The sequence below is a fragment of the Megascapheus bottae genome, chromosome 1 (genome assembly GCF_031878675.1).
Source record: "Megascapheus bottae isolate mThoBot1 chromosome 1, mThoBot2.hap1, whole genome shotgun sequence".
NCBI lineage: Eukaryota > Metazoa > Chordata > Mammalia > Rodentia > Geomyidae > Megascapheus > Megascapheus bottae.
In genome coordinates, this window is record NC_143509.1 from 30,094,182 (window position 1) to 30,148,006 (window position 53,825).

Consider the following 53,825-nt stretch of genomic DNA (forward strand, 5'->3'; position numbering starts at 1 on the left):
TATATTGATACAGCAACCTGCTTTTTAATCTCCTGTTCTCAGCCCAAGTATTTCTTAGGTAAGAGCTCACAATAGTGAGGAATCTCCCCCACCTTTTTCTTTTCTTTTTTGAGTTTTGTTTTTGTTGTTGTTGTTGTTTTTGCTTTTTTTTGCTGTTGTTGTTTTTTGTTCTTCTGTTTTTCGTTCTGTATTTTTAATATACTTTTTATTAATAAAAGGGTTACATGATATTTGCCAGATAGAAGGTGCATTAATAAATATATTGATAACCTTTCACATGTCTTGGTACCCATTACCCTCCCTTCCACCCCCCCTTCTTGGTTTTCCCCCTTTCCCTATCCAATTTCAAATAACCAAATACAAATAAATCCAATGTATCAGATAACAAAGTGAGTAACTGTAACAATATGAGATAACCAAGAGACAACAAAAGAGATGAGAGATAACATAGTACATTAAGGACAACAATCATTCATTATATGGCTTTTGTTTCAATATCCTGGAGGTCTTTTCAATTAGCTTCACACTATATGGCCTAATGTATCAAGGTTTTGCTCTATTTCAGATTTCTGCTAGTAGAGCCCAAGGTTTCTACTGATTATGACAAATGAGGGGAACCATTGAGCCTAAGTTCCTTTGAGTCTGGCTTACTTCACTTAGTATGATTTTTTCTAAGACTTTCCATTTCCTAACACATGGGGCGATGTCGTTTTTTCTGACAGCAGCATAGAATTCCTTTGTGTACAAATACCACAAATTGTTGATCCATTCATCAACTGAGGGACATCAAGTTTGATTCCATATTTTTGCTATGGTGAATAATGCTGCAATGAACATTCTTGTGCTAGTGGATTTAGTATGCCCTAGTTTCTGGATGGTTGGGTAAATGCCAAGTAGTGGAATTGCTGGGTCATAGGGGAGCTCTATGTTTAGCCTTTTGAGGCACTGCCATACTGCTTTCCATAGTGGTTGAACGAGTTTGCACTCCCACCAACAGTGTAGTAGTGATCCCTCCTGGCCACATCCCCTCCAGCATCTGTTGTTATTCGTTTTCCTGATCCTGGCCATTCAAACTAGAGTGAGGTGGAGTCTTAGAGGTGTTTTGATTTGCATTTCTTTTATGACCAGAGATGTTGAGCATTTCTTCATGTGTCTATAGGCCATTTTTGTTTCTTCTACAGAGAAGACTCTCTTTAAGTCTTTGGCCCATTTTTTAATGGGATGGTTGTTACTTTGGAGGTTAGTTTTGGAGTGATTCAATTTTTTGAGCTGTTAATATATTTTTAGATATGAGGCCTTTGTCCGTTGTTTGGTTGGTGAAGATCTTCTCCCACTCTGTAGGCTTCCTAATTCATTCATTAGCTATGTCCTTTGCCATACAAAAGCTCTGCATTTTAATGCAGTCCCACTTATCCAGCCTTTCTCTTATTTGTTGTGATTCTTGGTCCTTATTAAGAAAGTTTCAACCTGTGCCAAGGAGGCCTAGTGTATCTCCTATTCCTTCTTGTAAAGTTTTCAGTGTGTCTGCTTTTACCTCCAGGTCTTTGATCCATTTGGAGTTAATTCTAGTGCAAGGTGACAAAGAAGGATCCAACTCTAGTTTTCTGCAGGTGCTTAACCAGTTCTGCCAGCACAACTTGTTGAAGAGGCTGTCTTTCTTCCATTCTATTTTTTTGGCTCCCTTGTCAAAGATTAGGTGGCTATAGGTCTGTCGTTTAATATCTGGGTCCTCAGTTCTATTCCATTGGTCTTCAGGCCTGTTCCTGTGCCAGTACCAAGTTGTTTTGATAATTGTAGCCCTGTAATAGAGTGTAAAGTTTTGAAATGAAATTCCTCCAGCGCTGTTCTTTCTGCTAAGAAGTATTTTTGCTATAGGAGGTCTTTTATTATTCCATATGAAATTTTCGATTGCCTCTACTATTTCTTTAAAGAATGCCATTGGGATATTGATGGATATTGCTTCGAATTTGTAGATAGCCCTTGGCAAGATTGTCATTTTCACAATGTTGATTCTTCCAATCCAGGAGCATGGGAGGTTTTTCCATTTCCTTAGTTCTGCTTTAATTTCCTTTTTTAGGGTTTTAAAGTTTTCATCAAAAAGGTCCTTTACATTCTTAGTTAAGCTAATTCCTAGGTACTTTATTTTTGTTGAAGCTATTGCGAAAGGAGTTGCTTTCCTGATTGTTGCCTCATTCCTCTCACTGTAGGGGTAAAGGAAGGCAGTTGATTTTTGAGGGTTGATTTTATAGCCTGCTACCGTTCCAAAGTTTTGAACCAGCTCAAGGAGCTTGGGAGTGGAGTCTATAGGATTCTTTAAATACAGAATCATGTCATCTGCAAAGAGGGATAGATTTACTTCCTCTTTCCCTACTTGGATCCGCTTTATGCTTGCTTCTTGCCTTATTGCTCTGGCTAGGAATTCTAATACTATGTTAAAGAGGAGTGGAGAGAGTGGGCATCCTTGTCTCATTCCTGATTTTAGAGGGAATGGCTTTAGCTTTTCACCATTAAGTATAATACTAGCAATGGGTTTGTCATACACAGCCTTTATTATATTGAGGAATGTTCCATGGATTCCTAGTTTCTTCTGAGCTTTTAACATAAAGGGGTGTTGGATCTTGTCAAATGCCTTTTCTGTATCTATTGAGACAATCATGAGTCTCTGTCTGGTTTGGGGATGAGGGTTATACTGGCTTCATAAAATGAGTTTGGTAAAGAACCTTCATTTTCAAATTTGTTGAAGAGCTTGAGAAGTATTGATGTGAGCTCTGCTTTGAAGACCTTATAGAATTCAGCTGTGAATCCATCTGGCCCTGGGCTTTTGTTAGGTGGAAGTTCTCTTATTGCCATTTCTATTTCAGAGCTTGAAATAGGCCGTTGAGTTGGGTTAGTTCTTCTTGGTTCAGTGTGGGTATGTTAATATTGGCTAGGAATTCAACCATTTCTTCTAGATTCTCAAATTTGTTGATGTAAAGATTTGAGAAGTGTTCCCTCATGATATTCTGGATCTTGGTAATTTCTGTCATGATATTACCATTTTTGTCTGCGATTTTGTTTATTTCGGTATGCTCTCTTCTTTTTTTGGCAAGATTTGCTAAGGGTTTGTCAATTTTGTTAGTTTTTCAAAGAACCAACTCCTTGTTTTGTTGATTCTTTCTATAGTTTTTGTGGATTCCAAATCATTTAATTCTGGTTTGATTTTAATAATTTGCTTCCTTCTAGTGGGATTAGGGTTGGTTTGTTGCTCTTTTTCCAGGAGCTTAAGGTGAGCCATTAACTTGTTGGTTTGCGATTTTTCCAACTTGTTGTTGTAGGCACTCAGCACTATAAATTTTCCTCTGAGTACTGCATTTGCTGTATCCCAAAGTAGTTGGTATTTTGTGTGCTCCTTATTGTTAAATTTCATAAACTGTTGGATTTCTGTTCTGATCTCTTCAAAGACCCATTGGTGATTCAACAATGTGTTGTTCAGTTCCCATGAGTTACAGGGTTTTCGTTGGTGGAGATGTGTGTTCAGTTCCAATTTGATGCCTTTGTGGTCTGAGAGCATGCAGGGAATAATTTTAGTGTTTCTGAATCTGCACAGTTTTGTTTTATGACCTAAGATGTGGTCTATGTTGGAAAATGTTCCATGTGCTGCTGAGAAAAACGTACATTGTGTTGTTGCTGGATGGAATATTCTGCAGATGTCTGTTAGATCTAGTTGGTCTATATAGTTGTTCAATTCTAAGGTTTCTCTGTTGAGTTTTTGCCTTGTTGATCTGTATATAGGTGAGAGTGGTGTGTTAGGGTCACCAACAATCACTGTGTTTCGATCTATGTATGGTTTCAGTGAAAGTAAAGTTTGCTTGATGAAGTTTGGAGATCCGGGATTGGATATGTAGATATTTAAGATGGTTATGTCTTCCTGGAGGAAAGATCCCTTTAGTAGTATGTAGTAACCTTCTTTGTCTTTTCTTACTAATTTTAGTTTGAAGTCTATTTTATCTGATATGAGGATGGCAACTCCAGCCTCTTTATGGGGGCCATTAGCTTGATAGAGTTTATTCCAACCTCTCACTTTTAAAAGATGATTGTTTTTTTGGGGTAAGATGTGTCTCTTGAAGACAGCAGAATGATGGCTCTTGCTTTTTGATCCAACTAGACAACCTATGCCGTTTAATTGGAGAGTTAAGTCCATTGATATTGAGAGTTAGGATTGAGAGATATTTATTAGGTCCTACCATTTTTAAAAGCTTTTATTTGGGCCTGTGCCTTGACAGTTCTTGTGGTCCTTAGGTGGTATGCTGTTTAGGTGCCATTTCTTTCCTTATATTGCATTTATTTTGGTTTTCTAGGTGTAGAACATCTTTGAGAATTTTCTGTAGTTTTTGTTTTGTTGCTACATATTGTTGCAGCTTTTCCCTGGAATGGAATGTTTTTATTGTTCCCTCAGTTATGAATGAGAGCTTAGCTGGGTACAGTAATCTTGGTTGGTAGTTATTTGACTTCAGGGCATGACATATATGCTTCCAGTCACCTCTTGCTCGCATGGTGTCTGCTGAGAAATATGGGGTCATTCTGATTAGTTTGCCTTTATAGGTTATTGATCCCTTTCCCTGGCTGCTTTAGGATCCTTTCTTTGGTCTCTATTGATCCAGTTCGGATTACAATGTGGCAGTGGGATGTTCTTTTTTGGTCAGGTCTGTTTGGGGTTCTAAAAGCTTCTTGTATCTGGATGGGCCTGCCCTTCTGGATATTTGGGAAATTCTCTGAGGTGATTCCCTGAAGTACATTTCCAATACCATTGACCTCTTTCTCCAGACCCTCCCCAAAACCAATTAGCCTAAATTAGGATTCCTAATTGTATCTTGGACCTCCTGAAGTGCTTTCTCATATTTCCTAAATTTGGAGTGACTCATTTTCTGTTCTTTCTGTATAACAACTAAATTATCTTCAGCCCTGGAAATTCTCTCTTCTGCATTGTATAACCTACTATCAAAGCTCTCTACTTTATTTTTTATGTCCCTTGCTTCTAATTGCTCATTTTTGATGCCTTGCATCTCTTCTTTTAGATCATGTATGGATTTCTTTAGCTCCTTGATTTCCATTTGAGTGGTTAGCTCAGTAGCTTTATTTTCTTTGAACATTTGCTGGAGTTTGGTCACCTTTTTATTTGTGGATTCTATGAATTCATCCATTTTTCTTTGAAAAATCTTTATTATGGCCTCCTTTATGGTTTCTTCTTTTTCACTTATCACCTTGTTTATGGTTTCCTCTTGTTTAGCTATGGCTTCCTCCCTTATCTCTTTGTTTATATTTTCACACTTTTCATTAATGATGTTTGTCAATTGCATTTGTATAGCACTTGGAAGACTCTCCTCTAGGTTTGCCAGTGACTGTTCCATTGTCTGTTTATAATAGGTGGGGGATGTTATTCCTTGATTTGACATTTTTCTTGAGTTTCTTGTTCTGCCCATTTGAAAATGGGAGCAAGATTAATACTAAACACGATTATAGTTTTTCAGATATAACCAACCTAGACCTCTGTAGCTGGCAGACACTAGATGTTCACAGTTTTGATTGGTGTTATCAGTCTGTCTTTTTGTGCACTTACAGACCAGTCTAATACAACCACTGATAAGTGGTCTATGACCAAAACAATAAGCCTCTCAATCCAATCTCTATTGTATTTAAGTCCCTCTGAACCTAGAATATAATTGAACAACTAGATACATAGTATTGTCAACAGCCAGCAAGTGTAGACCCATGCATTATAAGAGTTGAAAGGCAAACAGAAGACCAGAGATAGAAAAATAAAATGAGAGAGATGAGGGGAGGTACAAGAGGATTAACGTAGGAGTGTAAAATTATTATAGTAATGAAGAAAATGTATAGTGTAAGGAAAATTCACCTAAGTTGGTAAGTAGGTAGCGTATTTGAGTACAAAGTTTGGAAAGTATTAGATAAAACTTATGTGTTGCTGCACGCCTAGCTTCAGTCCAACCAGTGGCTCACAGTGGGCCGTGGGATGGATCTGCGAGCTTCAGTCTGAGCGTGCTGGGCAGATGTTTTCCTGTGCTGCTTCCATAGGCGGCCCCAGGCCCAAGGGTCTGGGGTTTGAGAATTTCCAGGGTTTCTCAGCAGGACCAGCAGGAGACAGCTCTGTTTCCAGGGGTGGGGCCCAGCTGAGGACCTGGGCTCCAAGGGCGGAGCCTTGCATTTCTGATTCTCAGAAGGGGAGCTTGGCTGCTGGTAGGCCCTTCAGATCCCTGCTGTGTTCCCTTGCTTTGTCAGAGAGTCTGTGACTGTGGGGGGCTCTTAGTGCTGTTTTGCTCAGGATTCCCAGCTGGAGGATGCCCTGCTCAAGAATTGAGGGGGACAGATATTGGCTCTTATTTTCCTGCACACTCTACCTGCTGCTCTAAGGCAGGGACTCAGCGCCCTCCATCTCCAGATCCAGTGGCCTGGGAGAGGAACCTGTTGGGTGGGTGGGAGCTGGGACAGCTCTGCCTCCCTTGGTGGGGTGCTGGGTCTTTGCACCGCCCGCCTGTCAGTCTCCAGTCAATGGCCTGAGGGAGGGGGCTGTTGAGGGAAGGGACAGGATTCTAAATTCCTTGCCCCCCTCCTCCTGCCAGTCTTTCTGGGGCGGGGTGGAGGGGTCTGAGTTAAGTTCTATTGCTTGGCACCAGCTCTGCTTTCCTGATGGGTTTGGGGACCCGCTGTGTTACTCACGCCTCTGCGTTCGGTCTGTGGGTGTTCCGCGGTGGTGGGGAGTCTTTCACTCCCCTCAGGTCTCCTCCGCTGCCTGTGTTCCATGTCTGGGTTCTGCAGCTTCTACATCTTGCTGGCCTGGTCCTATGCTGGTTTGTGCAGCAGTTGGGGCTGCCTGGCTCTGAACCCCCGCTGCTTGGAGCCTTCCTGGCTTGGAGCTGGCAGCTAGGGGTGGGGGAGGGGTCCTCGCATTCCGAATTCTTTGAGAAAGTTGGATGTGAGATTTATCTGGATTTCTTTTCTGGTTTGAGTCCTTCTCCGATGCTTTTTGAGTTTGTTGTTGTGGATTTCTTAAGGTAGTTGGCTCGTGGGACTCCCTGGTTCTCTGTTTTTGTGAGAGAGAGCTAGGAAGCGTCCCTATTGTCTCGGCGCCATCTTCTGTCTCCTGTTTTTTGTTTTTGTTGTTTTTGTTTTTGTCTTACTTTGGTACATTTTTTTCTTTCTTTCTTTTTAAAATTTTTCATCATTGAAATCTCCTATATCTACATCCCTCTTTTCTCGATATATTCTTCTTATTACCCTTCTTACTTTCATAAGTTTTATCTCATCCTTCCCGAACTTTGTACTCAAATACGATACCTGCTTATCAACTTAGGTCAGTTATCCTTACACTAAACCTTTTCTTCATTAGTATAATAATCTTACACTCCTATGTTATTCTTGTTGTACCTCCCCTGTTGTCTCTCATGCTATTTTTCTATCTCTGGTCCTGTGTTCATCCTTCAACTCTTATAATGCATGGATCTACATTAGATGGTTGTTGAGCAATACTGTATATGTAGGTGTTCAATTATACTCTAAGTCCAGAGGGACTTAAATACAATAGAGTTTGGATTGAGAGGCTTATTGTTTTGGTCATAAATCGGTTATCAGTGGTTATATTAGACTGGTCTGTAAGTGCACAAAAAGAAAGAGAGAGTGGTAATACCAATCAAAAATTGTGAACATCTAGTGTCTGCCAGCTAAAGAGGTCTAGGTTGGTTATATCTGAAAATTATAGTCTTGTTTAGTATTACTCTTGCTCCCATTTTCAAATGGGCAGAACAAGAAAGTCAATAAAAATGTCAAATAAAGGAATAACATCCCCCACCCAATACAAACAGACAATGGAACAGTCACTGGCAAACCTAGAGGAGAGTCTTCCAAGTGCTATACAAATGCAGTTGATAAACATCATTAATGAAAAGTGTGAAAATATAAACAAAGAGATAAGGGAGGAAGCCATAGCTAAACAAGAGGAAACCATAAACAAGGTGATATGTGAAAAAGGAGAAGCCATAAAGGAGGACATAATAAAGGTTATTCATAGGATCATATTAAAAGGTGAACTTCTGTGATGAGCAAAATGCTAGTGAAATAAATTAGAGGTATGTACAATTAGGTAATATTCACACAGGAAGGTACAGTACTTGAAAATTTAGAAAAATGATTGAGAAAGACAAAAACAAAAACTAACTGAAGCGAGCATAAAAAGATTAAGTGCAGATTAAAGAGGAGGGAACAAAAGTATACAAAAGTATTCCAGTTTAAATAGTGATTTCCACCACATGTGACTAAAACTGCCAGAAAGCTGAGAAATAGACCATTATTCGTTGAAATAAATACTTCACAATACAAACTAATATAACAATGGAAAAGCCCTGTAGATTTACACCAGACCTTCAAAATTCTTAAGTGAGCTAATTTCTCCCACTATGTCTTTTAACCCAGAAGCCATGCAGAGAATTTCTATTGTTCATGAACACAATGATATAACACTTTGGGGCAAAAATACAGCCCAGGAGGCCTGCACTGGAGGCCAAGATGGAGAAGACCTCCACAGCCACCATCACCTTCCCCTTGGCACTGTGGTAGACAGGCAGGAAGGTGAGCCACACACTGCAGAACACCAGCATGCTGAAGGTCAGGAACTTGGCCTCATTGAAGGTGTCAGGCAGGTTCCTGGCCAGAAAAGCCACCGTGAAGCTGGCCAGGGCCAGGGAGCCCAGGTAGCCCAGGACACAGTAGAAGGCAGTGAGGGAGCCCTTGTTGCACAGGATGATGATGTGGCCATGTTCAGAGTGTGCATCTGTGTCCACAAAGGGAGGAGAGCTTCCCAGCCAGAGGCCACACAGACTCACCTGGATGAGGGTGCAGATGGGGATGAGGAGCTTAGGAGCCCCAGACGCCAGCAGCCACCTCATCCTCCTCCCTGGACAAGTGGCCTTGAAGGCCAGGACCACAGTCACCATTTTGGCCAACACTGTGGAGACAGCCACCGTGAACACAACTCCAAATGTGATCTGCTGCAGGATGCAGGTGACTGTGTTGGGACGGCCAATAAAGAGCAAGGCACAGAGGAAGCAGAAAATGAGGGAGATGAGCAGGATGTAGCTGAGAGTCCGGTTGTTGGCCTTGACAATGGCAGTGTCTTGGTGTTTCACAAATAATCCCAGCACAGCAGCAGTGAGCATAGAGAAGCAAAGAGCCATGCAGGCCAGAGCCATGCCCAAGGGATCTCCAAAAGCCAGGAAACTTGCAGCTCTCAGGAGGCACTCATCTCTCTGTGTGTTGGCATACTGGTGATCTGCACACCTCACACACTGCTCCATATCTGGAGAGAAGGGTAATCTACCATTAATCAATATTGTGAACTTCATTTCCTTCAAAGAAATTTAGAAAGTGTTCATTTATATATCAATCTAATACTTCAGCATTTCCTATCATAAAAGCATTTTAATTTCTTTTCTAAACCATAAACATCTCTCACTTGGATATTCTTCTTTATTCAGGCTTTTTTGTTCAACTTTTTTCCCCCTTCATTAACTATTCCTTGTATGGGTAATGTGCCCTTTGGGACATCCTAATCTCCTAACTTCTATTTTTAACATGTTTTCTCACATATTTTAACATGTGGAATTCTGTGCTGTTTTGAAATCTAATCAGAAATTTTAAATAATACAGCTTACATGTGTCCTTATGGCAGAAGCTTGAGTTTTCGCTTTATATTTTTCTCTAACTCTTTTATGAAGCTGTGGAAACAGAAAAAGTTCTCTTGGCTATTCTAAGATATTTTCACTTCTTAAACTGAATCCACATTTCTGTGCACTTGCTATGTGGCATTAACAGTTCTGAGAAGAGAGGAATATACATGTTATATAAACATGAGTTGTGAAAATCAAGAAATGAGCCACAGACCTATGGCCACCTAATCTTCTATAAGAGAGACAAAAGTATAGGATGGAAAAAAGAATTGAAGAGTATTCTTCAACAAATTGTGCTTGGCAGAATTGGTTAAGCACCTGTAGACAACTAAAGTTGGATCCTTATATGCACCAGAATCAATTCTAAATGGATCAATGACCTGGAGGGAAAGCAGACACCTGAAAACTTTACAGGAAGGAATAGGAGATACATTAGGTCTCCATAGCACAGGTTGAAACTTTCTTGAAGACCTAGAAACATGGAAAATCAAAGAAAGTTTTGACAAATGGGACTGCCTTAAACTGCTGATCTTTTGAAATTCTGAGGACATAGCTAGGAAGATAAATAGAAAATCCACAGACTGGGAGATCTTCACTAGCTATATAACAGACAAGGGCCTAATATCTAAAATTTATCTACAGCTCAAAAAATTGAATCTCTCAAAAACACATCTGTAAAGAAGCAACCATCCCTTTTAAATGTGGACTATAGACTTACAGAGGTCTCTAAATAGAAAATAAGAATGGCCTATAGCAAATGAAGAAATGCTGGGTATCTCTAGCCATAAAAGAAATGTAAGTCAGCCTGGCATTGAGGCTCATGCCAGTAATCCTAGCAGCTCAGGGGGCTGAGATCTGAGAATCAAGGTTCAAACCAGCACAGGCACAAAAGGACCTGACACTCTTATCTCCAGTTAACCTCTAGAAAACTTTAAGTGGGGCTTGGCTCAAGGGTAGACTGGTAGCCTTGAGCTGAAGAGTTCAGGGACAGCACCCAGGTCAAGTTCAAGCCCCATAACCCACAAAAAAAAGAAAGAGAGGAAGAAATGCAAATCAACTAAAAGTAAATGGAAATCAAAATACCTTTGCGATTCCATCAAACCCCAATTAGAAAGGCCTGTATCACGAAACCTAATAACAACAGATGTTGGTGGGGATGAGGCCAGAATGGAAGACAACAGCACCTTTGATGGGAATGAAAACTTGATCAACCACTCTGGAAAGCAGTATGGCAGTTTCTCAAAAGACTAAACATAGAGCTCCCCTATGACCCAGCAATCCCACTCCTTGGCATTTACCCAATCGTCCAGAAACAAGGTCATACTAGATCCACTAACACAACGATGTTCATTGCAGCAGTATTTACCACAGCTAAGATTTGAAAACTACCCAGATGCTCAGTAAATGAAGGGATCAAAAAGATGTGATGTTTATACACAACAGAATTCTACCTGCCATCATAATGGATGACTTTGTCTATGTAAGGAAATGGAAAGACTTAGAAAATATATTAAGTGAAGTAAGCAGACGAAAGGAACATAGGCCCCATGGTTTCCATGATTTGTAATAAACACGGTATGTCTAGAATTTACCTAGCAGAAGATTGCAGTAGCTCAAAAGCTATGTGCATATGGCGATATAGGAAAAAACTAAGGGAATGAACTCCAGGATATGCAAATTAGAGGTTGATCTTTGTGGATGTTGTTTTTAATGTACTATGAGAAGTTATTACATTGCTCTTTTGGTTTTTTTCCCCCTTTTGGTTCATCCTCTGCTGTTGCTGTACATGACTTTGTTATCTCATATATTGTACATAATTTTATTGGTTTATGTGAATTAGGGAAGGGGAAAAACAAAATTATGCATCAAAAGACAAAGGGTGAACCAGCACAACTGTGATATTCACAAAATAATATGTTGGAAATGAACTATCCTGGTTGAATGGGGTGGGAGAGGGAAAAATGGGGGAATGAGAGCAATGTTCAAGAAGTAATGTACTCATTACCTGATGAATGTACCTACAGCCCTTTTATCCATGACCCTGACAATAAAACTTTAAAATTAGAAGCTGAATGTGGTGGCTCACACCTGTAATCCTAGCTCCTCAGGAGGCTGAGATCTGAAGATCGCAGTTCAAAGCCAGCCCTAGCATTACAAAGAGTTGACACTCTTATCTCCAATTAATCATTAGAAAATGGGTAGTGGAGCTGTGTGTGGCTCAAGGGTAGGGATGTAGTCAGGGATAACATTCAGGCACAAGGATAAGATGGTAGCCTTGAAATCCAGGATAGCACCCAGGCCCAGAGTTCAAGACTCAAGACCCACAAAAAATTAAATTATAAAGATAGATGCTTTATATGTGGACAGAATGTAACTTTTAATATGAACACTGTCCTTATAAGACCCTGTTTCACTTTATTTTCCACTTTACATTTGTCTTACCCATGAGAAATGAGAAGCATTTCTGAATGTAACTCTGCTTACCATAGACTAGAAAATATTACTAAATAAGTAATTCAAGCCCATGATGTATCACATTTCAAATAGCAATAGCACCAGTTATCAATAATGAATTACTAACAGAGGGAAAGAAAACAGGCTGTGCAATCATAATGTACAAATTTTGCATTGGTTTGGTTGGATTGAGGAAAACTAAGGAGAAATGCATCATTTTTTCATAAGTCATGGATTTACCTGTCTCATTAGCAATCTCATTTTGTGGGCAAGGGGTACAATCAAAGCAGCAGGCAGCCTTTCCCTCCTGAAGAGAGTTCCTGAATCCAAGACCACAACTCTCACTGCAGACAGAGTGAGGAGTCTGAGAAAAATCGGGTATGTGTCAGTAACTGTGTAGATTTACATAACTAACACACCAAAGATCTATTCTAAAAAGAATTGAATTAGTAAGCTTAATGTTTTTATGTAGCTATGTACAGTCAGTTAAGTGAATTCTCCTATAAATTACATATCCCACAATTGCCATAGGCTTATGTATTACAACCTTGATTTCTAGCCTATTGAAATATTGAACAGTAAGATAATTTTAAAATGTGGAAACTAATGGTGAGGAAGTAAGTCCTAGTGCAAAGCCCTATGGAATTTCTTGTATTCCTGTCACTATCTGTAGTCTGTGAAGTGTAGAAGAGCAAGGAGGAAGTCCTCCTTTTCATAGCATTTTGAGACCCCCCTAGGCCCATCGTATCTTCCATGAAGTGAGCATCTTTTTCAGAGCTGCCTTCCATGTTTCCTGTACCCAAAAGTGCATAAGTCGGAGGTTAACTAAGCATGGAATGAACCTTCCATAGAAGGGAACAAAGTAAACCTTTCAAGCACCTAAAAGGATCCTCAGGTACTTTATCACAGTGTAGGAAACTTCCTGAAAAGGTGTGATTATTATTTTATGGCAATACTCTAAATCAGTATTTAGAGACACATTTAATTTTTCATTGCTAATCCTGGGGTTCAACTTCAAGGTCTGGGCAGTGGACTTCAGCTTTTTTTTTCTCAAGGTTGGCACTCTACTACTTGAGTCACAGCTCTACTTCCAGATATTTTTGGTGGTTAATTGGAGAGAAGAGTCTCACACACTTTTCTGTTTTGTTGACCTAAAACAATGGTATTCAGATCTCAGCTCTCCAAGTATCTAGAAAGTTGCTGGGACTCAGCCAGGTATAAGTTTAAAGATGTTTACCAACATATATATGTCTTTAAAATCATTATGATTCGAGCAACACACCTCTGTAGTTCTTATGGCCCACTCTAGCATATCTTCAGATAAAGACAGTTGATTATCATGCAGAGCATATGGAGAAAACATTCCTACTTTCACCCCAAGTTCAAGTCCTTCTGGCAAATTCCAGATGTTCAGAATGTCATACTCCGGCTGTAATTTCCTTTTCTCATTCAAAATCACTTCATCTCCAGCAGGATTGTAAAACTGCATGTTCTTCAGAAAAGGCTGCAGCTAATAGAGATACAAAAATCGTGTAGTGAAATACATTCCAGAGTCAAGACAGAAAACCCTAATTAAGTAAATCTCCTGATTGCTCTTAATTTCTGATTGCGAATTCAAGAATAGCTCAGATACCTAATGAAGTATTCCAGAAGAAAATCTATGGAGAAACAGAAATGACCTTTTTGAATTCTGGTCACTAAGAAAAGAAACCAATGCAGGTAAATAGCCAAGAATAAGACAATTCTGAGTTGCCTAGCTACAACTTGTGACAACCACTACTTTTATGAATATCTGTAGATCAAGCCTACTAAATTATTGAATGAAACTAGATGACATGAGAAGTATGTACAATGCTGTTCAACAGGTCATCCTTTGCTACTACCGAGGAGACATGTAGGGAAAAGCTAAATTTGCAGATTAAAAACATTAGCTGAGAGCATGTACAGATTACTTTAAATAAATTCAAAACTTGGGTGTTGGTGGCTCACACCTGTAGTCTTAGCTATTCAGGAGGCTGAGATCTGAGGATTGCAGCTTGAATCTAGCCCATACAGAAATCCATGTAATACTTGTATCTGCAGTAAAGTACTGAAAAAAAGGTGGAAGTAGTGCTGTCTCTGGTGTTTGAATGCTAGACTTGAGCAAAAGAGTCCCAGGGACAGCACCCAGGAACTGGCTCAAACCCCATGACTGGCAATAAAAAGGAATTTATATTAACATAAACTACATTTTAAAGTTTTTATTGGCCATTTTTAATCTGAGAGGATGTCTATCGTACTTCATAGACATTTAAAAAATCATTTCCAGGGATTTGGAAAAACATCTAGAATATTTAATTTCATAGAGTAAGACAGACTCTGGAAAGTGCTTTTGCTCATAGTATCTGCCTGCAAATAGATTAACTTGCCTGTGCATGGAAAGGCACTAATTTTTTTCTATGTCCTATTATTTGAAGTTCTGTTTGATGAAGAAGCATCTCATGGAGAGCCTGGGCCACAGCATATGCAGAGTTGTAGATGTTGTAACTCTCTCCAGACATGGTCATGTCAAATGTGGATCCAAGCAACAAATCCAAGGAGATGTCTGGAGGACAGTTCTCCCACGTCACGCAGTCAGACTGAGACTCAGAGCAATTAAAAGAGAGAAACCACAGCCTAGCAAGAAAAAAGTCCTCTGGGCATTTGGAAGGGTTAGCTGCCTTGACAAAATCTGTGAATCCAGAAACATCTGCATGATGGTGTGAAAAAATGAAAGGTACATGGGATGAGCCTAGCATGAAATATCTCTTTCTCATGGTTAAATCCCACTGTGAGTTCATGATACAAACTTTGCCTTTTATTAAAAGCTGCTCAATACATATCATTAAACCTACTAGTGACTCATTATCACCATATATGATGAGGACATTTGCTGAAGATTTATTCATCTGGTTATACACTGCCATTAATTTGAGTATCTCTGACAAGCTTTGGCTTAAGATCAGTAGTTCATAGGCCACACAAACTCTGTTCTTGATCATCTCCTCTTTCAGTTCAGGAAGAATCCACAAACCATTCTCATCTTGGGAGGTCAGCAGCCCCACCCAGTTCCAGCTGAAGTGAAGCAGTAAGGAGACCATGGCAGGGGCTAGTGATGTGTCCTTTGGGGCCATCTGATAGAGAGCAGGAAACTTCTTATGGTCACTGAGGGCATGTTCAAAAGGCCCAAAGGTAAGCTAAAGGGAAAGAAAATTGAATACTCCATGAATGAAAAGACTGGCATCCATCACAACCTCAGTCTTGAAGTATATTGAGAACTCATTGAATTAAATGGAAGGTAATTTTTTTTGTTTTGAAAAAAATTCATTGATTTTTTTGCTCAAATTGCCTTCAGACTTTATTTATTTTTATTTATTTATTTTGTTGAATTGATTTTAAGGGTGGTACAGTGTGTCAACTTATTGGTAAAATTCCTCTTGACCTTTATCACTGTTTCCATCAACTCCTCCCATCTATATCACACTCAGCCACTCCCTGACTCTCCTAATGCCATTTTTCACATGTGTACATGAAATTTCATGTTGTTATTACTAAGCATCCATTCCCTGTACCTCTGCAGGTTTCCTTTAACATCTACCTTCTCACACATGCCTCAGCTTTGTGGTGCTCATGGTTTTTTCCTAGTGTCTGTACATCAGTAAAGTTACAGCATGGAGTTCCACCCCTGTGTATACCATATTTTAGATCATCTTTATATGTATAGATCTGTGCATTGTTCCATATTTATTTCATGTTACATTGTCATATTTTAGATTTAAATTTCTTACATTAAAGAACCCTTGCCCTCTTTCTCATTCTGAGCCTGATTTACATCATTCAACATAATATCTTGTGTTTAGCTATATGTGTGCAAGAGTGTATATGAGAGAGAGAGAGAGAGAGAGAGAGAGAGAGAGAGAGAGAGAGAGAGAGAGAGAGAGAGAGAGAGAGAGAGAGAGAGAGAGAGAGAGAGGCAGGCAGGCAGACAGATGGAGACAGAGACAGAGACAGACAGAGACAGAGACAGAGACATAGAGAGAGAGAGCATGATGCTACAGGTACATGAACTCAGGAATTCTTGCGCTTGCTTGCCTTTTTCCCTCAGGCTGGTGCTCCTCCACTTGACCAAGTCATTCTCCACCTGCTTTAGGCTAGTTAGTTGGAGATAAGTTTCCTGAATAGCTAGGATGACGGGTGTTAATCACCAGTACCCTGCTCAACATATCTTCACATTTGATAGTCATTTTCCATTCCCTGATTCGTGTTGAAGAAACTTATTGATAAGGTTTGAAATAATAAATAATCCATTTGCCTGAGTAATCTTCCATCTCATTTTCCAAACAGTGGGACTATACATATCTCATTATCTTTGAGCACTTAATTGTTGTTATCACAAAATTTGCTAGGTTCATAAATTCATTCCCTACTGTCATTCTAACACCTAAAATGACATCAAATTACAAATTTTATAGCCAACCACCCCTCCAACCTTCACCTGTGGAAATTTGTAGAGTTCCAGCAATGTTCCAATCTCAGCAGAAGTTATTCCTAGCGCTCCTGTAAGTGCTGCTATGGACTTGCTGTCTCTTCCACAGGAGTAGTTTGGCTTTGTGTACTCCCCAAAGAACCAAAGGAAGGGATTCTTAAATACTCCCCAAGCTCCCTTGTAAATATCATAGTAATCAAATCCGAGAGTGAAGTTATGTAAAAGATCAGGGTTTTTGTTGATCTCCTCAATAGCAAAAGCCAAGGGCAAAACAAACTGATAGTTCTTGAAAAATCTGCATAGTGAACACAGACATTGAGGAGTATTTCGAAACTCATGAACTGAATACTTGTTTCTTTGCCAATGAAAATGTCAAAACATGAAACTCATTTGGGATGGACTGAGAGGATAGTGTCTTATGCTTGTACATATACTTAGGTATGGACATGAAGGGAATCTGTTGTCTATTAAGTGTGGATTAGGCTTTCAGAAGACATAATATTCTGTTTCCTTTATCTTAGTGTAACTATCTCCACCTGTAGAATAATATAGGGTTGGTGGCCCTAAAAGAGGGCTGAGCTTGTGTTGCACATGCTTAAGAATGCAGAATGATGCTGAACTGAGGGCTTAGATGTAGATTCCCTGGTCATTGCACACATCCAGATGAACGAAGCACCCAAGATGCACCAGCAAACTTACAGAGCCCATGGAGGATTAACCCACCCATGAGCCCCTGTGCCACACTGAGGTGATCCTTACTGGAAAGGAGCAAACTGCTCCTAAAACAGAAGAGGAAGTTGCACAGAAGAAAAAGGTATCCCCCATAGAAACAGAAGAAACAACAACAAAAATACGGCAAGAGAATAAATTTAACATAAAATAAATGCAAACAAATGAATGCTGGAGTAGAAGCCTTGGACTCTCCTAGCAGAGGTTTACAAAAGGGCAAAACCTAGATACATAAGGCCATATGGGATGAGGCTAAATGAAAGGACCTCCAGGATATGGAAATAAGAGCCACGTAATGTGTGATTGTTGTTCTCAATGTACTATGTTATCTCTCATCTCTTTTGTTGTCCCTTGATTACCTCATATTGTTACAATATCTTACCTTGTTATCTGATATATTGTATATATGTTTATTTGGTTATTTGAAATAGGATAGGGAAGGGGAGAAAACAAAATGAGGGGCAGGGAGGGAATGGGGGAGAGAAATGGTCAGAAAAATATGAGAATGGGTGTCAATGTTGGTGAAGTAATGCACCTTCCATCTGGTGAATATAATGTAACCCTTCCGTTAATTACAATAAAAACATATTTTAAAAAAGGAAAAAAGGTTTTCACATTAAACTAAAACTGAAAGTAATCAAAAAAAACAAATGAATGTTTGTTATTTTCTTATTTAACAAAAAACTAAAGGGATGCATCAAACTCAAAAGAACTCATTATGAAGAACCTCCAACATGCAGGATGAAGAGAGCATTGTAATCAAGTTACACAAGGGAATCCAAGTCTAAGGCCACCATGGTAAAATGTGGTGACCATGACACTCTTCCCAGGATAGTTAGAAGGAGACACTGAAGAGGAACGCATAGTAGGGAGTAAAGATGATAAAAGTCATTTCCTTTCCTTCTGTCCTGTGTGTGTATGTCTGTGCAAATGTTTGTGTATGTGGGTGAGCACATTTGTGAAGAAATTAATACAATGAAATCAACCCCCATGTGAACAATGAAACAACGGTGGCATGATGGAGAAATAAATGAGAGGATGAAGTTGTTCAGCATGGAATGGGGACATAGGTGAAATGATCACATTTGAAGCTCATCATGTTACTGATGTTGTAAAAACAGAATAAAACGGTGAGCTTGAGGAAGACCCAATTGAGCACCCTAATGTTGGTAATCTAGGTGCAGGAATGAGACAAACCAAAACCCAGTAGACAAAAGGAAAAAGTTAAACTTAGAGGAAAAAATTTAATGAGTCAATAAAATAAAAACCATGTGCAGAACCCACAAAATCAAAACGTGGTTCTTTGGAAAATAAAATTGATAGTTTTTTTTAGCAAACTTAACTAAGGAAATAAGGGATGCCACCAAAATAAATAAAATTGGACATGAAAGGGGAAACATCACAACAGACTCAAGCAAAATTCAAGACAATTAAAAAGGAATACTTCATAAGCTTCTATTACAACAAGATGATAACCTGGCAGAAACGGGAACGTTCCTAGAGAAAATACATATACTCAATTGGAGTCAGGCAGGATATACCTCTGCCACAAAGACCAGTCACAAAGAATGGCATTGAATTGGCAATACCAGAGGTCCCTTTCAGGAAAAGCTCAGGATCTGATGGCTCTTCAGCTGAACTTTATAAGACCTTTAAGGGGGAATTAACACCAAATACTCCTCAAACTCTTCATTGAAATCGAAAGGGAGGAAACACTATCAAAGTCATTCTATGAAGCCATCGTTACACTTATTTCACCCAGATAAGGACACCTAGAGAAAAGAGAACTTCAGAACTGATTCCTTGATGAACAACGGTGCATCATTTCTCAACAAAATACTGACAAATGAAAACCTACAACTGATGGAGAAATTTATACACTAGGATCAAATGGAATTCATTCCAGGGATGCAAAGCCAGTTACCTTAAGCAAGTACATTAATGTATTAGTACATATCACCAAGGCAAGGACAAGTACCACAGGATCACCTTAATAAGTGTTGGGGGGTTGGTTTTTTTTATAAAGAAAACACCCCTTCTTCCATATGAGCTCTGAAGAAGCTAGGATTGCACAGAAAATCCCCCAATATAATAAAGGCTATATATGACAAACCTATCACCAGCATTATGTTTAATGTTGAAAAACTGGGGTTAGGAGTTTGGCCTAGTGGTGGTGTGCTTGTCTAGCATGCACGAAGCTCTGGGTTCGATTCCTTGGTACCACATACACAGAAGAAGCTGGGAGTAGTGCTGTGGCTCACGTGGTAGAGATCTAGCCTTAAGAAAGTCCAAGGATAGTGCTCAGGCCCTGAGCTCAAGCCCCAGGACTGGCAAAAAAAAAGGCAAGAGGGCAAAGCAAGCGAATCACTGAAATCATTGAAAAAAATGGCTATAATATCAGTGGGTATAGAGTTGAATCGCTGATGTCTAAGTGCATACATGTATTTATTTAGAAAAAAGATTTAGTGGATAAATAATGCTATCGACAGTGAATGCCCTGTGTACAATTTCACTCTACCAGACCAGACTTTACTTCATGTGTCTGGGTAGCTCAGAAACATCCTCCAGCTGAAACCATAATACTCAGTGTGTCTATATTAACACACTAACAGTACAGAAATGTATTTTGGGAAATTAAGAGAATGGAAATTAGCTAAATCTGGGTAATGGTGGGGAGTTAACAGAAGAAGCTAAGCCAGGCACCGATGCTTCACACCTGTTATCTTTTCTACTGAGGAGGCTGAGATCTGAGGATCACGTTTTGAAGTCAACTAGATTAGGGGATGTCCATGAGGCTCTAATCTCTGTTTAACTACCAAGAAATGCCAGAAATAGAGATGCCGCTCTTGTGGTAGAGAATGAGCCTTGAACAAAAAAGGTCAGGGACAGTGCCCAAACTCTGACTTCTCAGGACCAGCACAAATGAACAAAAGACAAACATACCATTGACATTGAAGATGAGGATACACACACACGCACACACACACACACACACACACACACACACACACACACACACACACAGCCACAGAGAAGAGAATAACTCCTCTCCTTGTTCTCTCTGCTCTCAATTGATGGCACCTCCCTCTGCCTATAGTTGCCACACCAGCACTCGCCCCATTTGTTAGGAAATGGAAAGACTTAGAAAAAATCATATTAAGTGAAGTAAGCCAGACTCAAAGGAACTTAGGCTCAATGGTTCCCCTCATTTGTCAGAATCAGTAGAAATCTTGGGCTCTCCTAGCAGAGATTTGCAATAGAGCAAAACCTTGATACATAAGGCCATATAGTAGGACGCTAAATGAAAGGATCTCTAGGATATAGAAACAAAAGCCAAATAATGAATGATTGTTGTCCTTAAGATACTATGTTATTTCTCATCTCTTTTGCTGTCCCTTAGTTATCTCATATTGTTACAGTATCTCACTTTGTTATCTGATATATTGGATATATTTGAATTTGGTTATTTGAAATTGGATAGGGAAGGGGGAAAACAAGATGAGGGTGTGGGGGAGGGTAATGGGGACCAAGAGATGTGAAAGGGTATCAATGTATGTGAATTAATGCTCCTTCTATCTGGCAAATATCATGTAACCCTTTTATTAATTATAATAAAATATCAAAAAAGGCATGTAAATGATAGACCCAATGACATTTTCCTTTGCAAATGTGTCTGAATGCTTTCTAGAATTTCTTGAAGTTCTGTAAATCATTTTCCTTTATTTGTTGCTTTAGTATACCCATCTGTTACTGAGAGTCTCTGTTACTGACTGAAACGAAGCATATGCTTGCACACAAGGAAAGCAGGATTCCTCTTAGGCAGATAAAATTCTCCAGAAGACATCTTCCAGATGCTGACCTATCTAGCAACCCCTGGGTTGTGGAGCAAATCTGAAATGAAATAATGACACAAGGCTTAGTTTGAAGCAGTAACTACTTGTCTACAGTAAGAATATATATGTGTGTGTACGTGTGTGTGTGTGTGTATGTGTGTGTACGCGTGCGCATGCACACTAGTTGTAGCTTTTCTAATCAGTACCTGAATGCTGTCCATGAGTTCTTTTGCTCCAAGCTAGCACTCTGTTACTTGAGCCATAGCTCCACTTCTAGATTTTGGCTGGTTAAATGGAGGTGAAAGTCTCACAGATTTTCTTGCCTCAGCTGACTTGAAACTCCAATCCTCAGATACCTATCTCATGAGGAGTTAGGATTCCAGACATGAGCCACCAAGCCCACAACAAGAAATTTTATCATTGGACAGGTGCCAGAGGCTTACACCTATAATGCTATCTACTCAGGAGACTGAGTTCTGAGGATCGAGGTTGAAAGCCAGCCTGGACAGAAAAATCCGTGAGACTCTTATCTCCAAGTAACCAGAAGAACACTAAAAGTGGCTCTGTGGCTCAGGCAGTAGCCTTGAGCTGAAGAGCTCAAGAACAATGCATCATTGGCTTCAAAATACAGGTGTTATTAAAAAGAATTCTCAGACTATTGGCCTAGGGTACAAGGAAATGTGGCTGCAGCTGTTTAGCAAAGAATTCATGGCAGTGATTTAGATTACTTATTAGAACCTCACTTCATTTTCTTAAATGACTGCTGAGATGAGGAGATACAGAGATGCTCGAGTGCAAAGGAGAAGCTACATGTCAGGAAATAAAGTCCTCTCCTAGTAGGAAGCAGAAAATCACTCAAGAGTTCATACAAGACAAAGGTCATGAAACTGAGCTTCCCTGGTGTGCTAGGGGTGGGAATGGACTGTAGAGGAGACAGAGAACAAGGATCTGTGCACCCAGAGTTCCTCCCCCATCCAACACCCTAAGAAGAACACAGCAAATGGGAATAAAAGGATGAGTTACTTACAGCTTGTGCTCTCCTTGCCTGGAAGCATCTCTGTCACTGCCACCCGTTCCCATAATGTAGACAGGGGAAAATGCTCCTATCATCACATCTCCATCCATGTGTGCTCGGTGCTTCATGGTAGAAAAGCAGCTGGTGCCAGCCAAAGACCTGACAAGGATGGGAAGCTGGAGGAGAAGGAGTGTTAGAATCAAAGAGAATATTTGCCAGGCTGAAATTCTGGCTAGAAATGAAACCCCACAGTGTCCAATACATATATTCATATATATTTTTTATATGTACATATGTGTCTTTTTATTGAAAGATTTACATTTTAGCACCTATCATCAGAGCCTTCTGTGAGTCCCCAGAAATTCCGTGTAAAACTTCCCTGGGGCTCTGCATCTGTGGCCCGGCATCCAGGAGAAAAACTAAAGTTAGAAAACATGTTTGCCAGTTTGTCTTGTTCTCATCAGGTACTGTGATTTCATCTAAGACCACAGAGAGTGAAGCCCCAGCGAGGAAGTTATCTTGGATGTATTTTGTTTAGCATCTGTGTCAAGAAAGCATTTTCATGAAAGCCATGTGGAATTCCCTCAGAGGATACCATGTCCTGTGGATCGTGAAATGGCCACAAAACTTGGCTTCTATGAGTTGTCAACCACAGTTATGAGGGAACCATTACCAGAGTGGTGATTTACACACACAATATCCATAGCAGTCTTTGGACATAGGTGGTTGGTACAGATAGATTTCAATCACAATCCCAAGTACAGAGGCATCCTGAAATATAGCCATTCATCATTGCCTGAGAAAGCAACGATGCTGCTGAAAATAGCAATTACATGTCAATAACTCAGAGTCAATGCAGAATTGAGTTACATTTTCACATTCTGAATGTTCACCTGCAAACAGGTAATTATTACTAAGCATGTTAACATAGATCAAGACATTTACAGGGTTCACTGGTCTGAGAACATGTGATAATAGAGGAAACTCTGTTTACTCACAAACATCAATCAATGTCAAAGCCAACACTATGTTTTCTACTTGTCAACATAAGTCAGGACCAAATTCCATGCGGAGACAGAGATAATTCATTGCAGTGAATAGTCTCTACAGAAGGCAATACGCAATTGAACACCATGATTTGTCAATTTTCAAGGAGAAATGATTTCCAATTAAATTATTTCCAAGGCTGTGTGAAATGAGTCATTCCAGGTGTTCAGTTGGATTACATTAGAATGCAATATCAAAAGAAAGATTTAAAAAAATCACAAAAAGACCAAACCACTGGATTCAACCAAAGTCACAGGATGTCAGACTCTCCCAGTTAAAACACAGAGACACTTCACACATTCATTGTCTATAGTAGCCACAGAACATTGCTGCTGAGGACAACAGGTTTCCATAACAATTTCAAGTGCCCAAGCCGTTTTCTATGGCCAAAGGAAAACTGCATGCTACACAACTCAGCAAGTGTATGTCACTACACCAAGGTCTCTGCAGAAGTTTAGTGGACCATTTATATTCTGAATGTTAGATTCTTTGATTCTTATAATTTTACTAAACATGATGGATATATAGGTCAATATATTATTGTGATGCATTGATACATTGGGATTTTCTATTTGTGTCATTCTGATAACTACAAGCAATCCTCTCTTCATAAAACCTAAGACAGTAGCATAAAAACAACTCCCTATTTCCTACTACTCACAATCTATTGGGCACAGAATCCATGAGCAGAAGAAGAGAACAGAGAAATTTCCTGGTGATGAAATTATTCTGCACGAGACTGGAGGATCAGATGCAGGGAGTCTGTGATAGGCAGATCCATAATTCTGCAATGTGAAGCAGAAAATGTGAATTACAACGTAAGTCAAGGACTGAACAGCAAAATGGCATGAGGATGTTTCCTCATACACTGCAGCACACACACACTAACACAACATGTTATTTGAGAGTTTGTTGAGGTGAGGGGTGAGGGATGCACAGAAACATTTTGTGCTTTTTGGTCAGGTTTTATGTAAACTCCATATGGTTCTGAAAACTCTTGAAGTTGTCAGCAAAACACATCCTAGTGAGTTTAGCATGGATCTCCGATTATTCTTAAATGTTTATTATATATTATTTCATCCACTACTTTTAGGCATTTTAATAGCAAGCATTAGTTGTAGTAGAAGATGTCATTTGGAGACATCCATATGTGTGTGGATTCGCTCCAGTCACACTCACACACTCCCTATCACTCATCCATTTTCCCCTTCTGAAAACAGTTTCAGCAGGTTTCTTGGCTCTGTTGAGCACTTTGACCATGGTCGGCCATAATCAGCATCTACATTCATCCTGTTGTTTCCCAATGATGATAGCACCTCATTTCCACTCACGTCATTCATCTTAAGTGTGTAATGGCTGACAGAACAGGCCTCACTGTGATAATATCACTGATTGATATATTGTACTATTCGCTCATATATTTTTATTATCCGGAAAATGTATGGAGGGGTTACAACTACATTCGCAGACAGTGGGTGCATTACTTCTCACACATTGATACCCCTTCTCATGGTTTTGACCCCATTTCCCACCCTCCTGGATCCCCAATCATCTTATTTTCCCCATTCCCTTTCCTATTTCAAAATAAACAAATAAACCTATATACAATATGCCAGGTAACAAAGTCAGATACTGTAACAATATGAGATTAACCATGATGGCAAAAAGAGAAAATAACATAGAACATTAAGAACAACAAGCACACAAGATACACCTCCAGCCTCACCTCCATCCATCCTTCAATGCATGCATTTATCCTTACCTACCTTCTCTTCATCCCTACATTTCAGTCTGTAAATTTTGTGTAAGTTCACTTAAAACTTCCAAGAAGAAACTACAAAGGAACATGAGTACATCATTAAAACACACTATACAAAGGCTGTGGGCCAGTGGAGTCTGCGTGTATTGCTTGTTGCTCAGAAGACAGCTCTGAGGATTATGGTTCAAAGTCAGATTGATCTGGAAAGCTCATGATACTCTCAACTCCAATTAAGCACAAAAATTTTGAGAGTGGTGCTGTGGCTCAAATGGTAGAGCACTAGCCTTGAGCACAAGAGATCAGAAATATACCCCAGGCCCTGTTTCAAGCCACTGCACTAGCCAAAAAAATTATATACAAGGGACTAAAATGAAATATTCTCCCAGTAGCCCCATAAAGCACATCACAAAAATGAGGATTCAGCATTTCACACAGCAATAAATATTCAACTGCATTAATAACATTTCCAAAAATCAAGAAGGAATCTGAAAAATAAGATTGTTAGAAACAGATACTTTAACCATAACTTGATAAATATATTGGGGATGTTACAAATATAACACTACATTTTAATGAGCTAAATAATATCACCTCAAAAAGAAAAATCTATTTTTTCACTGAAACATTTCCATGTGAATAAAAGCAATAGAAAACCATGATTTGGTATTTAATCAATCATAGCATTTGCAAAATGAAACAGAAGAAAGAGAAAATGATGGAAAGAATCGAAGTTATGTGACTATGTTGATAGTCATAAGATTCTATAAACTAGAATTCATTAAATATGTTTGAAATAAGGTTTTCCATAAGTGATTTGAATTGTTAGAAATAAACATTCTTAGACTACAAGCATATTCTACAAACACTTATTGATAATGTAACAAGAAACTGGTATGTACATATATTTAGTAAATGTAGTATTTTTTATTATATTTTGTTGTTGGGGCAAAGAGGGGTTACAGTTAGGATTGCTATTTCTTTGAGGATTTGTGTTTATGTGGGGAGGTTAATTATTTTAGCTCTATGTATATTTTAGATATGAGGCACTCTCTGATGTGTAGCTCATAAAGATCTCCCTTTTTGTGGAATTTCTTTTTATCCACCTACCTATGTCCTTTGCCATTCAGAAACTCTTCTATTTGGTGCAATCCAGTGTATCCAGCCTTTCTTTGATTTGTTGTTTTTGGATCTTGACTTATGAAGTTTCTACCTGTGCCAAGGACTCTTAGTGTCTGACCTATCCCTTTCGGTGACACCGTCTGTGTATCTGATCTTACACTGAGGTCTTTGATTCATTTATAATTGATTCTGCTGCAAGGTGATACACAAGGATTTAATGTCAGTTTTCTGTATGAATAGTAAATTCTACCAGCACCATTTGCTGAAGAGGATGTCTTTCTTCCATCCTCTATGTCTATTTATCCAAGAATTTCTCTTTTATGTGCCATTAATTCTCTCCCTGCCTGCCATATTTTCCCTTTAGTTTCAACACATCATTTCATCCATGTGTACATTCTCTTCATTCCTTTATTGAAGAGAAAGCAGGGTTGTGTACTTTCACTGAAATCTCAACAGAGAAGAAATTAGCAAGGAATGTAAAATGTTATGAAAAAAGCACTGAAATGTAATATTCTCCCAACAATTGTCACAAAATGAAGATTCATAATTTAATGAATACACTCCTAATAATGAAATTTCTCAAATAAATAAGAAAGATGGGAAAAATCTCAATATGAACCAGTGACTATTTTGAGCATAGCTTGATTAACATACTGAGAAACTAGACATACATGCAGCATAATTACATTTTCATTTGTTAACCATATGCTCTCAAAAATAATATGGACCCAATATGTTTGTAACGCATTCTTATATTTTCTATGATGTCTTTATTTAATAGAAATATGCAGTTGTTTTTATTGGAAATATAAAAGCAAAGAGATTCATAGTCACTCTAACCTGGAAAATTCATGACACTATTATTTCTACTTAAATATGAAAAAGCTAGAAATGGAGTTCTGGTTCACAGTAAGGGAGGCTTAAGTACAAAAGCTAAAACGCAACAAGTTCAAGGATACATGAAAAATTTTAACTAGTATCAGAAGAATCATGGGAAGAAAATCCAACAGACAACAAGTGAGTGCAATCATGTCCATATTTCATAAATATGTAATTTTGTAGAAGTAGAATGAACTAAGTAAGTCAACATATTTGAAACAGTAACTAAAGTTTTCCTTATCAAATAAAGAGATTTTGAAATGTGACTGTTAAAAATATTCATGCTTAAAAAATACTCATGCTTCAACAGATTGTGAAATGTGACAGGTTACAAGACATGATCTCATGTATATTTAATGAACACATTTCTATACATAAAATTAAGGAAGAGTTATTAAATAACAATAAATAAGAAGGTTTGCCCAGGTAAACAGGAGCAAACTATGGTGCATTACATAATTTACTCTTAACAGAAACTCAAAGATTTTATCCTAAACTGAAGATTATTCTTGGAGTGTATGGCTGTCTTCCTAAAGCTATATCAGGAAAGCAGAATGAGAAGAAGGAAAAAGAGGGAAAAGGAGATGGAGAGTGGAAAACAAAAGGAGAGAGCCAGCCAACCAGACAGAGAAAGGTCCTGTAAAAGACACTCAGGATTAATAAAAGAAGAAATCCTGTGAGTAAAAATATAGAAGTTTTGAACAAAACAATCTCTTAAGGATCATATTGAAAGGGAAAACTTTGTAAAGAGGAAAATGTTAAGGAAAAGTATTAGATGTCTATATAGCACGGAACTCTGCAGAATGGAAGTAGCCACACTGGAAAATTTAGAAAACTGATTGAGAAAGACAACAGTGAAAACTAAATTAGGAAAGGAAGAAAAGATCAAGTTCAGGTTAAACAGGAGTAATAAGAAATATATGAAAATATTTGATTTTAAATTGTGATAACCACCACATGTGACTCAAACTGCCTTCAACAGACTCTTACTCAGTGAAATAAATATTCCACAATACAAACTAACAACAAAAATACTGTAAATTTACCTACATCACACATTTTATACACAATTCAAAGATCGGAGTTTAATCATAAGAAAGCTAATGTCTACTACTATGCCTTTTATCCCTGAAGCCATGCAGAGACATTTTAGGGGGTATTAACATGATAATGTAACACTTTGGGGCAAAAATGCAGCCCAGGAGGCCTGCCCCAGAGGCCAAGATGGAGAAGACCTCCACAGCCACCATCTCCTTCCCCTTGGCACTGTGGTAGACAGGCAGGAAGGTGAGCCACACACTGCAGAATACCAGCATGCTGAAGGTCAGGAACTTGGCCTCATTGAAGGTGTCAGGCAAGTTCCTGGCCAGGAAAGCCACCGTGAAGCTGGCCAGGGCCAGGGAGCCCAGGTAGCCCAGGACACAGTAGAAGGCAGTGAGGGAGCCCTTGTTGCACAGGATGATGATGTGGCCATGTTCAGAGTGTGCATCTGTGTCCACAAAGGGAGGAGAGCTTCCCAGCCAGAGGCCACACAGACTCACCTGGATGAGGGTGCAGATGGGGATGAGCAGGTTAGGAGCCCCAGACACCAGCAGCCCCCTCATCCTCCTCCCTGGACAAGTGGCCTTGAAGGCCAGGACCACAGTCACCGTTTTGGCCAACACTGTGGAGACAGCCACCGTGAACACAACTCCAAAGGTGATCTGCTGCAGGATGCAGGTGGCTGTGTAGGGACGGCCAATAAAGAGCAAGGCACAGAGGAAGCAGAAGATGAGGGAGATGAGCAGGATGTAGCTGAGTGCCCGGTTGTTGGCCTTGACAATAGCAGTGTCTTGGTGTTTTACAAATATCCCCAGCACAGCAGCAGTGAGCATAGAGAAGCAAAGAGCCATGCAGGCCAGAGCCATGCCCAAGGGATCTCCAAAGGCCAGGAAACTTTGAGCTCTCAGGAGGCACTCGTCTCTCTGTGTGTTGGCATACTGGTGATCTGCACACCTCACACACTGCTCCATATCTGGAGAGAAGTGTAAGCTACCATCAGTTCATGTTAGGAACTTTTTTTCATGAAAGGAGTTTGGAAAGCTTATTTTTATATAATCCAAATATGTCAGCATTCATAAAAGCACTTTAGTTTGTTTTGTACAATATAAGTCCCATGTATTTCCATATTCTTGATTCAGGCTTTTTATTCAACTTTTTTTTCCTTCCTGGACTATTACTTTTCTTGATAATGTCCCCTTTGGGGCTTCCTAAGAACTGTTTTGTACACATTTCCTCACCTGGTTTGGCAGGTAGACATGTGCACTTTTCTGCAACCCAGTTGAAAATTTTAAGACATACAGCTTACATGTCTCTGTAAAACATTAATTTTATCCCTGTGGCACATACTTGAATTCTCATTATATTTTTTAGTGCAATTCATCTGTGATGCTGGACACTCAAGTCATGCTGATTTCTTAAACTGAATCTACATTTCTGAGAACTTACTCTGTGGCATGAATGTTTCTTGGCAGAGAGAAATACAGATTTGCACGATCCATGTTTCCTCTGTAAACTGAATACAACTTTCATATGAACAATGTTGTTATAAGACTTCTTTAATGTTATGTTTGGGCTTATACTTGTCTTACCCATTATTAATAAAAAGGATTTCTGGACATAACTTTGCCTCTACTAGACTACGATATAGTGGTAAGATACATAATTCAAGCCCATGATATATAATATTGCAAGCAGCAATGGCACAACTAGTCAATATTAAATTATTATCTGAGGAAAGGAAAATGGGCTGTTCATTCATTATGTATGAATTTTCCAATGACTTGGTTGCATTGAAGAAAACTAAGGTGAAATGCATCATTTTTTCATAAGTCATAGATTTACCTGTCCCATTAGCAATCTCATTGTGTGGGCAAGGGGTACAATCAAAGCAACAGGCAGCCTTTCCCTCCTGAGGAGATTTCCTGAATCCAAGACCACAGCTCTCACTGCAGACAGAGTGAGGAGTCTGAGGAAAATCAGGGATGTGTCAGTAACTGTTCAAACTTATAGAGCTAGTAAGCCAAAAATCTATTGTTTGAAAGAATCAGATTAGTAAGCAATAAGTTTTTGTGTAGGTAAGTACAGTCAGTTAGATGAATTCTGTTATAGATTATATATCCTGGGATTACCATAGGCTTATGTAATATATACTTCATTTCTATCCTGTTGAAATATTGAACACAAAGGCATCTATTAAAGGTAGAAATTAATGGTGAGGAAGTAAGCCCTTGTGCACAGCCCTATGTAATTTTCTAGTGTTCCTGTCACTATCTGTAGTCACTACAAATCTGTGAAGGGGAGAAGAGCAAGAAGGAAGTCCTCCTTTTTTGAGACCCCCAGGCCCATCATATCTTCCTCTTAATTTTCCAGTGGCCATGAAGTGAGCATCTTGTCAGAGCTGCCTTCCATGTTTCCTGTCCCCAAAGGTGCCTAAGTCGGGGGTCAACTAAGCATGGAATGAACCTTCCATAGAAGGGAACAAAGTAAACCTTTCAAGCACCTAAAGGGATCCTCAGGTTCTTTATCACAGTATAGGAAAACAATAGGAAAAATACAATTTATATTTTATTGCTTTATTAGAATCAATATTTAGAAACACATTTAATTTTTTATTGCTTATCCTGCAGTTGAAATGAAGGCCTGATTACAGGCCTTGAGCTTTCTTTTTTTAACTTTAGCACTCTACTAATTGAGTCATACTTGCAGATTTTTTTGTGGTTAATTGGAGATGAGACTCTCACAGGTCTCTATTTTGCCTTACTTTAAGCCATGATATTCAGATCTCAGCTCTCTGCATACCTTGGGAGATAGGAGAAAGTTGCTGGGAATCAGCCAGGTATAAATTTAAAAGAAGTCTTTTGCTTACACATATATGTTTAAAATCATCATGATTAGATCCAACCCACCTCTGTAGTTCCTATGGCCCACTCTACCATATCTTCAGATAAAAACAATTGATTATCACGCACAGCATATGGAGAAAACATTCCTACTTTCACCCCAAGTTCAAGTCCTTCTGGAAAATTCCAAATGTTCAGAAGGTCATACTTTGGTTCCAATTTCTTTTTCTCATCCAAAATCACTTCATCTCCAGCAGGATTGTAAAAGTGGCTGTTCTTTAGAAAAGGATGCATCTAATGAGATTCAAAATCATATGGTGAAGAACATTCCAGAATTAAAGAAAACCTGAACTAAGAAAAGCTTCTGACATCTCTTGACTTCTGATTTAGAATTCAAGGATAGTTCAGATATCTAATGAAGTATTCCAGAAGAAAATCTATGGAGAAATGAAAACAATCTTTTCTGGTTTTGGTCACTCAGAAAGGAATATGAGACATTCCTTGAAGATAAATCAATACAGGGAATGAGACAATTCTGAATAGTCTAGCTACAACTTGTCACAACCACTACTTTCATGAATGTTTAAAGTTTGATCCTGCTAAATTGATAATTCCAAAGTTGAATGAAACTAGATGACATGAAAAGTATATATAGTGCTGTTCATCAGGTCATCCTTTGCTAATACTGAAGAAACATGTAGGGAAATCTGAATTTGCTATGAGCATGTAGAAATTACTTGGAAGTAAACAAATTCCTAACCCAGGTGTTGGTATCACACACATATATTCTAAGCCATTCATGAGATTGGGATCTGAGGATTGTGGCTCAAATCTAGCCCAAGCAGAAATAAATGTATCTGTTACTCTTATCTGTAGTAAAGTGCTGAGAAAAAGTTAGAAGTGCTGTGTCTCAAGTGGCAGAGCTCTAGATTGATCACAGACCATGCCAGGGACAGTGCTCAAGCCCTGTCTCAACCCCCATGACTCCTTAAACAAAAATAAAAGGAAATGTTATGAAAATGGAATATATTTTAACCTTTTTTCCAGGCATTTTTAATATGAAAGACTATATTCACATATCTGCAGTATCTCACAGTCTTACACAAAATCATTTCCTGATATTTGAAAAAATGCCAGAAATAATTATGTTCATAAGGTAAGACATCCTCTAGTAAATGTCTTCATCCATGGTGTGTGCCTTGTAAACAAGAATGAATTACCTGGGCAGGGAAAGGAACGGATTCTTTTCTCTTTTCCATTGCTTGAACTTCTGTTTGATGAAGAAGCATCTCATGGAGAGCCTGGGCCACAGCATAGACAGAGTTGTAGATGTTGTAACTCTCTCCAGACATAGTCATGTCAAAAGTGTGTCCAGGCAACAAATCCAAGGAGATGTCTGGTGGACAGTTCTCCCACGTCACGCAGTCAGACTCAGAATCAGAGCAATTAAAAGAGAGAAACCACAGCCTAGCAAGGAAAAAGTCCTCTGGGTATTTGGAAGGGTTAGCTGCCTTGACAAAATCTGTGAATCCAGAAACATCTGCATGATGGTGTGTAAATATGAAAGGTACATGGGATGAGCCTAGCATGAAATATCTCTTTCTGGTAGTTAAATCCCACTGTGAGTTCGTGATACAAACTTTGCCTATAACTAAAACTTGCTCAATACACATCATTAAATCAAGTAATGACTCATTATCACCATATATGATGAGGACATTTGCTGAAGATTTATTGATTTGGTTATAAACTGCCATTAATTTGAATATTTGTGACAAGCCTTTGTTTGAGATCAGTAGCTCATAGGCTACACAAATTTTGTACTTGGTCATTTCTTCTTTCAGTTTAGGAAGAATCCATAAACCATTGTCATCTTGTGAAATCAACAGTCCCACCCAGTTCCAGCTGAAGTGAAGCAGTAAGGAGACCATGGCAGGAGCTAGTGATGTGTCCTTTGGGGCCATCTGATAGAGAGTTGGAATCCTATTATGGTCACTCAGGACATGTTCAAAGGGCCCAAAGGTAAGCTAAGGGAAAGAAAATTGCATTCTCCATTAATGAGATTGCTATCCATCACAATCTCAGTCCTGAAGTATATTAAGAAACAGTTGAATGAGGTCGAGAATAATTTTTTTGTTCTAGTTTTTGCAAAAATTGAATTGATTTCTTATAGTTGCATAGCATAGCAACTTATTGGTAAAGTGCCTCTTGATCTTTGTTATTATTGGCGTCAACTCTACCCATCTATATCAACATCAGTTGATAGTTTTCTAGTTCTGTTTTTCAATATGTACATTGTGCTTTACGTGATTATTCCCAAGCTTCTCGTCCCTGCAGGTTTCTGTTAACATCTACTCCTTCCACATATGTTTCAGCATCATAATATTCATTTTTTGTTTCTCATATATGGTTTTATTTATACTTTTTAGATTTATTTAATATTGATTTTTACAACATATTTCAAATGTCATATTTAATAAACAATTATTCAAGAAGTGCTATTCATTATCTAAAGGTAATAAACTTTTAACAAAGTACTCTGTTTTCACAATAATTATATCATTAATAGTAATACATAAGTATAATATACAAAATGAAATAATTTAACAGAAATATACACTAATACATTACCCAAAGTTTTTTTTACTTCAGTTTATGTCATGAAGACTTCATTACATAAAGACTTGAAGTTAAAACCCTGTACATTATATTACTTAATATTTTTTTCATTGCCACTATGTAATGAAATGCTTTATGAAAACTGGAGATAATAGGGCATGGAAAGCACAGAGGGTAAGGTTGAAAAAGATGATGTTCATGTGTTTATGAGTGTATTTGTGTGTGTGAGTGTGTATGCATGCGTGCGTGCATGCCTGTGTGTGTGTGTGTGTGCGTGTGTATGCGTGTGTATGCGTGTGTGAGTGAGAGAGTGAGTGAATGCCAGTACAAGTGCATGTACTCCGGGCCTTATGCAGTTGCTTGGCTTATTCCCTTAAGGCTGGTGCTTTACCACTTGAGCCAGATATTCCCCACCTGCCTTTTGCTGGTTAATTAGAGAGGTTTGTTGAGTAGCTAGGATTACAGGGGGGAGTCACCGGGACCCTGATCAACATATCTTCATATTTCAAAGTTATTTTCCATTCTCTGAGTTGTGTTGAAGAAAATTATTGCTAAGGTTGGAAATAATAAATAATCTATTTGCCTGAGTAATCTCTCATCTTGCTTTCCAAACAGTGAAAATATACATACCCCACTATCCTTGGGAACACAGTTGTTGATATCACAATTTCTTAGGTTCCTAAGTGAATTGTCTTCATATCATTCTCACATCTAAAAGGGCATCAAATTAGACATTTTATAACAGTCCACCCCTCCAACCATCACCTGTGGAAATCTGTAGAGTTCCAGCAATGTTCCAATCTGGGCAGCCATCGTTCCTAACGGTCCTGTAAGTGCAGCTACAGACTTGCTGTCTCTTCCACAGGAGTAGTTTGGATTTGTGTATTTCCCAAAGAGCCAAAGGAAGGGATTCTTAAATACTCCCCAAGATCCAGTGTAAATATCATAGACATCAAATCCAAGAGTGAAGTTATATAAAAGTTCAGGGTTTTTGTTGATCTCCTCAATAGCAAAAGCCAAGGCCAAAACAAACCGATAGTTCTTGAAGATAAACCTGCATGATGAGCACAGAAATTGAGCAGGAGTAATTCAAAACTCATGGGTTTTATGAACTGAGTATTAACTGCTTTGTCAATGAACATATTAAACCATTATCCTCAACTGGATGCAATAAGAGTATGGTATCTTATGCATTTATATGAGGTTAGGTACAGACATGATAGGAATATGTTATGAATGAGATTTGGAGACTTATGTAAGACAAGAGAGAGCTTGATTTTCCCCTACTACTCTTGAACAAAGCAAAAAGCTGTTGTCTATTAAATATGGATTAGGCTATCAGAAGACATCAAATATCCCTTTTCTTTTATCTTAGGGGTAAATGGCTCTACCTTTATAATAATCAGTCTTGTGGGTTGAGTCACCCAGTTTGTCTTATGTGTTTTTATTGCCCATCAGGCAAACTAACAAATGTTCAATTTAAGAGCCAACTTCAGAAGCAATATATCTTTAAGAAGAATCTATACTAAGCTCTGCTCACATATTCAACATATTGAATAACTCTTCCAGGTTTATCAACCAGAAGAAGAGCTCAATAACGAGGTGTGGGAATTTTATTCTTATTTCTGTTTATTTCTCAGGAAAATAAAAACAAAGCTAAAGGGACACACCCAATTTCAAGGAATTTATTATGGAGAGAGCCTCCAGCATGGAGGCTGAAGAGAGCATTGTGAGCAAGCTATACGCTGCAATTCAAGTCCGAGGCCACCATGGTAAACTGTAGTGATAAGTACTTTCTTCCCAATACAGTTAGAATGAGAAACTGAAGAGGAAGAAATAGTAAGGAGTAAAAAGGATAAAAGCTCTCATTTTTTCTGTCATATGCATATGTGTGTAGGGTTTTTTTTTGCTAAGGTTTGTGTATGTGTGTATGAGAACATTCTAAATAACTTAATACATCGAAATCAACCCACATGTGAAAAAATGGAGATGCTAATGGAGGCATGAACTTGTTCAACATGCAATGTGGGCATCTGTGAAATGACCACATTTGAAGCCTATTATGTTAGGGATGTCTTATTACCAGATTAAAATACTGAGCTTGAAGAAAAGCTGGTTGAACACCTTATTATTACAAATGAAGGTGCAGGAGTGAGACAAACTGAAACCCAATAGGAAAAGGAAGTTATTAAAATTAAAGAAATATTAATTGAATTAGACACTACAACAAAAACCATGCACAGAATCCACATCATATGTGATTTGTTAAAAAGATAAACTTGATAGTTTGGATCTCTGTTACTTGAGTCATAGCCACACTACCAGCATTTGAATACTTAAGTGGAGATAAAACTCTGGCAGGTTTTCTTACCTCCGATGGCATCAAACCTCAGTCCTCAAATATTATTAGCAACTTGAATAGAGAGGAAGACATGAAAGATCCACCAAGCATTCAATAAAGTGAATTCAGTCTTTTAGTACAAAATCCATGGCAGTGATTTGGGTTGTTTATTATAAACTCACTTCTTTTCTTTAGTAACTGCTGAGATGGAGGAGACACAGGGATGCTGGAGTAAAGTGCAGACCTTATTGACGTGCAAAGGAGAAGCAACATGGAAGGAAATAAAGTCCTCTCCTACTAGCAGGCAGAAAATCTCTCAACAGTCCAAGCAAGACAAAGGTCATGAAACTGAGCTTCCCTGGTGTGCTAGGGGTGGGAATGAACTGTAGAGGAGACAGAGAACAAGGATCTGTGCACCCAGAGTTCCTCCCCCATCCAACACCCTCAGAAGAACACAGAATATGGGAATAAAATGATGAGTTACTTACGGCTTCTGTTCTTCTTGCCTGGAAGCATCTCTGCTACTGCGATCTGTTCCCATAACGTAGACAGGGAAAAACCCTCCTATCATCACATCTCCATCCATGTGTGCTCGGTGCTTCATGGTAGACAAGCAGCTGGTGCCAGCCAAGGACCTGACAAGGAGGGGAAGCTGGAGGAGAAGGAGTGTTAGAATCAAAGAGAACATCCCAGAAGCCTCTGCCACGCTGAAATTCTTGCTAGAAGTGAGGCTTGCAGTGTCCAGTACATATATTCATATGTATTTTGATATGTACGTATGTGTCTTTTTATTCAGAGAGATCTTCACTATAGCTCATGTCATGAAAGCCTCTTGTGAGTCCCCAGAAACCCTGTGTAAAACTTCCCTGGGGCTCTGCATCTGTGGCTTGGCACCCAGGAGAAAAACAAGAGCTGGAAAACATGTTTGCCGGTTCACCTTGTTCACGTCAGGTGCTGTGCTTTCATCTAAGACCACAGAGAGTGAGGCCCCAGAGAGGAAGTTATCTTGGATGTATTTTGTTCAGCATCTGTATCAAGAAAGTATTTTCATGAAAGCCATTGGAATGACACAACTGGATTCCCTCAGAGGATACCATGTCCTGTGGATCGTGAAATGGCCACAAAACTTGGCTTCTATGAGTTGTCAACCAAAGTTATGAGGGGACCATTACCAGAGTGGTGATTTACACACACAGTATCCATAGCAGTCATAGGACACAGGTGGTTGGTACAGGCAGATTTCAATAACATTTCCATGTACAGAAGCATCCTGAAATATAGCCATTCATCATTGCCTGAGAAAGCAATGATGCTTCTGAATCTTATAATTACATGTCAATAACTCAAAGCCAATGCAGAATTGAGTTCCATTTTCACATTCTGAACTTTCACTTGCAAACAGGTAATTATTACTAAGCATGTTAACATAGATCAAGTCATTTTCAGGATGTAGTGGTCTGAGAACATGTGATAATGCAGGAAATGCTTTTCTTCTCACAAACCTCAATAAATATCAAATCCAATACTATGTTTTCTACTTGTCAACACAGGTGAGGACCAATTTCTTTATATATATATATATTGTAATTAATAGAAAGGTTACATGATATTTGCCATATAGAAGGTGCATTAATTCCCATACATTGATATCCTTTCACATGTCTTGGGTGAGGACCAATTTCTATGCAGAGATTTCAGTATCTTTAGACAACAGAAATATTTCAGGGCACAGAAAATACTCTGCACAAGGCTCTAGTAGTGGATACCCATGACAATACATTTGCTCCCATCATTCATTAGATGTCAGAAACAAGGCTGAATATATGTGCTCTTTTAGTTTCCATGTTTTTCAAATTTTCATTGCAAAGTCAATGTATGGATATTAGAGTTCCACTACAATTCTCTAGAATGCCATCATGTGTGTATGCCACATGTTTTGTGTTCCTTCATGCATGTCTGCGTTGATTCCCTGTCTTCACTCTGGTAAACTGAACTGCAGTGAGCATGGTGGTGCAGGTAGCTTTAATGAGGGCTGTGTGTGGTCATTTGGGTAAGTGCCCAGCAGTGGGATTGCTGAGTCCTATGGGGCTTGCTGGGCTCCTTGCTGAGCTCTAGGTCCATGTTACTCTTTTGAGACTTTTTTTTTTGCCAGTCCTGGGCTTCGGCTCAGGGCCTGAGCACTGTCCTTGGACTTTCTCAAGGCTAGAGCTCCACCACTTGAGCCTCAGCACCACTTCTGGCTTTTTTCTATGTATGTGGTCCCGAGGAATCAAACCTGGGTCTTCGTGCATGCTAGGCAAGCACTCAACCACTAGGCCAAAGTCCGGGCCCCATGTTACTCTTTTGAGCACTGGGTGCTCACCATGCAACTATGAAGAAAATGTGGAGGTCAGAAGGTCAGGACAGGTTCCCGGGCCCTTGGAAACTGATGTTACTGTTTTCAATTTTAACAATTACACATATTTGATATTTCAGAGACGTTTGTAGTATTTCTCTGTCCACTTTTTATAAGCTTTACAATGATATTTTTTTCTGCCGTGAGATTTATATCAAGAAAAAGCACCTCTCTTCACCTGAATGCTCTGAAGACTAGAGACGTATTTCCCACACTTAACAAGGGTGTTGTACCCACATTTGGTAGTATCAATTGTTAAGAAGGAAATCAATTATTGCACTGGATCTGGATGGATTTTAAAAGAACATAATGTTCCCTATTCCAAGGATAATTAACATTTACCATCATCATGTTCTTTTTTTATGTAAAAGGAACTAGAACTTGGAGACATTAACATTCAAAAGTCTTTCATCATTAGTGCATGAATTTGAGAAGGAGCAGCTGTCTTTTTATATGTTTTTTGACAAACCATATTGTAATTTTTTGTACCAAAAAGTACTACATGTATTCAAGAAGAAATATGAAATGCATAATTTATAAGTGGGCTGGAGATTTTTTTCCAACATTGTTTTCTTTGAAAATGAAAGGGGATCATCGATTTTAATTTTGGGGTCCGGAACTTTTTGAAAATTTTAATGTATGGAACATTGTTTTGTGAAAGCTAAGGGAGGGCAAGGGTAAAATAAGGCTTCAATCTCTCACTCTACATAGACCAGCACACTTCCCTCTGCAAACCCAAGAATGTCTGCATCACAAATGCTAGTTTGCTTTGGCCCCTATAAACTCAGGGCGTGAATATGAAAGATAGACAGCTGATATGCATAGTCAGCCAGAAAACACTTGGTGTCAGGAATGCATATTTTTTTCATCTTTGTTTTATATTTATTTTTCATTTAGGTTTTATTGGGAATGGTTTTCAAAATAATTCTCAGTTCTGCTTAGGTGGCTTTTTTTAGAGGGGAATCCTCTTTTCTGTAGTGTAATTCCATTTAAAAGGTTGTCTGAAGGTTAGTCTTCAATCTATAGGAAGATTTTAATACCTGAGAAGAGTCAAATTAAGAATATAAACTTCCTGTATTTTCCTCTTATGACAAGTAAAAGGAAAGAAAGGACAACATTTGAAATCATGTAACGTTGGTCATATCAATTTTTTTGGTGCATGGGACAGCACCCTGGTCCTGTACCTATTTTAAATTCTGTTAGTGTTTACTTCATTGCAAATACTTTGAGGGTACCCTTGTACTTTACTTTTGACCTTGGTTCTGTTATTTGGGTGTCAACAACTTCCCTAAAAGTGCCAGTATGTTAAATTCTAACATCAAGATCTCAAAATGTGTTACTGATCTTTAATCATTTTTTTTGGTCTCTATGTGTACAACAGTATTTTAATTAAGAATTACAGAGATAAAAAATGAGAAATAGACTTACTCATTGAAATAAATATTCCACAATACAAACTAATATAACAATGGAAAATTCCTGTAGATTTAAACCAGACATTCTGTATACAAATTTATAAGAAAGCTAATTTCTCCTACTATGTCATTATTTTCTGCCAGTCCTAGACTTGGGCTCAGGGCCTGTGCACTGCCCTTGGGCTTTCTCAAGGCTAGAGCACTACGATCTAAGCCTCAGCACCATTTCCGGCTTTTTTCTATGTATATGTTACGGAGAAATCGAACCCGGGTCTTCGTGCATGCTAGGCAAGCATTCTACCACTAGGCCAAACTGCTGGCTATACTATGTCTTTTGTCTCTGAAGTCACACAGATAATTGCTACTGGGCTTAAATGTAATGATATAACACTTTGGGGCAAAAATGCAGCCCAGGAGGCCTGCCCCAGAGGCCAAGATGGAGAAGACCTCCACAGCCACCATCACCTTCCCCTTGGCACTGTGGTAGACAGGCAGGAAGGTGAGCCACACACTGCAGAACACCAGCATGCTGAAGGTCAGGAACTTGGCCTCATTGAAGGTGTCAGGCAGGTTCCTGGCCAGGAAAGCCACCGTGAAGCTGGCCAGGGCCAGGGAGCCCAGGTATCCCAGGACACAGTAGAAGGCAGTGAGGGAGCCCTTGTTGCACAGGATGATGATGTGGCCATGTTCAGAGTGTGCATCTGTGTCCACAAAGGGAGGAGAGCTTCCCAGCCAGAGGCCACACAGACTCACCTGGATGAGGGTGCAGATGGGGATGAGGAGGTTAGGAGCCCCAGACACCAGCAGCCCCCTCATCCTCCTCCCTGGACAAGTGGCCTTGAAGGCCAGGACCACAGTCACCGTTTTGGCCAACACTGTGGAAACAACCACCGTGAACACAACTCCAAATGTGATCTGCTGCAGGATGCAGGTGGCTGTGTTGGGACGGCCAATAAAGAGCAAGGCACAGAGGAAACAGAAGATGAGGGAGATGAGCAGGATGTAGCTGAGAGCCCGGTTATTGGCCTTGACAATGGCAGTGTCTTGGTGTTTCACAAATAATCCAAGCACAGCAGCCGTGAGCATCGAGAAGCAAAGAGCCATGCAGGCCAGAGCCATGCCCAAGGGATCTCCAAAAGCCAGGAAACTTGCAGCTCTCAGGAGGCACTCATCTCTCTGTGTGTTGGCATATTGATGATCTGCACACCTCACACACTGCTCCATATCTGGAGAGAAGTGTAATCTGCCATTAATCAATATTGTGAACTTCATTTTCTTCAAAGAAATATGGAAAGTATTCATTTAGATATAATCCTGATACATCAGCATTTCCTATCATAAAAGCATTTTAGTTTATTTTCTAAACCATAAACACCTCCCACGTCAATATTCTATACTCAGGCTTTTGTTCAACTTCTTTTTCCTTTATTGACTAAAACTTAAATTGATAATGTCCCCTTTGGGCTTCCAATTAACAATTATTATCTACACATTTTCTCACATGTTCTCGTACATGTACTTTTCTGCTACCCAATGGAAATTTTGCATAATATAGCTCAGTTGTCTTGAACATATTAATTTTATCCCCTTGACACATATTTGAATTTTTCCATTAAATTTTTGTCCAATTCATTTTTGAAGCTCTCGAAACAAAAAACTAATCTCGGACACTCTAAGACATGCTCACTTCTTAAACTGAATCCATAAATCTGAGCACTTGCTATGTGGCATGAAAGGGTCTCAGCAACAAGAAATATAGAAGCAAGATTCATGTTTTCTATGTGGATAGAAAGTAACTTTCCATATGAACAATGTTCTTATAGGAATTCTGTTTCATGTTATGTTCAGGTTTACACATGTCTTTTTCATTATTGATATAAAAGGTTTGTGGAGCATAACCTTGCCTGCAATATACTAAAAATATTACTGAAATAGGTACTTTAGATACATGATGTAACGTATTTCAAAAAGCATTCCCATCACTAGACAATATGAACTTTTATCAGAGAGAAGGAAATCATTATGTACAAATTTTCATTGATTTGTTAGGATTAAGGAGAATAGAGTGAAATGAACCTACTACCTGATGAATGTAACTGTAACCCCTCTATAAGTTACCCTAACAATAAAGGGAAAAAAATGAAGAATTTTGCCGTAAGTCATGGATTTACCTGTCTCATTAGCAATCTCATTTTGTGGGCAAGGGGTACAATAAAAGCAACAGGCGACCTTTCCTTCCTGAGGAGATTTCCTGAATCCAGGACCACAACTCTTGCTGCAGACAGAATGAGGAGTCTGAGAAAAATCAGGGATGTGTCAGTAATTGTTCAGACTTACATAGCTAGCACTCCAAATATCTATCATTTGAAATAATAGGATTAGTAAATATAATGTGTTTGTTGTAGTTGTTGTTATTGTTGTTGTTTTGTGCTTCATATGACTTAAACTTTTTAGCTCAAGACTACAACCCTACCCCTGGCCCTGCGCGTTGTCCCTGAGCTCTTCAGCTAATGCTACCTCCCTACCCTTTAGCCAAGCCACACTTCATGTTTTCTAGAGGTTAACTGGAGATAAGAGTCTCTGGTCCTTTTATGCCTTTTATGCCCGAGCTGGCTTGGAACCTTGATCCTCACATCCCAGCCTCCTGAGTACCTAGGATTACAGTGTGTGCCACCGTGCCATGCAGTATAATGATTTTATGTAGCTAAGTGCAGTCAGTTAGATAAATTCTGTATAGAATACATATCCTGTGATTACCCTAGGCTTATGTAATACATCCTTCATTTCTATCCTGTTGAAATATTGAAGAGTATGGAATCTTTAAAATGTGGAAACTGAGGTCTGGGAGTTTCACTGAGTGGTTCAGTGCTTGCCTAGCATGGTCAAAGTCCTGGATCAACTCCTCCTGTACCAAATACATAGAAAAAAGTCAGAAATGGTGCTGTGGCTCAAGTGGTAGAGCTCTAGCCTTGAGAAAGCCCAAGGATCACGCTCAGGCCCTGGATTCAAGCCCCAGGACTGGCAAAATACAGGAAGAACAAAAAGTGGAAACTGATGGTGAGGAAGTAAGCCCTAGCGCACAACCCTATGTAATTTTCTCATATTCATGTTACTATCTGTTGTCACTACTCATGTGCGAAGTGGAGAAGAGCAAGGAGGAAGTCCTCCTTATTGTAGCATTGTGAGAACCCCAGGTCAGTTGTATCTTCCTCTTAGTTTTCCAGTGGCCATGAAGTGAGCATCTTCTCAAAGCTGCCTTCAATCTTTCCCATCCCCAAAAGTGCCTAAGTAGAGAGGTCAACTAAGCATTGAATAAACCTTCCATAGAAGGGAACAAAGTAAACCTTTCAAGCACCTAAAGGGATCTTCAGGTACTTTATCACAGTGTAGGAAATCTTCTGGAAAGACACAATTTACATTTTATGATGATATTATAATCAATATTTAGAAACATTTAATTTTTATTTCTTAGGGAAGTGACCATGACATACTATTGCTTTAGGTTTGCACTCTACTACTTGAGACACAGGTCTACTAGTAGATGTTTTTGTTCATAATTGGAGAAAAATGTCTCTCACAATTGTCCCTTTGATGTAACCTTAAACCATGATACTCAGATCTTGGCACTTTGGGTATCTTGGGAGATAGGAGAAAGTTGCTGAGAATCAGCCAGTTATAAATTTAAAGGAAAACTTCCACTTATATATACATATGCCTGTAAAATCATTATTTTTATATTCAACCCACCTCTGTAGTTGCTATGGCCCACTGTATCATCGCTTCAGATAGAGACAGTTGATTACCATGGAGAGCATATGGAGAAAACATTCCCACTTTCACCCCAAGTTCAAGACCATCTGGAAAATTCCAGATATTCAGAATGTCATACTCTGGCTCCAATTTCCTCGTCTCATCCAAAATCACTTGATCTCCAGCAGGACTGTAAAACTGGATGTTCTTCAGAAAAGGGTGCAGCTAAAAGAGATACGACATCTTCCAGTGAATTACATTTCAAACTTAAGACAGAAAGCCTGAACTAAAAAGCTTCTGATTGTCCTTAATTTCTAATTTCAAATTCAAGGATAGCTCAAATACCTAATGAAGTCTTCCAAAAGAAAATCTATGGAGAAGTAATCTTTTCGAAATCAGGTTACTCAGAAATGGACTACACGGCATATTCTTCAAAGATAAACCAATACCAGGTGAATGGCAGTACATAAGACAATTCTGAGTTGCCTATCTACAGCTTGACACAACCACTACTTTCATGAATGTCTATAGATTTAGCCTACTAAATTGTTAATACAGTTGAATGAAACTAGTTGCCATAGAAAGTATGTATAATGCTGTTTATCAGGTCATCATTTGATACTACTACAGAGACATGTAGGGAAAAGCTACATATGCAATTCAAAATCAATAACTATGAGCAAGTACAGATAATATTAACTAAACAAATTCAGAACGTGGGCATTGACAGCTCATACCTGTAATCTTAGCTATTCAGGAGGCTGATACTATTGTCTGTAGTACAGAGAAATACTCATAAAAAGTGCTGTCTGTAGTAGTAAAATACTAGACTTGAGCACAAAGAGTTCTAGAGACAGCACTCAGGCCCTGACTCAAGCCAAATGACTGGCAAAAAAAGAAATTTATATAAACATGGAATATATTTAAATTTTTTACTGGTCATTATTTTGTATGAGGGATATAATCACATATCTACAGTACCTCAAAGACATTTAAATAAAATCATTTGGGATTTGGAAAACCCCTAGAAATATTTAATTTCATAGAGTAAGACACCCTCTAGTAAACGCCTGTGCTCATGGTATGTGCCTTGTAAAATAGAACAAGTTACCTGTGCATGGAAAGGCACTGTCCCTTTTCTATTTCCAATTATTTGGACTTCTGTTTGATGAAGAAGCATCTTGTGGAGAGCCTGAGCCACTGCATATGCAGAGTTGTAGATATTGTGACTCTCTCTAGACATGCTCATGTCAAACATATGCCCAGGCAAAAATTCCAAGGAGGCATCAGGACAATTGTCCCATTTCGCACAGTCAGACTCAGAAGCTGAGCAATTAAAAGAGAGAAACCACAGCCAAGCAAGGAAAAAGTCCTCTGGGTATTTGGAAGGGTTAGCTGCCTTGACAAAACCTGTGAATCCAGAAACTTTTGCACGATGGTGTAAAAATATGAAAGGTACATGCAATGAGCCTAGCATGAAATATCTCCTTTTCATGGTTAAATCCCACTGTGAGTTCATGATACAAACTTTGCCTTTAACCAAAACTTGCTCAATACAAATCAATAAATCTAGTAGTGATTCATGATCACCATATATGATGAGGACATTTACTGAAGATTTATTGATCTCATTATAAACTGCCATCAATTGGAGCATTTGTGACAAGCCTTTGTTGGAGACCAGTAGCTCAAAAGCTACACAAAGTCTGTACTTGGTCATCTCTTCTTTCAGTTTAGGAAGAAACCACAAACCATTGTCATCTTGTGAAATCAACAGTCCCACCCAGTTCCAGCTGAAGTGAAGCAGTAAGGAGACCATGGCAGGGGCTATTGATGTGTCCTTTGGAGCCACCTGATAGAGAGTTGGAATCTTGTTATGGTCACTCACAGCAAGTTCAAAAGGGCCAAAGGTAAACTAAAACAAGAAAATTGGATTCTCCATGAATGAGATTACCATCCATCACAATCTCAGTCTTGAAGCCTAATAAGCATGAGTTAATATCGGTGAAAGATGATTGTTTTCAGTTTTTTAAAAAAAATCAAACTGATCTTTTATAGTTGTACAACAGAGCAACTTCTTGGTAAAGTGCCTCTTGATGTTTGCACACCGATTCCCCCCATATTTATCCACCTCAGCCACTCCCCAAGTTTCCTAGTTCCATTTTCACATGAGTGTGGGGTTTTATGTTGTTGTTCTCAAGCACCTGTTCCCTATATGTCTAAAGGTTTCCCTTAACATCTACCCTTTCCACACATGCTTCAGCATAGTGGTGTTCAATTTTTATACTATCTATAGATCTGAAAAGGTATTGGTTTTAGCCCTATTTTTTTCAACATAATAACATGCTCATGTGTGTACGTGTGAATGTGGGTGTTTGTGTATGTGTGCGAGAGTGCATGCCAGTCTAGGTGCATGAACTCAGGACCTCGTGTACTTGCTTGGCTTTCTCCCACCCAGCTGATATTTTTACTACTGGAGCCAGATATTCTCTACCTGCTTTTTTTCTGATTCATTAGAGAGAAGTTTGCTGAGTAGCTAGGATGAGAGGTAGAATCAACAGTACCCTCCTCAACATATCTTCACATTTGAAAGTCATTTTCCATTCCCTGATTTGTGATGAAGAAAATTAATGATAAGGTTTGAAACAAAAAATAATCCATTTGCATGACTAATCTTCCATCTGATTTTCCAAACAGTGAAAATACACATATCCCACTCTCCTTGAGTACATGCCATTGAGATCACAAAATTTGATAGGCCCTTATAATATTCATTCTTTTCCTATCCTTCTAACACCTAAAAGGACATCAAAATTAGACATTTTATATCTGTCCACCCTCATCCCTCACCTGTGGAAATCTGTAGAGTTCCAGCAGTGTTCCAATCTGGGCAGCCATTGATCCTAGAGGTCCTGTAAGCACTGCTATAGACTTGCTGTCTCTTCCACAGGAGTAGTTTGGGATTGTGTACTTCCCAAAGAGCCAAATGAAAGGATTTTTAAATGCTTCCCAAACTCTTGTGTAAACATCATAGACATCAAATCCGAGAGTGAAGTTATGTAAAAGATCAGGGTTTTTGTTGATCTCCTCAATAGCAAAAGCCAAGGCCAAAACAAACTGATAGTTCTTGAAGGAAAACCTGCATGGTGAACATAGAAAGTGAAGAGGAGCATTTCAAACCACTTTGATGATTTGAATACTAGCTTCTTTGCCAATAAAACTATTAAAACATTACTCTCATTTGGGGTAGAATGAGAGTGCAGTATCACACGCATGTGTACATAATTAGATACAGACATGAGAGGAATATGTCATGAATGTTTTTCGGCCTATGTAAGCCAAAAGAGTTTGCTTTAGCCCTAATACCCCATAAACTAAAAAAAGCTGCTGTCCATTAAATATGGACATGTTCTGTTTGCTTTATCTAGGACACCTAGTTCCACCTGTGTAATAATCATTCTCGTGTTTTGAGTTACCTGGTTTGTCTTATGAGTTTATATGGCAAAACAGGCTAACTAATGAATGTTCAATGTAAGAATAACTTTCAGAATCGAAGCTTTATTTAAGGAGACTCTATAGAAAACTCAGTTCCTAGACCTAATATATTGAACAAACTCTTCCAGAAATGCCAACCAGAAGAAGAGCTCAAACAGCAGGTGTGGAAATTTTATTCTTCTTTCTTCTTCTTTTTGTCTCTTTTTATAGTGGGGATCAAACCCAGGACATTGCACTTCCTAGGAAAGCACTTTGCTACTGGGATACATGCCAGCCCCTTTATTCTTTCTTCTGTAACAAAACTAAAGGGATGTAAGCAACTCCAAGGAGCTCATTATGGAGAGAACCTCCAACATGAGGCATGAAGAGAGCATTATAAGCAAACTATACAAATAACCCAGTCAAGGAAAAGATTATTTAACAATTTAACAAAAAATCAGTACTCCCAAAATAGTTAATCATTTCAGAGATCAGTACAATATAAATCAAAGCTACATTGAGTTACACATTAACGCAGACAAATATTGCAGTTTTGTTGATGGCATATAAAAGTTAGAGATTGGAGATTTCCCCAATCTCTACTAGCTACCTCTACTGGTGGCTTTTCTCTGTAATCCTAGCTGAACAGGAAGCTGAGAGACAAGGAGCCTGAGTCAATGCATTAAAATCCATGACACTTTTTAGCTCCAGTTAACCCACACAAAGCTGGCAGTGGAGCTATAACTTAAGTGATGGAGCATCGTCCTTGAGAGAAAAAGACAATTGAGAGTGTAAAGCAAGGCAATCACCAATGTCTTATGTGTGTAATCCTGACTACCTCAAAGACCTGAAAATGAGCAGAAGAAATTAGAGGAATGGGAGGGAAATATGATGTGGGACAGGATAAAAATGGTCACAAACAGAGTGAGTATAACCAAAGAATGTGGCATGCAGTATGGAACTACTGCATGAACCAACATACTTGGCAGAAGCAACATAATTTTTTAAAAATGAAAAAAATGGCTATAATATCAGTGGGTGTAGAGTCAAATTTCTTACCTACTGATGTCTAAGTGCAGACCTCTATTTATTTATAAGAAAGATTTAGTGGATAAATATTGCTATCGGGAATGAATGCCCTGTGTACAATTTCACTCTATCAGACAAGACTTTATTACCATGTCTGGGTAGCTCAGAAATAATCACCAGCTGAAACTATAATACTCAGTGTGTCTATATTAACACACGAACAAAAGGATAGAAATGTATTTTGGGAAATTAAGAGAATGGAAATTAGCTAAACATGGGTAATGGTGGAAGGAAATGTAGCCTTTTAGTACAGAATCCATCCAAGTGATTTAGGTAATTTATTAGAACCTCACGCCATTTTCTTTAGTGATCATGGAGATGGAGGAGATGCAGGGATGCTGAAGGAAAGTGAAGAACTTACTGACATGCAAAGGAGAAGCTACATGGCAGGAAATAAGCTCCTCTCCTACTAGCAGGCAGAAAATTCCTCAATAGTCCAAGCAAGAAAAAGGTCATGAAATTGAGCTTCCCTAGTGTGCTAGGGGTGGGAATGGACTGTAGAGGAGACAGAGAACAAGGATCTGTGCACCCAGAGTTCCTCCCCCATCCAACACCCTCAGAAGAACACAGCAAATGGGAATAAAATGATGAGTTACTTACGGCTTGAATTCTCCTTGCCCAGAAGCATCACTGTTTGTACCATCCATTCCCATAGCATAGGAAAAACTAGGGTAAAACCCACCTATCATCACATCTCCATCCATGTGTGCTTGGTGCCTCATTGCAGTAAAGCAGCTGGTGTCTGCCAAAGACCTGGCAGGGTTGAGAAGCTGGAGTAGAATAAAAGTTAAAATCAAAGGGCACATGCCTGGAACATCTGCCACGCTGAAATTCTGGCTTGAAGTGAGGTTTGCAGTGCTCAGTATATATATGTTCATATATATTTCTACATGGGCATACGTATCTTTTTATTGACTAGGACCTACACTGTGGCTCATATCATCACAGTCTCTCGTGAGTCCCCAGAAATCTTGTGTAAAACTTCCCTGGGGCTCTGCATCTGTGGCCAGGTATCCAGGAGAAAAACATGGGCTGGAAAACATGTTTGCCGGATCACCTTGTTCACGTCAGGTGCTGTGATTTTGTCCAAGACCACAGAGAGTGAGGCCCCAGAGAGGAAGTTATCTTGGATGTATTTTGTTCAGCATCTGTGTCAAGGAAGAATTTCCATGAAAGCCATTTGGGATGACACACTTGGGTTACCTCAAAGGTGCCATGTCATGTGCATGGGGAAATTTGTTCCTGTGAAATGTCAACCAAAGTTATGAGGGGATCATTACCAGAGTGGTGATTTACACACACAGTATCCATAGCAATCTTAGGACGGACATAGGTGGTTGGTACAGGCAGATTTCAGTAACAATTGTGTGTACAGATGTATTCTGAAATATACTCATTTTTACTTCAGCAAGCAATGATGCTGCTAAACCTAGCAATTACATGTCAATAACTCAAAGTCAATGCAGAATTTGAATCCCATTTTTGCATTCTGACCTTTCATATGCAAACTGGGAATTATTACTAAACACGTTAACAAAGGATTTTCAGGATGCCTTGGTCTGTGGTGGAACATGTTTACATTCCTACCAACAGTATAGGAGCATTCCCTTTCACCACATCCCCGCCAGCATCTGTTATTGTTGGTTAGCTTGATAACGGCCATTCTAACTGGGATGAAGTGGAAGGTCCATGTTGCTTTCATTTGCATTTCCTTCATGGCCAGAGCTGTTGAACATTTCTTCATGGGTCTATTGGTCATTATTACTTCTACTGAGGATTCTCTAAGTCTTTTGCCCGTTGATTCATGGGGTTGTTGTTGCTTTGAGGATATGTTCCTTGGTGGGATCTAATGTTTTAAGTGCTAAGCATATTTTCGATAAGAAGTCATTATGGGATGCATTCCATTTGGGGGCTTTCTATTCGTCTTGTTGGTCATTATATTTCCCATGCAGAGTCTCTTCATTTGGATGCAATCCCATTTATCCAGTCTGTCTTTGATTTGTTGTGATTCTGGATCTTTACCTAGGAATTTTTGATACCTGTTAAGGAGCCCTGTTTTCCCTATTCCTTTCTGTAAACATCTGATTGGTTTGGTTCTTGAATCAGAAATAATGTCTCTCTCCTGATAGTTGAGCTTTATTTCTGGTAGTTAGTAGAGAAACAGCTGTTCAATATGGGACACCTGTAAGGAGAGCCCAAGGACCTGCTCAAATGAGCCCAAATGAGCTCAAATAGCCACAGAAATTGGAATGTAACGTGGCTGGCAGATCAAAACAAATTTTGGGTTTTATACCTATGGAGCTAGTTATCCAAGATGAACACAAAAGAGTATTTGGTGTCTCATGACAGCATATTCTGTGCTTAAGGCAGACCACCTGTTTTAGTGAGCATACACTAAACAAATCCTTCCTAAGGGAGTGATTTTGCAATGCATTTTTGCAAAAAAGAAAAAAAAACATTCAATCTATCAAAGTCATTGCATTCACTTGAAGATAAAATGTTTAGTAGTCCTGGCAAATTTCATATATCAAAGGAACAGTTTTTTGCATATATTTTATTGTAATTAATATAAGGGTTACATTATGTTTGCCAGATAGAGAGTGCATAACGTCACATACATTGATACCCTCTCTCGTGTCTTGGTCCCCATTTCCCTCCCACCTACCCTCACCCCTCATCTTCTTTTCCTCCGTTCCCTATCCAACTCAAACAAACAAATATTCATATATACAATATATCAGTATTTCACCCGGTTATCTGTAACCGGGTGAAATACTGTAACAATATGAGAAAAACAAGGGACAGAAAAAGAGATGAGAGATAACATAGTACATCAAGGACAACAATCACTCATTATATGGCTTTTGTTTCTATATCCTGGAGGTCCTTTCCTTTAGCATCATACTATATAGACTTATATATCTAAGTTTTCTTCTATTGTAAATCTCTGCTAGGAGAGCCCAAGATTTCTACTGATTATGACAAATGAGGGAAACCGTTGAGCCTATGTTCCTTTGAGTCTGGCTTACTTCACTTAATAGGATTTTTTCTAAGTCTTTCCATTTCCTTACAAATGGGGCAATGTCATTCTTTCTGACTGCAGCATAGAATTCCATTGTGTATAAATACCACATCTTGTTGATCCACTCATCACCTGAGGGACATCTGGGTTGGTTCCATATCTTTGCAATGGTAAATAGTGCTGCAATGAACATCATTGTGCTAGTGGATTTAGTATGCCCTTGTTTCTGGAAGGTTGGGTAAATGCCAAGTATTGGAATTCCTGGGTTATAGGGGAGCTCTATGTTTAGTCTTTTTGAGGAACTGCCATACTGTTTTCCAAAGTTGTTGAACGAGTTTGCACTCCCACCAACAGTGTAGTAGTGATCCCTGATTTCTTGATTTTGCCATTCTAACTGGAGTGAGGTGGAATCTTAGAGTTTTGATTTGTATTTCTTTTTTGGCCAGGGTGTCGAGCATTTCTTCATGTGTCTATAGGCCATTCTTATTTCTTCTTCAGAGAAGACTCTCTTTAAGTCTTTGGCCCATCTTTTAATGTGATGGTTGTTTCTTTGGAGACTAGTTTTGGAGTGATTCAATTTTTGGAGCTGTTGATATATTTTAGATATGAGGCCTTTGTCCATTGTATGGTTGGTGAAGATATTCTCCCACTCTATAGGCTTTCTAGCTAATTTGCTATCTATGTCCTTTGCCAGACAGAAGCTCTGCAGTTTAATGCAGTCCCACTTATTCAGACTTTCTCTGATTTGTTGTGATTCTTGGTTCTTATTAAGAAAGTTTTGACCTGTGCCATGGAGGCCTAGTGCATCTCCTATTACTTCTTGTAAAGTTTTCAGGGTATTTGCTTTTACTTCAAGGTCTTTGATTCATTTGGAACTAATCCTGGTGCAGAGTGACAAAGCAGGATCCAACTTTATTTTTCTGCAGGTACTTAACCAGTTCTGCCAGCACCACTTGTTGAAGAGGCTATCTTTCTTCCATTCTATTTTTTTTTGGCTCCCTTATCAAAGATTAGGTGGCTATATGTCTGTAGGTTAACATCTGGGTCCTCAGTTCTATTCCAATGGTCTTCAGGCCTGTTCTTGTGCCAGTACCAAGCTGTTATTATTATATGATAATATATATATATGATTATTATAGCTCTATAATAGAGTCTAAAGTTTGGTATTGAAATTCCTCCTGCGATGTTCTTTCTGCTAAGATTTTTTTTGGTATATGGGGTCTTTTATTATTCTATATGAAATTTTGGATTGCCTCTTCTATTCTTTAAAGAATGACATTGGGATATTGATGGGTATTGCATTGAATTTGTAGATAGCCTTTGCCAATATAGCCATTTTCACAATGTTAATCCTTCCAATCCAGGAGCATGGGAGGTTTTTCTATTTCCTCCATTCTCTTTTAATTTCCTTTTTCGGTGTTTTATAGTTTTCATCGAAAAGGTCCTTTACATTCTTAAGTTACTTCCTAGGTACTTTATTTTCTTGAGGCTATTGCAAACGGAGTTGCTTTCATAATTGTTGCCTCATTCCTGTCATTGTTGGCATAGAGGAAAGCAGTTCATTTTTGAGGGTTAATTTTATACCCTCCTACCTTGCCAAAGTTTTGAATCAGCTTAAGCAGCTTGCGAGGGGAGTCTATAGGTTCTGTAAATAAGCTACAGGTTTATTTTTTAAAAAAACCTACCAGTTTGTTCTGTACTTGGTTTTTGCTGTTGAGGAGATCAAGAAGAACCCTAGTCTTTTTTTGATGGTGGTGGGGCTTGGACTGTGGGCCTGGGCTCTGTCCTTCCCTAAGCTCTTCAGTTCAAGTCTACTGCCTGACACCTTGAGCCACAGTCCTACTTCCCCTTTTCTAGAGATTAAATGGAAATAAGAATCTCATGGTCCTTAGAGTCCATGCTGGCTTTCAACCAAGGTCTTCAGATCTCAGTCTCCTGTATAGCTAGGATTATAGGCATGAGTCACAGTGCCCAGTAAAAACCTCAATCTTCCACACAGCTTGAGTCCAGGATTTCATATCTATGAACATGATTTCAAAGCTTGATTAACACTTGAAAGTAACTCTGTAGCAGTACTCACTGGACCACCAGGACAAGTAGACAAGTATTCTGTATAACATGATATTAGAGCTTCAAACTTGGTTTAGTTCTTTATTCACCACTGCTTCATAGGTGAGGAAGAGCCACCAATATAATGTCATCATTGAAGGACATACTGCAGGGCTTTTATTAATATTTCATAGGGATATATAAACCATATTACCCATATTTTTAATGGTTGATGCTATACCTTTATTCACTGAGTATCAGAACTACTATTAAAATAGCATACAGAATCATTTAGATAGTAAAAATGATTTTTAAAAAAATCCACAATTAAAGACTTAGAAAAAATCATATTAAGTGAAGAAAGCCACACCCAAAGGAACATAGACTCAGTGGTTTCCCTCATTTGTCATAATCAGTAGAAACCTTGGGCTTTCCTAGCAGAGATTTACAATAGAACAAAACCTAGATACACATGTCCATATAGAATGAGCTAAATGAAAGGACCTCCAGAATATTGAAACAAAGGCCATATAATGAGTGATTGTTGTTCTTACTGTACTATGTTATCTCTCATCTCTTTTGCTGTCCCTTGGTTATCTCATATTGTTACACTATTTCACCTGGTTATCTAATATATTGTATATATGCATATTTGGTTATTTGAAGTCTGATAGGGAAGGGAGGAAAACAAAATGAGGGGCTGGGGTGGGGGGGAATGGGGTCCAAGACAAGATA

The 53,825-nt window shown here is 38.9% G+C and overlaps 3 protein-coding genes across 3 annotated transcripts; all 3 read right to left on the reverse strand.

Moving 5' to 3' along the window:
* Positions 1-8,432: 8,432 nt before the first annotated feature.
* On the reverse strand, positions 8,433-15,337 carry LOC150068775 (vomeronasal type-2 receptor 116-like). Its single transcript, XM_090329087.1, has 4 exons — positions 14,579-15,337; positions 13,453-13,680; positions 12,411-12,534; positions 8,433-9,346 (listed from the first exon to the last, which is right to left on the reverse strand). Exons 1-4 carry the CDS (start codon positions 15,320-15,322, stop codon positions 8,433-8,435), a joined length of 2,010 nt encoding a protein of 669 aa, XP_090185213.1. The 5' UTR covers positions 15,323-15,337.
* Positions 15,338-28,155: 12,818 nt separating this feature from the next.
* Positions 28,156-37,181, reverse strand: LOC150068776 (vomeronasal type-2 receptor 116-like). The gene is made up of 7 exons (XM_090329093.1): positions 37,069-37,181; positions 36,385-36,531; positions 34,321-34,609; positions 32,157-32,963; positions 31,003-31,230; positions 29,939-30,062; positions 28,156-29,069 (listed from the first exon to the last, which is right to left on the reverse strand). The coding sequence occupies exons 1-7, from the start codon at positions 37,179-37,181 to the stop codon at positions 28,156-28,158; spliced, it is 2,622 nt and encodes an 873-aa protein (XP_090185219.1).
* Positions 37,182-40,009: 2,828 nt separating this feature from the next.
* Positions 40,010-49,062, reverse strand: LOC150068777 (vomeronasal type-2 receptor 116-like). Its single transcript, XM_090329105.1, has 8 exons — positions 48,946-49,062; positions 48,620-48,789; positions 48,086-48,121; positions 46,307-46,595; positions 44,568-45,371; positions 43,454-43,681; positions 41,878-42,001; positions 40,010-40,932 (listed from the first exon to the last, which is right to left on the reverse strand). The coding sequence occupies exons 1-8, from the start codon at positions 49,060-49,062 to the stop codon at positions 40,010-40,012; spliced, it is 2,691 nt and encodes an 896-aa protein (XP_090185231.1).
* Between the last annotated feature and the right edge of the window lie 4,763 nt (positions 49,063-53,825).

Bases quoted from the DNA above. Each gene is read 5' to 3' on its own strand.
- LOC150068775 (XM_090329087.1), bottom strand. From the start codon at position 15,322: ATGGCCCCAAAGGACACATCACTAGCCCCTGCCATGGTCTCCTTACTG. The intron at 13,681-14,578 runs GCAAGTTAATCT...TATCTCTATTAG, and splicing joins TAGTGCCTTTCCATGCACAG to CTGCAGCCTTTTCTGAAGAA. The intron at 9,347-12,410 runs GTAAATCCATGA...CCTTCTCTCCAG, and splicing joins TGAGATTGCTAATGAGACAG to ATATGGAGCAGTGTGTGAGG.
- LOC150068776 (XM_090329093.1), bottom strand. From the start codon at position 37,181: ATGGCTATATTTCAGGATGCTTCTGTACATGGAAATGTTATTGAAATC. The intron at 36,532-37,068 runs GTAATGGTCCCC...CCTCCTTGTCAG, and splicing joins GTGTGTAAATCACCACTCTG to GTCCTTGGCTGGCACCAGCT. The intron at 29,070-29,938 runs GTAAATCTATGA...ACTTCTCTCCAG, and splicing joins TGAGATTGCTAATGGGACAG to ATATGGAGCAGTGTGTGAGG.
- LOC150068777 (XM_090329105.1), bottom strand. From the start codon at position 49,062: ATGTTTTCCAGCCCATGTTTTTCTCCTGGATACCTGGCCACAGATGCA. The intron at 45,372-46,306 runs GTGAGGGATGAG...TTCTTGTTTTAG, and splicing joins AACTCTACAGATTTCCACAG to TTTACCTTTGGCCCTTTTGA. The intron at 40,933-41,877 runs GTAAATCCATGA...ACTTCTCTCCAG, and splicing joins TGAGATTGCTAATGAGACAG to ATATGGAGCAGTGTGTGAGG.